Raw genomic sequence first — 72,089 nt, 5'->3', positions numbered from 1 at the left:
TGCATCCTTTTATTAGATATGGTGACGTTAGATTGACTGCATCCGTTTATTAGATTTAATTAGACGAGAGTTTGACTGTATCCTTTTATTAGATGTGGTTAGACGGGAATTTGACTGCATCCTTTTATTAGATTTGGTTAGACGGGAGTTTGACTGCATCCTTTTATTAGTTATGGTGAGACGGTAGTTTGGCTGCATCCTTTTATTAGATATGGTTAGACGGGAGTTTGGCTGCATCCTTTTATTAGATTTGGTTAGACGGGAGTTTGACTACATCCTTTTATTAGTTATGGTTAGACGGGAGTTTGACTGCATCCTTTTATTAGATATGGATGGTAAGGTGTTGTAGTTATCTGTTTGATCGACAGCATCCTGCTAACCTCTTTCATAATATTAGATGTAAACTGACTCCCGATGTCCGATAATACTTCTAACGGAACCCCAACCCTTGTAAAGATTTCTAACATGGCTTCAGCGACACGCTCAGTTTCAATACTAGACAAAGGGACAGCTTCGGGATATCTTGTGGCAAAGTCATTCATGGTAAGTATGTACCTATTGCCTTTACTTGTCACTGGAAAGATAGGTCCTACTATATGTACAGGCACTCTGCGGAATGGTGTTTCAATCAGTGGAACAACTCCAAGTGGGACTTTAGAAATCCTTCCCTTTTGGACAGTTCGCTGACACACATCACACGATGATACATATCGCTGAACATCTCCTTGCATCCCTGGCCAAAAGAATTTAGATCTAATTCTGTCCAAGCTCTTCTTCATTCCTAAGTGACCAGATAGTGCCGAGTCATGTGCTAGTTTAAGCACCTTATCTCGATACATCTTTGGAACAATCAAGTGAGTGAACAAACAACCTTTTCCACTTTAGGAGAACTAAAATGCCTATACAATAGACCAGCTTGTTTCACAAATTCAATAGTGTTTCCACTCCTATCAATGTACCTTCCTTGACCACATTTCTTCCAAATGTATGAGAGAGTAGGGTCCAGATCCTGCTGCTCCGAGATACTTGCCGGAGTAATGCCATCTAGACCTATATCAACAACCTTCAATGGTGAAATGGTCTTCTCCTTCTTAGCCTTTTGAAGAGCGAGTCTCGATTGCTGCTAACTCTACCGGAAAGTTAACTTCAGGTAAAACCCATGACTTTTGGGGATCATCTGGTTGTCAGACTCCAGGAATATTGCCCAACACCAAGTCGTACAATGGAGTTTCCATGACCAAAGCCTCAACTGAACCTACATACTATGGCGTGTCTACTTCAATTCTTGCAGTAGGAACATCACGCACAGTACCATCCAACATAATGCACTTTTTACTGACCTGCATAAATGATGACGGATCAACCAGCGACTTCTTCACGACTACCGTACTGCATCCAGTGTCTCTGACACAATACATCTACCAACTAAACCAGTCTTTACCGGCATATTTCCAGCTACACAAACTGAACTCACAATTGGTAGACTCTCCTTCTCAGCCGTCTCACCTTCCAACACTACCTTCTCTACAGGTGACTTATCCCTTGCTTGGATAAACTTAACATCAGATGCAACTATCAGATGCCCTGATCTACACTTGGTCTGCATATCCACGCAGGTCCCAACTGAACTTGATTCAGTTACTTCCTTGATTGCTCCTACTTTCTGTTCCCCCACAGTGGGTTACTTTTTATACTGTTTTCTGGCAGGACAACCACGAAATAAGTGATCAGATTTGTTACATATGTAGCAACTACGCCTGATAGACGCCCCTGAATACACACTCGAGCTAGAATCCTTCTGAAGAACTTTACCACTAATGACTTTATCTTTAGACTCACTGGATCCCAGACCTCGATGTGCATCTGCGTACTGATCAGCCACATTAGCCATTTCCACAGCATTCTCTAACTTCCTCTCCTTTAGAAAAAAGCACAGTGGTCTGCTACATGTCATAAGGAACTGTTCCCTCAGCAACAAGTCGCATAGACCTTCATATGCTCTAACAGTATCACTCAATTCAACCCACCTGTTCAAGTAGTTTCGTAATCTGGTTACAAACCGTAAACATGATTCATCAACTTCAATCTTTGAATTTCTAAACTTCACCCTAAAACCTTCATCATTAAGACAAATCTTTTCAAAAGTGCCTGCTTCAAGGCCTGATAATCATATGCTGTCTCAAACTCCAATCTAGAATAAACTTCTAAAGCTTTTCCTGTCAACAAAGCACTGAGGATATTAGCCCACTCTTCCTCCAGCCACTGATTACAGGTAGCATATCTTACAAATCTATTCAGATAAGAATCCATATTGTCCCTTTTTCATCAAATGGGGGTAGTTTTGGTTTCGACATATTTTGACTTGGTAAAGGAATGTGGCTATGTCTGTCCTGGTTAGTTTCTAACTCTTTCATTTCTCTCTCATGAGCTCTACACTTAGCTCCCTCCTCTCTTTCCAAATTGGCTCTTTCAAGCAGCAATTTCTCTTTTTCTAATTCTATTGCTAACTCTCGTATATAAATATACACATATAAAATATACACACACTTGCTTTGAAACTCACCCACATATTGCACCATGGATAGCAAACCCAAATGGTTTAAGTTTGTCATATCCATCGATGTGTATGAGATAATTTGGTCCTTTGTTGTAACACAAACGTCTTGTAAAACGGCGATATCTACGACCCATAACCCCATCGAGGTCAATTGTCCTCAGAAGGTTCATGACGTAGTCCATGGAAAAAAAGAAAACAACATGATTATTACTTACCTGTGGAAATTATATATCTAGTAATATAAAAATCTCTCTCTCTATCTAACTCTCTCTCTCATTCTCTGTCTCTAATCCTCTATCTAATTCTCTCTCTCTCACTCTCTCAAACTCTCTCTATCTAACCCTCTCTCTCTAACTCTCACTCTCTCACTCTCTCTAACACTCTCTCTCACTCTCTAACTCTCTATCTAACCCTCTTTCTCTCACTCTCTCTAACTCTCTCGCTCTCTAACTCTCTCTCTCTCACTCTCTATTTAACCCTCTCTCTCACTCTCTCTCTCTCTCATAAAACAATAAAACGCGCATAAGAATTCTCAAACCATGCACATTGCGCAAACGTGCCGTCATGCTCCTGTAGCCAAGGCAACGGAAACTTCCTTGTAGTTCACTCTGAAAGATCATTTGGGCATGAGAACAATGCTGGAACATAAATTCATTTAAACTGTAAATATATAATGCCATTGTATGAAATATTGTTAGTGGACGTTTAACACCGTAAAATCGATAAATACAAATGTAATCTTATTCATAATATTCCAATGTTTTTGTGTATACTTGATTTATTCTTTTAACAGTTAGAGACATTTTAAATAGATTGTGTGGTTATGATGTAATATGATATACCTGAACAGCATGTACTACTCTCTGATGATCAATAACTTCACTGCGTCCACGAAGACCAAGTGATCTGAGTTTTCGCTTCAGCATTCTTACACTTCAAACATATTATATCTTCTATAAATTATTATGAGAGATAATGTTGAAACGGCTGTAAACATTTATACGATTTTCTCTTGATCTGATTTTGGGGGGTGGGGTGGGTTTGTAATTTAGGTTAATCCATCAACACAAATTCACTTCTCAACCGACATTATGAAGATACATCCTTCGCACATACATTCTGTTGCATTCATGTTAACACAAAAGACGATTAACTTGACTGTCATGAGCAAAGGAATTCAAACTGAAAAAGGAGAATGTGCATTAAGCTCTTAGTTCTTATGGAAACGCAGCCTTTTGAATTTGAATATAGATTATCCACGTAGCATATTTGAATATTAGATGAACTAAACATATAAATATCGTGATTGTTACCGAGAAGAGAGCAAATTTCATCGTTGGTGTAGCCAGCTTGAAAATATTCCCTGATAACTTCTTTCCCTGAAAAGTAGGCAAATACTGTCAAATACTTCCGGGAATTGGAATACAATAATTCACGTTTTTATGACAATATTTAATTCTTAGAGTACTTAACTACAACAAACGCCATGTTTATCCAAAGAAATAGCCAATGGCTTTCAGTTTTCTCCTGCTCTTTGGTTCATTATTGCAAATGGCGACAAAGCTTCTTTTTTAAGTAGATCATGCGCAGTCAGCGCAGATAGGACGGAATGATGGGAAATATCGCTTTCTCGCTTTATCCCTTTCTCGCTCTATCGCTTTCTCGCTCTATCGCTTTCTCGCTTTCTCGCTCTATCCCTCTGTCGCTCTCTCTCTCTCTCTCTCTCTCAAAGTCATATGATGAAAGAATCGGATGTATTTTGAATAGTACATACTATAAATCATGAAATTAACGTGAGAACTGATTAAATGCGACAAATACGAGTGGACTTAATTAATTAAACTTTGCATTTATGTCTCAGAAATGACTGTTGATAAGACGGCCTCACTTCACACTTTGAATAGCGGAAATACCAACTTAAACTACTATCTATTTTCACATTACGGTTTTTGACAAAAATATGTCATTCAAACACAGGAAAATACGTCAGGTTATTGCCACGACGATAGGGCTTCAATCAATTACCTTTTTACGCAGAAATCCGTGAATTGTTTTAAAAATCACATACGTCTGTACAGATAAATAACGTTAAAGTAGATAGTGAGAAGTTTGGCCCACCATAGGTATAATTTTAAATGAGATTGGAAAAATCTCAGCTATCATGTATGAAAAACCCACCTCAGTAGAAAGCGATAGAGCGAGAAAGCGATAGAGAAAGAAAGCGAGAAAGCAATAAAGCGAGAAAGCGATGTCCCCTCTCGGCCACCATAAATACCATCAAATGTGCAAACTGCAGCGGTGATCACATGTCCACTTCAAAATCATGTCCCTCTTTTGTAACACAAACCAAAATTCTGAAAATAAACTCCACCAATTATATTTCATTTAGAGACGCAAAGAAACTGGTAACAAGTGAATCAACCACTTCCACCTCTTCACTGACTTATTCTGCTGCAATCGCCTCTTCTCCTACCAAAGCTGATAATGGTTGTCAAACAGCACTTAGCTTGGTGTCAAATGTTCAGAAAATATTGTACCAAATTGATACTGATGATACCAGCACTTCATATTCATCAGCTTCCCAAACTGAACCGCTGCCGGAAACTCTAACCTTGCCCGAACCTGAAACTCAACCAGACACTGTACCTGACTTGTGAACAAATAGACCGCTTTCGAAAAGTGAAAAAAAAAACGTAAAGAAGAAGCAAGGGCCCTTAAACATTTTGCGGAGCCTTTGCCACTGATTGTTCCTCTGGAGGTTAATAACCCTTTTGAACCTCTGGATATGGAGGCTACTCAATCGCTGCCATTTTAGCCGTATTAAACAGTCATTCTTGCTTGCCGTAAAAGGTGACTATGCTTGTCGTAAAAGGCGACTAACGTGATCGGGTGGTCAGGCTCGCTGACTTGGTTGATGCAAGTCATCAATCCCAATTGCATGGATCGATGCTCATGATGTCAATCACTGGATTGTCTGGCCCAGACTCGATTATTTACAGACCGCCGTCATATAGCTGGAATATTGCTGAGTGCGGCGTTAAACAACAAACCAATCAAAACAGTCATTCTGAAACGTGTTGGGTCGGTCGGTATGCGGTTTATAGGTATATCAAGTGATATCACCACTATGCCCGATTGTCATGTAAGTTATATAGTAAGTTGACTTGAATTATTTTTTCGCAAAATTATGTAAACGGCTGATTCAGGTAGATTTGCGACACACTTAAATGATGCCATCGTTGCCATCCTTGAGCCTGTGTATTCAGTTAGGTTAGTGGTTCGGAAACCTGAAACCTTGCGATTTAGCAGCACTTGTGATTAATTTGTTTGTTGATTAACGCCGCACTCAGGACGGCTGTATGACGGCGGTCTGTAAATAATCGAGTCTGGACTAGACAATCTATTGATTGACATCATGAGCATCGATCCACGCAATTGGGATACAATGACATGCATCAACCAAGTCAGCGAGCCTGACCACCCTATCCCGCAAGTCGCCTCTTACGACAAGCATCGTCGCCTGTCACGGCAAGTATGGGCTATTCTACCCCGGATCTTCACGGATCAGTACTGAGTGGGAGAAAGAACGTATGTTGTTTAACTTCACTTCAGCAATATTTCATCTGCATCACGTCGGCCTGTAAATACTCAAGAAAACCAGTGGTTGACACTATCAGCAAAGCCCCACGCCTTCTGTATAATATTTCTTATGTGACTGTACCCGTTAACTAGAGCCAAGTATTTGAATCTGACCGGTCGGTCGATTTAGACGCCTCTTACGGAAAGCACCCGTGAAGATCCGGGTTAGAATCGGGTCTTCAGAAACCCATGCTTGTCGATCAGGTGGTCAGGCTCGCTGATGTGGTAAATGCATTTCATCGTATCCCAATTGCGTAGATCGATAAACTTCCATTAGAAACGCATTAAACTACTGACTGGTTTATTTGTTTGTTGTTTAACGCCGCACTCAGCAATATTCCAGCTATATGACGGCGGTCTGTAAATAATCGAGTCTGGACCAGACAATCCAGTGCTTGCAATCCATCTCTCACTCAGTACTGATCCGTGAAGATCCGGGATAGAATAACAACCCATGCATGTCGTCAGAGGTGACTAACGGGATCGGGGAGTCAGGCTCGCTGACTTGGTTGATGCATGTCATCGTATCCCAATTGCGTGGATCGATGCTCATGTCAATCACTGGATTGTCTGGTCCATACGCGATTATTTACAGACCGCCGTCATATAGCTGGGACACTAGTATTGCAGAGTGCCGCGTTAAACAAAAAAAACAAAAACAAACAAATCATCAATTATGAGAACATAATAGTTTTTGACAGCATCTGATGGCAACTTCAGCATCACCTCTTCTTTACTCAGATGTCCATCTTGCAAACCTGCTCATGAGTGGAGAGTTTTGGATTTGAGAAACTTGGTAGAGGCTGACGTAAGTACTGAACAAGGACCAACATACAAAAAACACCAATTCGATGAGTATTTAAGTTTTGCTATTTATTTATTGGCAGTGTCAATGATTCATTGCAGCACCATTAAGGAATTTTCGACAGCATGGACACCACGCAGCCAGTAGATTCGGAAATATAAAAGGTAGCTCAATTGTAGTGATTCAGGAAGCTGCTCTTCGCCATCTTCATCTTGCATACCTTATCAAACTGGTCATTTTGCGCCACAGTCAGCCAGTGCGTCCAGTCACCTGCTCGACCTACAACAGACATTATTTCATCTACAGCCTACTGCGAAACAAATTTAGGGAGCGGCCATATCATCTGTACTTCCTACAAGGCGAGGTATATGTAAATTAATTTCATTTGGTTGGTTGGTTTGTTGTCTAACGCTGCACTCAGCAATATTCCAGCTATATGACGGCGGTCTGTAAATAATCGAGTCTGGACCAGACAATCCAATGATTGATATCATGAGCATCAATCCACGCATCTGGGATCGATGACATGCATCAACCAAGTCAGCGAGTTATGGTCCTTGCTCCGTGCTTTTCATACTGCGTGAAATGGGGACAAGTTCTCTCAGAAACTACTGAAGTTACGTGAATGAAGGTATGCATGCTTATCTTAGAAATACTTGTCAAGACAGTTCGAAAATTGGTCCCGTCATGTATGTTCTTTACAGAGTTACGGCCCTTGATCCATGTCACTTGGTGCAATCGGGACACGTTTTCTCTGAAAAGTTAGCTCATCTAAGAGATATCTACCAAGACGAGTTATTTTTCCCAGAGAAGCGGCCTTTTGTGTGTATTAGATTCACATTTATTCTTTTCTTCTGAGGGCCAAGTGCCTATCTCTTCTTAAGGCTTTATAGGACTCTTTTTTATAGTGTATATTTACTACTGTATGAACAAACAAAATTCTAATGTGCCCCATGGCGGGGAAAAGTGATAACGCTGTTTTCTTGATCGTTATTGTGCCACGTCGTTTCGTCGCATGCATTGTAGCACCTTCCGCCCTTGTTGAATGCAAGGATCTAATCAAATACGCGGGCTCTGTTATTAGGTTGGGGGTTGTAACTTGAGTTAGTTCTGCAGTTCTCCACACATTACCGATTGAAGAGCCGTACAAGATCTTCAAGTAAGGGCGCTACAGCCCTCATATAATGATGCTTCAGTGACTCGTTATATACCCAAATGACGTTCCTGACTGTTTCCACCCTTTGCAAACTCGTGCCGAAACTCAAGCATCTGACACAACCAACACCATATATTTTTGTTTGTTTTTGTTTAACGCGCATTCAGCAATATTTATGATAAATGCCGGCGATTTGTAAATGATGAAGTTTGTACCAGACAATACAGTGATTGATATCTTGAGCATCGAGCTATGCAGTCAGCGAGCCTGTCCACCCAGTCCTGTTAGTCGCCTCTTACGACAAGCATGGCTTTTAACCCGGATCTTCATGGGGGCTATACTCCATTCATACAAAGACGCCAAGCTTCAAGCTTGATATTATATAATGTCAAATGTCACCTTACATCGATCACAATAGATTATTACAATTTTATAGTTGGTTTACGGTGTTTTTTTCTAAAAACCTTTGATTGGTGGTCGAAGTAAATATAATTTGCTTTCATGTTTTTTAATGGTAGGTAAGACGAGAAAAATGTCAAATTAATGTGGCATTTTTGTGAGTACCAATGATGCTGGTATCCCTCTGTTATTCAGGGAAACGGTTTATGGATTTGTAAGATTGATAGTTTAGCGGTAATGAAATGGCTCCAAACTGGAATTTTTCCACATTCCTGATTTTTTTAATGTCGGCTAAAATGTTAACAAAGCAATACAAAGGCAAAATCATACATTTGTATCGCGAATTCTTTTAAAATTCATTTTGAGGAGCTTATTTAAGAAGATTTTTTTTTTATTGTTCTCAGAGTTTGGGATTAATACAGTATTCCGTCAAAAACATATTTCGGACAGCACAGAATGACACAATACACTCTTTAAAAATTAAAGGGTTGGAAACAAACATTGTCCTATTTCAAACCAAAAAAGTTACCACACACTCTTAGACTCAAACATGACATGTATCAACAGAGAGTTAAGAATCAAATGCTGAGAATAAAGGTTAAGAAGAAATTGTTACCACTTATTATGGAATTGAAGAAATTATTTTTTGGTTTTAGTAATATCTTTCAACAAACAGTGCCGGCGTGTAGAGTCTGTATGAATCATGATAGATAGTAGAAAACGTCAAATTTGAAACAACGTCAAAATGGAAACAAACACGGATGTGTTTCGAATAGAAAGTCAGCTGTTTACTGATACATGATGCATATCTCCCAAATCAAGGTTCTCCCCTTGATTCTGTGAGTTATACGCAATAGAGGAATAATATACAAAATAAAATAGTTTTTTAAGTTGAATGATCATTAAATGTTTGTGAGTATTAACCTTTTCTTATTGTCTTGCCATCACCTGCAAGGACTATTGCTGACAGCGGTCGTTTTGGTGGCTGTGTGCTAAACTTGCATATCTGTGCAATGTTGGTGGCGGTGTCAACGTCACACGCCTTTCCTAAATACTCCGACATCTTTTGAATCGATGAGACGGGATCCTGCAAGTGGACAAGATAGTTTGCAGATATACGTTCCAGTCTCCATACCATGCGTGGAACTCCTCCACCATAACTTTATATATTTAGAATTTAGAGACTTTTTCTCCGAAAATGAAATTGTCATTGAGGTACTGTTAATAAATCATTGTAATTTTCATACTGAACTGCCGTGCAAAAGGGAGCATACACTTGAAAACTGGATTTCACCACATCATTACAAACGTTATCAGAACGTCACCAAAACACTGCAAAATTAAGGCCTAAGACACAACTGTGATGCCCGTATCAAATACATCACCAGCTAAGAAACACTTCACCATTCTTGTTTGTTTCATTATTAGCCACGAAACAGCGTGAAATAGCCTACCCACTATCGCTCCCATCTTCCCGAGGGGCGGTCGGGTAGCCTAGTGGTTCAAGTGTTCGCTCATCACGCCGAAGACCCTGGTTCGTTTCCCGACATGGGTACAATGTGTGAAACCCATTTCTGGTGTCCCCCGACGTGATATTGCTGGAAAATTTGCTAAAAGCGGCACAAAACCATACTCACTCCATCCTCCCGAGGCAAGGGAGTTAACTGACTTGTAAAAGTCCAGTTTCCACCCTTGCCGAACCAGACTGAGATTTCTGGGTTCGATCGTAGAGCCACCAGTGGCTTTTACGAGTTACGTCCCTTCTTTGTCCTGCCTAGTGACCAATCAGATTCCACCTCTCATATCACTTGCATATGCTTTTAACAAAAAGGCGGTGCCAATCAAGAAGATCTGATCGATAATCAAGATCTATGGTGAAATTAACGGGTCTTACTTTGCGAAGTGCAACAAATCACGTGAGGAACTTGATTAAAAACATGAAAATCTTTGGAAAATTTCTGTTGACGGCATGTTGACGGTACACATGCTTTGCAAATCCTGCAATCGATCGAAATCTGCACTACAGTTTACGAACCGAAAGTCAATTTCGTTTCGCGATTTTGATTTGACTATGCATACACTCGTTAGTCCAGCCAACATATAACACCATAATTCCAGACTAATTCGGCAGGGTTGAAGCTTAACTTAGTCAGTTGGGGCGAACCGGGATTCGAACCCACAATCATGGGTTTCTGGCGTGCCCAAGGGACGCAGCTCTGCACAGCGAATCGCGGCGCCTTAAGTGACAAATTATGAACTATTGAATTAGCATACCTTTTTCATGTCTTCATACTGCAGTAGAAATATAGACAAATCGGGATTATCTGCCCTTGCCTGTTCCCAGTCTAGTACATGGTCGAACCAGGAGCCATACTCCACTGTAAAGGAAGCAATCAAGAAGAAGAAGAAGAATGCTATGTTATTATTACCCTGGTCAATGGATCAGTGTGCACTCAAATTAAATGTTCAGCTCACTGAGCAGTACATAATTCAAGCTGCCGTATGAGGTGCTGAAGGGTTAACAAACACATTCTCATCCTACCGGGTACCCATTTAATGTTGTGAGAAAATGCTGGGAAAATGGGTTATCCACAGAATTAATACACAAACAGATCCCAGCCCTACCCACACCCGTCTCATCCCAGAATATTAAATGGCCGCACCCGTGAAGATCCGGATCAGAAAAGGTCTTCAACAACCCATGCTCGCCGCTCAAGGCGACACGTTTGTCGTAAGAGAGATCAGGTTGTCAGGCTCCCTGACTTGGTTGATGCATGTCATCGTATCCCAGTTCCGTAGATCGATGCTCATGGCGTCAATCACTGGATTGTCTGGCCCAGACTCGATTATTTACAGACCTCCGTCATATGGCTGGAATATTGGTGAAGGCGGCAAACAAGAAACAAACATTCATGGCTTTCAACCGTTACCTTCGCCCTCAAGAAAGGACTCCAAATAATCGTCCCAAGTACCGTGGTACAACTTGACAGGAACATGGCCCTCATAGCTGCGGACTGTCTTCATGCCGTAGGTCATCGTGTAGTAGGATACAGCGACTGACTTGGGGTTACGCTGGAGGTAGATGACCTTGGGCTTCTTAGTGAGAACCTCGTTTGGAAGGAACCGGAAACGGAAGTGGCAGCCCAGAATTCTTGGTGACGGGGTTCTGTCCAGTAGTTTCATGGACGTGAAGTCTAACATGTCGACATCGGAGACACTTTCCTTGGACTGCATGTCACCATGTACAATGGATGATACCACTTCCCACAAACTATGGGTACCTTGGAAAGGCACATGTATTGTTCCATTATTTTCATCTATTAATGTTATCAGAATGCATGAAAAACACTGATATATGTTCACTGAGAAACATAAAAAATATAACTTATTTCTACAACATGACTCTAAAATGGCAGTCTCTAACTGATATATGCAGAGATGGTGAGTGAGTATGGTTTTACGCCGTCTTTAGCAATATTCAAGCAATATAACGACGGGGGACACTAGAAATGGGCTTCACAAATTGTACTCATGTCGGGAATCGAACCTGGGTCTTCGGTGTGACGAGCGAACGTTTTAACCACTAGGCTACCCGACCGCCCTTGATACAGAGATAAGAGGATGATTAGAACGTATGTATGGAAAGTTGTCAAAAAATACATTGATTAATCGCCACATTCATTGCGACATAAAAGTAATTCAAAGTTGCTTGTCTTCAAATAACATCATTTATTTGGATATAAAGCAAGTGGCCATTCTTCATATTTATTCTTTATTATAGTTAATGCTGCAAATGGCTTTAATATATATGTTTGATATATCTATGTAACACACATTAGTTTTTGTAGATACAATGTAGTTCAATAAAGCTTAATTGTATAAAGAGTTACTTAAATTTAAAATAAACGAATGATTCTAAACCATGACATTGTCGAATGCTTGATTCTGAATGGTTAAAAAGAGGTTTCCTTTTTTATACATTTATACATTACTATTTTATACATTTTTATACATATTTATACATTTGAAACTTCGCGCTAAACCGTTCGCTTCCAAATTAAAAATAAGAGGTATCTACTCTACAATGGGACTACATCAAATTTCAAAACACAGTAGGTTTATCTCCTATTTGCCTGGACCCGTGGAGATCCAGCTTAGACTTGATCTTCAGCAACCCATGCTTGCCATAAAAAGCTTGTCGTAAGAGGCGACTAAAGGGATCGGGTGGTCAGGTTCGCGGACTTCGTTGATGCATGTCATCTTATCCCAGTTCCGTAGATCGATGCTCATGACGTCCATCACTGGATTGTCTGGTTCAAACTCGATTATTTACAGACCTCCGTCATATAGCTGGACTATTGCTGAGGGTGGCGTTAAACAAAAAACAAACATTCATGTCTTTCAATCGTTACCTTCGGGATCGGGTTGTCAGGCTCGCGGACTTGGTTGATGCATATCATCTTATCCTGATTGTCAATCACTGGTTTGTCTGGTCCAGACTCAATTATTTACAGACCGGCGTCATAAAGCTGGAATAGTGCTGAGTGCGGCGTCAAACATCAAACAAACAAAACGTAATTACCTGACTTGGGGTAGCTACACAATAGCACATCCTCTGAAGTGAGCTTCATCTCCTTCACTCGCCGCATATGCTCATCAAAGGGTATGGGCAGGCTCCCTCGGTAGAAGTAGCAGTCTTCATACCGATTCACAGACATACTGGCACCGCCACCGTCCTTCAGCTCCACCAAACTTGACATCTTGCCTACAGAGACAAGGGCAAAAGGTAAAGTACGACAACACAATCAAGCGGCAGTCGGGACCCTAAAATACATGTTGCTCCAAACACTTGTACACCTAATTTCTTTTAGCCGTATTAAACAGTCATTCTTGCTTGCCGTTAAGGTGGCTATGCTTGTCGTAAAAGGCGACTAACGGGATCGGGTGGTCAGGCTCGCTGACTTGGTTGATACATGTCATCGATCCCAATTGCGTAGATCGATGCTCATGATGTCAATCACTGGATTGTCTGGTCCAGACTCGATTGTTTACAGACAGCTGTCACATAGCTTGAATATTGCTGAGTGCGGCGTTAAACAACAAACAAAGAAAAAAATGTGATTAAGACAAGATTTCAGTTACACGAAGGCCGGTAAGCGTATTTGGTGAGACTGATGTGTGAAGAACCTGAAGACATTTTATATACGTTGATTTGAGGTAAGGTGAAATTTGGTTTAACGTCGCGTCCAAGATTATTGCACTAATATAGCGACGTGCATGCCCGTGTGTGTGTGTGTGTGTGTGTGTGTGTGTGTGTGTGTGTGTGTGATGCCGATTTATGGTGCTAGCACACTGAGATACCATGCCGCAGTTTAACATGAATACCTAACTCAGACAGAGTATACTGACTCCGAGCCGACCAGTCCTTGTTTTAGCCCCTTAATGCCGAGCTCCAGACAGGGTAACAACAAGTACCATCTTTTTACCTAGACAATGGAGGCGGTCTATACATTGATGAAACCAGCCAGGAGGTGTAGTGTGCTCGCACATCAGTGAGACACATTCATGATTAATTGTTGATTCAGTGAATGCTTCATGAGAGAGATGATGAGTGAGTCGGGTTTTACGCCGTAATATTCGAGCATTATCACGGCAGGAGTCACCAGAAATCGGGTTAATATATTTGGGAATCGAACCCGGGATTGGCGAACGCTTTAGCTACTAGACTACCCCACTTGGTCAGTCTATCAAATAACCTTCAAAATATCGTTTCATATGTTCATATCTTCCCGCGGCAAGGAAGTTAACTGACAATAAATCCAAGTTTCCACCCTTGCCGAACTAGGCTGCAATTATGGAGTTAATCTGGGCTGGACTAACGAGTCTATGCATAGTACAATCAAATTGGCGTAACGAGCTAGACATCCGGTTCGTTAACAACAGCAATTTCAACGTGCAGATTTCGGTCGACTGCAGGATTTGCAAAGCATGTGTACAGCCAAATGGGCTTCGACAGACATTTTGTAAATTCTTCCATGCTATTTAATCAAGTTGCTCACGCGATTTGATGCACTTCGCGGGGTAAGACCCGTTTTATAACAATATAGATCTTGATTATCGAGCAGATCGTCTTGGCTGGGCGCCGCCCGTTTGTGATATGAGAGAAGGAATCTGATTGGTCAATAGGAGGAACCTAGAAGGGACATAACTCGTAAAAGCCACTAGAGGCGCTACGTACGATCGAGCCTGGAAATTCCAGCCTAGTTCGGCAAGGGTGGAAACTGGAATTTTAAAGTCAGTTAACTCCCTTGCCTCGGGAAGATGATCGGAAGCTGTTCCAGTATCCGGTGGTATTTAGAAGAGTATATTTATTTAAGAATATTTACATCTTTCATTGAAATTCCTGCATTCTGATTAGCTGAAATGGACACGTGTTATTGCATTCATTTCCCAATGAATGTGAAAAATTAAGCCACGCCCACCGAGGCGGACTACATTTATTACCACGGAATGTCGGGGAATCCCAATATCCACAGTCGAGGGAATTCCCTTTCTGCTTACGTGTATCGTCATACACAGGACATCTAGCGAAACTAATGCATATTCAGTGTCCAAACAACCATTTGAGACCGAGGGGGCACGGGTGGCCCAGTCGTCTAAGGCACCGCGATTCGCTGTGCAGAGTTATGATTGTGGGTTCGAATCCCGGTTCGCCCTGATTATGTTTTTATGTTTGTCAGCACCATACCCGTGCTCGTGGGTTTCACTGAAGTGGTAAACGTCTGAGACCTGCATCACTTCGGGCTTTCCTCCCACATTAAACTGACACGCCGCGATATGACTGGAATACTGTTAAAAGTGGCGTCAAACCCAACTCACTCACTCACTTACTTTGAGACCGAAGGCCGAGAAGGAATGAAACAGCAAACATGCAGGCTACTTTTGTAGATGAAACATGTCGAATTTATTTAAAAGCATTGACTGTTTATTTTATTTTTCGGTTCATTGAGGTATGAATCCAAAAACCGATGTACAAACTGTATGAATCCTTAATAACAATAAAATATAATACAATACTAGTATGTTATGTATTGTGCAACGGTATATCGAAACAGCGAACTAATACATAACTGGTATGATAAGTTAAAAGAAAGCATACAGCGCAAACATATGTTTGAAATTACGCTAGGTTTTAAAAGTTGACAGTGAGTGAGTGTGTTTGGTTTAACGCCGCTTGTAACATTATTTCAGCTATTAATTATGGGAAGAAAGCCCGCGGTGATGCAGGTCTCGGACGCTTACTACTTCGGTGACACCCACGAGCACGGGTATGGTGCTGACAAACCTAGAAACATAATCGGGGCGAGCCGAGATTCGAACCAACAATCATAAGTTTCTGGCGATCCTAAGGGTCGCAGCTCTGCGCAGCGCTGCGCAGCTCACTTGTGTGAGGGGTTTGTCTTTACGCCGAAAGCTCCTTGATACAAAATAAAGAATTTGATAACTTTATACCTACCGTGACGGAGAAGTCCTTCGTTGTCAGACTGTACGAAGCTGTTTCCTGAACCTCATTTCATTCTTACACATTCGGCCATTGGATTGTGAAACTGAGCACATTAAATGCTTCTTCCGGTTGCTAGAGACCATACAAAGGTTACGGCTGGTTCACGACTCGTTGACCTATACAGTGTGTTGTAATGGGGTTTTCCAATTTTTTTTGTGCGGACGTTATCGTTGTGGTCTGTCTGGGGGTGTTGAGTGAGTCGATCTGATTCTACGACTTAAACACGACGTAGGAATGCAATACCAAATACGAGATACACATATATGATAAGTTCTTTTCATTCTCTCTCTCTCTCTCTCTCTCTCTCTCTCTCTCTCTCTCTCTAAAATAATAATAGAAAATAGAAACAATAATTATTGCCGACACATATTGTTTCTACTTGACTTTCGCGGCAATCCATGGATCCGCATGCTAGAGTAACTGCCCTTTAACCCTCGTAGAGTCTGTCTGTCCTGTCAAAACTTTACGAAGAGCTGAGTAAAACGTACTTCGGCCAAAATCCAACAGTTTTAAATTGGAGAAAATGGCCCAACCGGCAGAGGTCTACAGTCTACGCTAGGCTGGTGTCCTCTCTACACTGTTTCGAAATTTATATCTCCAAAGTTGCCAAAACTTGTAAAATGCCTCAGCGTTGTCCCAGTTAGACACTGACTTTCGGTGTCTAAGACTATTGTTTTGATAATGATAACATATAATTCAGTAGTTTCTCCAGATTCCCGATGTTAAATCTGAAACGATTGACAAGGACGACGCCATGTTTGTTTGTAAACACTGAAAGTAGAACCTACCTGACCTTTTGTCGTGTGCATATTTATCTGTATATGACCCCAAAGGATACAGCTTTTTATCCGTTAGCTTTATTCTGCCGAGAAACCTACCCATTTTTTTATGGATATGTGTGTGTATGTTGGTTGGTTGGTTTGTTGTTTAACGCCGCACTCAGCAATATTCCAGCTATATGACGGCCGTCTGTAAATAATCGAATCTGGACCAGACAATCCAGTGATTGATATCATGAGCATCGATCCTCACAATGTTTGATCGAGGACATGCATCAACCAAGTCAGCGAGCCTGACCACCCGATCCCGTTAGTCGCCTTTTACGACAAGCATAGTCGCGTTTTACAGCAAGCATGGGTTGCTGAAGATCTATTCTACCCCGGATCTTCACGGGTCGTGTGCATGTTGGCATGTTGGTGTGGGTGTGGGTGTGTAGTGTTTGTGTGTGTGCGTGCGTGCGTGCGTGCGTGCGTGTGACGGCTTGTACCGAATTAAAGTGCTAGCCCACTGAGATACCATGCCGCGGTTGAACATGAGTATCCCACTCAGACACAGTATACTGACTCCGAGGCGGCAAGTCCGAGTTTTTCCCATTAATGCCGAGCGCCAGGCAGGGTAACAAAAAGTACCATCTTTAAGTGTCTTTCGGCATGACGTCTGTTGCCTAAAATATTGATCGGGGGGTTATCCACCCTGGCTAGTGTCGCCAACACTGTTGCTTGTCCAATAGGTGGAGACTACAATGAGATAATAGATAGTGTGTGAGTGAGTATGCTTTTACGCCGCTTTTAGCAATTTTCCAGCAATATCACGGCGGGGGACACCAGAAATTTAACGAATTTAGACGCCTCTTACGGAAAGCACCAGTGAAGATCCGGGTTAGAATCGGGTCTTCAGAAACCCATGCTTGTCGATCAGGTGGTCAGGCTCGCTGATGTGGTAAATGCATTTCATCGTATCCCAATTGCGTAGATCGATAAACTTCCATTAGAGGATGCATTAAACTACTGACTGGTTTATTTGTTTGTTGTTTAACGCTGCACTCAGCAATATTCCAGCTATATGACGGCGGTCCGTAAATAATCGAATCTGGACCAGACAATCCTGTGCTTGCAATCCATCTCTCACTCAGTACTGATCCGTGAAGATCCGGGATAGAATAGCAACCCATGCATGTCGTCAGAGGTGACTAACGGGATCGGGGAGTCAGGCTCGCTGACTTGGTTGATGCATGTCATCGTATCCCAATTGCGTGGATCGATGCTCATGTCAATCACTGGATTGTCTGGTCCATACGCGATTATTTACAGACCGCCGTCATATAGCGAGGACACTAGTATTGCAGAGTGCCGCGTTAACCAAAAAAAACCAAACAAACAAATCATCCATTATGAGAACATAATAGTTTTGACAGCATCTGATGGCAACTTCAGCATCACCTCTTCTTTACTCAGATGTCCATCTTGCAAACCTGCTCATGAGTGGAGAGATTTGGATTTGAGAAACTTGGTAGAGGCTGATGTAAGTACTGAACAAGGACCAACATAAAAATAAAACCAATTCAATGAGTATTTAAACAAGTTTTGCTATTTATTGGCAGTGTCAATGATTCATTGCAACACCAATAAGGAATTTTCGACAGCATGGACACCACGCAGCTGCAGTAGATTCGGAAATATAAAAGGTAGTTCAATTGTAGTGATTCAGGAAGCTGCTCTTCGCCATCTTCATCTTGTATACCTTATCAAACTGGTCATTTTGCGCCACAGTCAGCCAGTGCGTCCAGTCACCTGCTCGACCTACAACAGACATTATTTCATCTACAGCCTACTGCGAAACAAACTTAGGGAGCAGCCATATCATCTGTACTTCCTGCAAGGCGAGGTATATGTAAATTAATTTCATTTGGTTGGTTGGTTGGTTGGTTGGTTGTCTAACGCCGCACTCAGCAATATTCCAGCTATATGACGGCGGTCTGTAAATAATCGAGTCTGGACCAGACAATCCAATGATTGATATCATGAGCATCAATCCACGCATCTGGGATCGATGACATCCATCAACCAAGTCGGCGAGTTATGGTCCTTGCTCCGTGCTTTTCATACTGCTTGAAATGGGGACAAGTTCTCTCAGAAACTACTGAAGTTACATGAATGAAAGTTTGGATGCTTATCTTAGAAATACTTGTCAAGACAGTTCGAAAATTGGTCCCGTCATGTATGTTCTTTACAGAGTTACGGCCCTTGATCCATGTCACTTGGTGCAAAGTTTCTGCAATCGGGACACGTTTTCTCTGAAAAGTTAGCTCATCTAAGAGATTTCTACCAAGACGAGTTTTTTTTCCCAGAGAAGCGGCCTTTTGTGTGTATCAGATTCACATTTTTTTTTTCTGAGGCCCAAGTGTCTATCTCTTCTTAAGGCTTTATAGGACTCTTTTTATAGTGTATATTCACTACTATATAAACAAACAAAACTCTAATGTGCCCCATGGCGGGGAAAAGTGATAACGCTGTTTTCTTGATCGTTATTGTGCCACGTCGTTTCGTCGCATGCATTGTAGCACCTTCCGCCCTTGTTGAATGCAAGGGTCTAATCAAATACGCAGGCTCTGTTATTAGGTTGGGAGTTGTAACTTGAGTTAGTTCTGCAGTTCTCCACACATTACCGATTGAAGAGCCGTACAAGAACTTCAAGTAAGGGCGCTACAGCCCTCATATAATGATGCTTCAGTGACTCGTTATTTACCCAAATGACGTTCCTGACTGTTTCCACCCTTCGCAAACTCGTGCCGAAACTCAAGCATCTGACACAACCAACACCATATATTTTTGTTTGTTTTTTGTTTAACGCGCATTCAGCAATATTTATGATAAATGCCGGCGATTTGTAAATGATGAAGTTTGTACCAGACAATACAGTGATTGATATCTTGAGCATCGAGCTATGCAGTCAGCGAGCCTGTCCACCCAGTCCTGTTAGTCGCCTCTTACGACAAGCATGGCTTTTAACCCGGATCTTCATGGGGGCTATACTCCATTCATACAAAGACGCCTGTGTCAAGCTCGAGATCATGCCAACTTATGTCACCTTATATCTATCTATTACAATTTTATAGTTGGTTTACGGTGTTTTTTCTCAAAACCTTTGATTGGTGGTCGAAGTAAATATAATTTGCTTTCATGTTTTTTTAATGGTAGGTAAGACGAGAAAAATGTCAAATTAATGTGGCATTTTTGTGAGTACCAATGATGCGTGTATCCCTCTGTCATTCAGGGAAACAGTTTATGGATTTGTTTTGAAAGATTGATAGTCTAGCGGTAATGAAATGGCTCCAAACTGAAATTTTTCCACATTCCTGACTTTCTTAATGTCGGCTAATACGTTAACAAAGCAATACAAAGGCAAAATCATACATTTGTATCGCGAATTCTTTTAAAATTCATTTTGACGAGCTTATTTAAGAAGATTTTTTTTTATTTTTTTTTATTTTTAACAGAGTTTGGGATTAATACAGTATTCCGTCAAAAACATATTTCGGACAGCACAGAATGACACAATACACTCTTTAAAAATTAAAGGGTTGGAAACAAACATTGTCCTATTTCAAACCAAAAAAGTTGCAACACACAATCAGACTCAAACATGGCATGTATCAACAGAGAGTTAAGAATCAAATGCTGAGAATAAAGGTTAAGAAGAAATTGTTACCACTTATTATGGAATTGAAGAAATTATTTTTTGGTTTTAGTAATATCTTTCAACAAATAGTGCCGGCGTGTAGAGTCTGTATGAATCATGATAGATAGTAGAAAACGTCAAATTTGAAAAAAACGTCAAGATGGAAACAAACACGGTACTTACAGGATGCATATCTCCCAAATCAAGGTTCTCCCCTTGATTCTATGAGTTATACGCAATAGAGAAAAAATATACAAAATAAAATAGTTTTTAAGTTGAATGATCATTAAATATTTGTGAGTATTAACCTTTTCTTATTGTCTTGCCATCACCTGCAAGGACTATTGCTGACAGCGGTCGTTTTGGTGGCTGTGTGCTAAACTTGCATATCTGTGCAATGTTGGTGGCGGTGTCAACGTCACACACCTTTCCTAAATACTCCGACATCTTTTGAATCGATGAGACGGGATCCTGCAAGTGGACAAGATAGTTTGCAGACATACGTTCCAGTCTCAATACCTTGCGTGGAACCCACGTGACTCCTCCACCATAACTTTATATATTTAGAATTTAGAGACTTTTCTCGGAAATTGAAATTGTCATTGAGGTACTGTTAATAAAACATTGTAATTTTCATGCTGAACTGCCGTGCAAAAGGGACCATACATTTGAAAATTGGATTTCACCACATCATTACAGACGTTATCAGAACGTCACCAAAACACTGCAAAATTAAGGTCCAAAACAGAACTGTGATGCCCGTATCAAATACATCACCATCTAAGAAATACATCACCATTCTTGCTTGTTTCATTATTAGCTACGAAATAGTATGAAATAGCCTATCCACTATCGATTCCATCTTCCCGAGGGGCGGTCGGATAGCCTAGTCGTTAAAGTAATCGCTCATCACGCCGAAGACCCTGTTTCGATTCCCGATATGGGTACAATGTGTGAAACCCATTTCTGGTGTCCCCCGCCGTGATATTGCTGGATAAATTCTAAAAGCGGCGTAAAACCATACTCACTCCATCCTCCCGAGGCAAGGGAGTTAACTGACTTGTAAAAGTCCAGTTTCCACCCTTGCCGAACCAGACTGAGATTTCTGGGTTCGATCGTAGAGCCACCAGTGGCTTTTACGAGCTACGTCCCTTCTTTGTCCTGCCTAGTGACCAATCAGGTTCCACCTCTCATATCACTTGCATTTGCTTTAAACAAAAAGGCGGTGCCAATCAAGAAGATCTGATCGATAATCAAGATCTATGGTGAAATAAAACGGGTCTTACTTTGCGAAGTGCAACAAATCACGTGAGGACCTTCATTAAAAACATGAAAACCTTTGGAAAATTTCTGTTGACGGCATGTTGACGGTACACATGCTTTGCAAATCCTGCAATCGATCGAAATCTGCACTACAGTTTACGAACCGAAAGTCAATTTCGTTTCGCGATTTTGATTTGACTATGCATACACTCGTTAGTCCAGCCAACATATAACACCATAATTCCAGCCTAATTCGGCAGGGTTGAAGCTTAACTTAGTCAGTTGGGGCGAACCGGGATTCGAACCCACAATCATGGGTTTCTGGCGTGCCCAAGGGACGCAGCTCTGCACAGCGAATCGCGGCGCCTTACGTGACAAATTATGAACTATTGAATTAGCATACCTTTTTCATGTCTTCATACTGCAGTAGAAATATAGACAAATCGGGATTATCTGCTCTTGCCTGTTCCCAGTCTAGTACATGGTCGAACCAGGATCCGTACTCCACTGTAAACGAAGCAATCAAGAAGAAGAAGAAAAGGAAGAATGCTATGTTATTATTACCCTGGTCAATGTATCAGTGTGCACTCAAATTAAATTTTCAGCTCACTGAGCAGTACATAATTCAAGCTGCCGTATGAGGTGCTAAAGGGTTAACAATCACATTCTCATCCTACCGGGTACCCATTTAATGTTGTGAGAAAATGCTGGGAAAATGGGTTATCCACAGAATTAATTCACAAACAGATCCCAGCCCTACCCACACCCGTCTCCATCCAGAATATTAAATGGCCGCCACCGTGAAGATCCGGATCAGAAAAGGTCTTCAACAACCCATGCTCGCCGTTCAAGGCGACACGTTTGTCGTAAGAGAGATCAGGTTGTCAGGCTCCCTGACTTGGTTGATGCATGTCATCGTATCCCAGTTCCGTAGATCGATGCTCATGACGTCAATCACTGGAATGTCTGGCCCAGACTCGATTATTTACAGACCTCCGTCATATAGCTGGAATATTGGTGAAGGCGGCAAACAAGAAACAAACATTCATGGCTTTCAACCGTTACCTTCGCCCTCAAGAAAGGACTCCAAATAATCGTCCCATGTACCGTGGTACAACTTGACAGGAACATGGCCCTCATAGCTGCGGACTGTCTTCATGCCGTAGGTCATCGTGTAGTAGGATACAGCGACTGACTTGGGGTTACGCTGGAGGTAGATGACCTTGGGCTTCTTAGTGAGAACCTCGTTTGGAAGGAACCGGAAACGGAAGTGGCAGCCCAGAATTCTTGGTGACGGGGTTCTGTCCAGTAGTTTCATGGACGTGAAGTCTAACATGTCGACATCGGAGACACTTTCCTTGGACTGCATGTCACCATGAACAATGGATGATACCACTTCCCACAAACTATGGGTACCTTGGAACGACACATGTATTGTTCCATTATTATAATCTATTAATGTTATCAGAATGCATGAAAAACACTGATATATGTTCACAGAGAAACATAAAAAATATAACTTATTTCTACAACATGACTCTAAAATGGCAGTCTCAAACTGATATATGCAAAGATGGTGAGTGAGCATGGTTTTACGCCGCCTTTAGCAATATTCAAGCAATATAACGACGGGGGACACTAGAAATGGGCTTCACACATTGTACTCATGTCGGGAATCGAACCTGGGTCTTCAGCGTGACGAGCGAACGCTTTAACCACTAGGCTACCCGACCGCCCCTGATACAGAGATAAGAGGATGACTAGAACGTATGTATGGAAAGTTGTCAAAATAAACAATGATTAATCGCCACGTCCATTGCGACATAAAAGTAATTCAAAGTTGCTTGTCTTCAAATAACATCATTTATTTGGATATAATGGAAGTGGCCATTCTTCATATTTATTCTTTATTATAGTTAATGCTGCAAATGGCTTTAATATATATGTTTGATATATCTATGTAACACACATTAGTTTTTTTAGATACAATGTAGTTCAATAAAGCTTAATTGTATAAAGAGTTACATAAATTTAAAATAAACGAATGATTCTAAACCATGACATTGTCGAATGCTTGATTCTGATTGGTTAAAAAGAGGTTTCCTTTTTTATACATTTATACATTACTATTTTATACATTTTTATACATATTTCTACATTTGAAACTTCGCGCTAAACCGTTCGCTTCCAAATTAAAAATAAGAGGTATCTACTCTACAATGGGACTACATCAAATTTCAAAACACAGTAGGTTTATCTCCTATTTGCCTGGACCCGTGGAGATCCAGCTTAGACTTGATCTTCAGCAACCCATGCTTGCCATAAAAGCTTGTCGTAAGAGGCGACTTGCGGGATCGGTTGGTCAGGCTGCGGACTTGGTTGATACATGTCCTCGTATCACGATTGTCAATCACTGGGTTGTCTGGTCCAGATTATTTACAGACCGGCGTCATAAAGCTGGAATAGTGCTGAGTGCGGCGTCAAACAACAAACAAACAAACAAAACGTAATTACCTGACTTGGGGTAGCTACACAAAAGCACATCCTCTGAAGTGAGCTTCATCTCCTTCACTCGCCGCATATGCTCCTCAAAGGGTATGGGCAGGCTCCCTCGGTAGAAGTAGCAGTCTTCATACCGATTCACAGACATACTGGCACCGCCACCGTCCTTCAGCTCCACCAAACTTGACATCTTGCCTACAGAGACAAGGGCAATAGGTAAAGTACGACAACACAATCAAGCGGCAGTCGGGACCCTAAAATACATGTTGCTCCAAACACTTGTGGGGGCACGGGTGGCCCAGTCGTCTAAGGCGCCGCGATTCGCTGTGCAGAGTTGTGTCCCTTGGGCACGCCAGATACCTATGATTGTGGGTTCGAATCCCGGTTCGCCCCGATTATGTTTCTAGGTTTGTCAGCACCATACCCGTGCTCGTGGGTTTCACCGAAGTGATAAACGTCTGAGACCTGCATCACTTCGGGCTTTCCTCACACATTAAGCTGACACGCCGCGATATAACTGGAATACTGTTAAAAGTGGCGTTAAACCCAACTCACTCACTCACCCAAACACTTGTACACCTAATTTCTTTTAGTTTCATTCTTGCTTGCCGTAAAAGGTGACTATGCTTGTCGTAAAAGGCGACTAACGGGATCGGGTGGTCAGGCTCGCTGACTTGGTTGATACATGTCATCGATCCCAATTGCGTAGATCGATGCTCATGATGTCAATCACTGGATTGTCTGGTCCAGACTCGATTATTTTACAGACCGCCGTCATATAGCTGGAATATTGCTGAGTGCGGCGTTAAACAACAAACAAAGAAAAAAATGTGATTAAGACAAGATTTCAGTTACACGAAGGCCGGTAAGCGTATTTGGTGAGACTGCTGTGTGAAGAACCTGAAGACATTTTATATAAGTTGATTTGAGGTGAGGTGAAATTTGGTTTAACGTCGCGTCCAAGATTATTGCACTAATATAGCGACGTGAATGCCCGTGAGTGTGTGTGTGTGTGTGTGTGTGTGTGTGTGTGTGTGTGTGTGTGTGTGTGTGTGTGTGATGCCTATTTATGGTGCTAGCACACTGAGATACCATGCCGCAGTTTAACATGAATACCTAACTCAGACAGAGTATACTGACTCCGAGCCGACCAGTCCTTGTTTTAGCCCCTTAATGCCGAGCTCTAGACAGGGTAACAACAAGTACCATCTTTTTACCTAGACCACGGAGGCGGTCTATACGTTGATGAAACCAACCAGGAGGTGTAGTGTGCTCGCACATCAATGACCATATTCATGATTAATTGTTGATTCAGTCAATGCTTCATGAGAGAGATGGTGAGTGAGTCGGGTTTTACGCCGTAATATTCGAGCATTATCACGGCAGGAATCACCAGAAATCGGGTTAATATATTTGGGAATCGAACCCGGGATAGGCGAAGGCTTTAGCTACTAGACTACACCACTGGCGCCGTCTATCAAATAACCTTCAAAATATCGTTTCATATGTTCATATCTTCCGGCGGCTAGGGAGTTAACTGACTATAAATTCCAGTTTCCACCCTTGCCGAACTAGGCTGCAATTATGGACTTAATCTGGGCTGGACTAACGAGTCTATGCATAGTACAATCAAATTGGCGTAACTAGCTAGACATCCGGTTCATTAACAACAGCAATTTCAACGTGCAGATTTCGGTCGACTGCAGGATTTGCAGGCATGAATACTGCCAAATAGGCTTCGACAGACATTTTGTAAATTCTTCCATGCTATATAATCAAGGTGCTCACGCGATTTGGTGTAAGACCCGTTTTATTACAATAAAGATCTTGATTATCGAGCAAACCGTCTTGGCTGGGCGCCGCCCGTTTGTGATATGAGAGATGGAATCTGATTGGTCAATAGGAGGAGCATAGAAGGGACATAACTCGTAATAGCCACAAGTGGCGCCACGATCGAGCCTGGAAATTCAAGCCTAGTTCGGCAAGGGTGGAAACTGGATTTTCATAGTCAGTTAACTCCCTTGCTTCGGGAAGATGATCGGAAGCTGTTCCAGTATCCGGTGGTATTTAGAAGATATTTACATCTTCGTTGTGTTCATTGATATTTCTGCATTCTGATTAGCTGAAATGGGCACCTGTTATTGCATTCATTTCCCAATGAATGTGAAAAATTAAGACACGCCCACCGAATGTCGGGGAATCCCAATATCTACAGTCGAGGGAATTCCCTTTCTGCTCACGTGTATCCTCATACACAGAACATCTAGCGGAACTAATGCATATTCAGTGTCCAAACAACCATTTGAGACCGAGGGGGCACGGGAGGCCCAGTCGTCTAAGGCACCGCGATTCGCTGTGCAGAGTTATGATTGTTCGAATCCCGGTTCGCCCTGATTATGTTTCTAGGTTTGTCAGCACCATACCCGTGCTCTCGGGTTTCACCGAAGTGGTAAACGTCTGAGACCTGCATCACTTCGGGCTTTCCTCCCACATTAAACTGACACGCCGCGATATGACTGGAATACTGTTAAAAGTGGCGTTAAATCCAACTCACTCACTCACTTACTTTGAGACCGAAAGCCGAGAAGGAATGAAACAGCTGAAGTGCAGGCTACTATTGTAGATGAAACATGTTTTCGTAGTCGAATTTAATTAAAAGCATTGACTGTGTATTATATTTTTTCGGTTCATTGAGGTATGAATCCAAAAACCGATGTACAAACTGTATGAATCCTTAATTACAATGAAATAAAATAAAAATATGTATAAGACGCGGATAACAATATTAGTATGTTATGTATTGTGCAATGGTATATCGAAACAGTGAACTAATACATAACTGGTATGATAAGTTAAAAGACAGCATACGGTGCAAACATATGTTTGAAATTACGCTAGGTTTTAAAAGATGACAGTGAGTGAGTGTGTTTGGTTTAACGCCGCTTGTAACATTATTTCAGTTATTAATGATGGGAAGAAAGCCCGCGGTGATGCAGGTCTCGGACGTTTACCACTTTGGTGACACCCACGAGCATGGGTATGGTGCTGACAAACCTAGAAACATAATCGGGGCGGGGCGAGCCGAGATTCGAACCAACAATCATAAGTTTCTGCGCTCCTAAGGGTCGCAGCTCTGCGCAGCGCTGCGCAGCGCTGCGCAGCTCACTTGTGTGGGGGGTTTGTGTTTACGCCGAAAGCTCCTTGATACAAAATAAAGAATTTGATAACTTTATACCTACCGTGACGGAGAAGTCCTTCGTTGTCAGACTGTACGAAGCTGTTTCCTGCACCTCATTTCATTCTTACACATTTGGCCATTGGATTGTGAAACTGAGCACATTAAATGCTTCTTCCGGTTGCTGGAGACCATACAAAGGTTACGGCTGGTTCACGACTCGTTGACCTATACAGTGTGTTGTAATGGGGTTTTCCAAATTGTTTTGTGCGGACGTTATCGTTGTGGTCTGTCTGGGGGTTTTGAGTGAGTCGATCTGATTCTACGATTTAAACACGACGTAGGAATGCAATACCAAATACGAGATACGCATATATGATAAGTTCTTTTCATTCTCTCTCTCTCTCTCTCTCTCTCTCTCTCTCTCTCTCTCTCTCTCTCTCTCTCTCTCTCTCTCTCTCTCGATTGACAAGGACGACGCCATGTTTGTTTGTAAACACTGAAAGTTGAACAGATAGGTTTTTATCCGTTAGCTTTATTCTGCCGAGACACCTACCCATTTTAATATGGATATATGTGTGTATGTTGGTGTGGGTGTGTAGTATTTGTGTGCGTGCGTGCGTGCGTGCGTGCGTGTATGCGTTCTTGCTTGTGCGTGTGTGGCTGCTTGTACCGAATTTATAGTGCTAGCCCACTGAGATACCATGACGCAGTTGAACTTGAGTATCCCACTCAGACACAGTATACTGACTCCGAGGCGGCCAGTCCGAGTGTTTTCCAATTATGCCGAGCGCAAGGCAGGGTAACAAAAAGAACCATCTTTTAGTGTCTTACGGCATGACGGCTGTTACCTAAAATATTGATCGGGGGCTTATCCACCCTGGCTAGTGTCACCAACACTGTTGTTTGTCCAAAAGGCGGAGACTACAATGAGATAAGAGTGAGTGAGTGAGTGAGTGAGTGAGTGAGTGAGTGAGTGAGTGAGTGAGTGAGTATGCTTTTACGCCGCTTTTAGCAATTCTCCAGCAATATCACAGAAATGGGCTTCACACATTGTACCCATGTCGGGAATTGAACCCGGGTCTTCGGCGTGACGAGCGAACGCTTTAATCACTAGGCTACCCGACTACCCCTAGATAAAAGATAAAATGGCCAGGCTAGGTGACATGCTTGATTGCGTGTCTTCGCAAACCGGAACGTTGCTCATAGTGCAGATAAGTCGGCACTCATGCTATCAATCACTTGTTTTCGGACCAAGACTCTAGTAACTGTAAGACTCTTGTTGACCGTGGCGTAAAACAATATTTACCAAGTCACTCATCGAAACTGTGTCTATCAGATGAATATATGTTGCATATAGTGTATATATTTGCCCAATGTGTACATCAGCACAACGCACAGATCACAATTCAGGCGAAGTTTAGCGGAGTATTTTTGGAAAGGCGACTGTGTTCGGCAGCTTGACTCCTGGGAGTTTCTAGTGCTTTCCTGCCCCTGGCTAAAGCACATGTAGCACATGCGGTGTCTCCTTTGGCAAGTGACCATGTTCTAACTGTTCTTTTGTTCACCAGCAGTGAATGGGTACCCGGTGGGATGAGATGGTAATGTGTCAGTTTTTCTTCCATAGCCTCACAGGCAGCATGGGTTGTATACTCCCCAGGGAGTAGAGAATGATTATCGAGTGCACACTTATCCCTTGCACGGATAATAATATAAGTGCTTCGAGCTTGCACTTTGTGAGTGGAGTCTTGCACAATATAAGTACACACAATATTATTATGATTTGTTTATTCCACAGAAAACTTTGATCAAGTTTTACTTGATTTTGTGTCCGGATTTTAAGTTCTGTTTCAAGATATATCAGTTGATATGTGAATATGTTTCTTTCATTGCAAAAAAACATAAGATCAATGATTTAACCACTAGACTACCCGACCGCCTACAAAATCTAATTTTTTGAGAATAACCTACGAGCTACGAGAAATTACGAATTATTTTACCTAGGTGAATTAATTTTGTAAGTTCCATGCATTACCCAGAGATTTTTTTTCCTGAGAAAATGTAGAAAGGTTCGGGTTTCATGGAACCGTATTCATAAACATGCTCATAAACCTGATTTTCATAGAATACTCCAACTCGTTAAAATAATTCTGAGCTAAAAGTTTAACTTAGGAGTGCAGTTATAGTAGCTCTGAGATATAATTCAAGCCAAGAGCTAAGTGAAACTTAGAGAGCATTTTCACCGTATCTATCTGCGCTAATTACAGTCAGTGAATGGGTATGTTTCACGCCACTTTTAATAATATTCCAGCAATATCTAGCGGGGGACACCAGAAATGGGCTTCACACATTGTACCCATGTGGGGAATCGACTGTATCCGGGCGTGACGAGCGAACGCTTTAACCACTAGGAGAGAACATTACATATCAGGTTATGTGTCATGTGATTCCATAACAAGCACCTGTTCTGAAACTGATGTTTCACTAAACAGAACTATGAACATATGATGTGACTAGATGATAAATTAATTATTTACCCAATGTAAGCATGGTCGTCTTATGTTATTTCGTCTCCCTGAACCTAACACAGTGTAGAAAATATGGACCACTAACATAAGATATAGAACACATTTGAGTGAGTGAGTGTCTTTGGTTTAACGCCACTTTTAGCAGTATTCCAGTTATGTCACGGCGTGTCAGCTTAATGTGTGAGGAAAGCCCGAAGTGATGCAGGTATCAGACGTTTTACCACTTCGGTGAAACCCACGTGTACGGGTATGCTGCTGACGAACCGGGATTCGAACCCACAATCATAGGTTTCTGGCGTGCCCAAGGGACGCAACTCTGCACAGCGAATCGCGGCGCCTTAGACAACTGGGCCACCCGTGGCCCCAGAACAAATTTGAAGATAATAAGGTTGTAAAACATACGTTTCTTCCCTTAACGATAAAGAACCAAACATGCTTATGTATTCATTAATAGCCTCCTTATTAGGTAATTTCTAATCATTATTTGTAACTTACTGAAATATCTGAGAAAATATCCTACAAAATTATTTAACAATTTTGTAGCATATATTTTCAAATATAATTACATTATCGTCTCTTGGTGATTCAAAAGAAGCTTATTACATAATCATTGTCAATATGCAATAAATTTTTTATCATACTTAAAGCAACGTCTGTGCAATACTGAACAAGTACCGTCCAAAAGAGATATTTTATTACATATCAAATTATTTTCTTTATTTACCCATCACTGATGATTAATTATCTTAAATAAAATGTCTTTAAAATATAACAAAAATTATGTCATTAACATTTTCTTCTGATGAATCACATTTCATGATATCAGAGAAACGAATCCCACAAACCTTTTCAGGTGTATGTGTATGTACATAAATACTCATCATAACATCACTGTGTTCAGAGAGTGAGTGAGTTGGGTTCAACGACGCTTTTAACAGTATTCCAGTTACACCACGGCGTGTCAGCTTCATGTGGGAGGAAATCCCCAAGTGATGCAGATCTCAGACGTTTACCACTTCGGTGAAACCCACGAGCACGGGTATGGTGCTGACAAACCTAGAAACATAATCGGGGCAAACCGGGATTCGAACCCACGATCATAGGTTTCTGGCATGCCCAAGGGACGCAACTCTGCACAGCGAATCGCGGCGCCTCAGACGACTGGACCACCCGTGCCCCCTCACTGTGTTGATGAAGTAGATCAGGGATGTTGCTGTATCGCCATCAGTGTCTGTTTAATCCCCCTGTATCTGTCTATCGCGCACCAGATTATGTTCCCTCTTTTGTAGAACTCATTATTCCTGTAAAGTCCATTCAAGTTGCACAACTGACAAGAGTCGTACCACCATCCACCAAAGTACAGCAAGGCACAGTTGTTCTTCGCCCTATCATTGTCCCTGTCAATCGTAGTAAATCTGCTACCGTTGTGGGAAATCAGACAGTCAAACGTCAGGGCAAGGTGACCTGGCTTGAAATTTGCCACAATGAGCTGGTATTGCTCGGCCTCTGGTCGCACACGGAAGTCACCGTATTCAATGTTATATGTGATATCGTCAAACGTCGTCAGCTCGATGTGAAGCCTGGTGTAACCTACAATGAAAACATGTTACAGCTTCAGGACATGAATCAATGAAGCTGTAGATGGGTTAGAGTAAACACAGCTGTGGCGATGTGTACTTCGCAAACTCCCAAAAGTCGCGGAACAAAACGCGATAGATGTCATATGAGGACATGAATCATTTAAGCTGCAGAAAGAGTTGAGTAAACACACACGTGACGATGTGTACTTAGCAAACTCCCAAAAGTCGGAAACAAAACGCGATAGCTGTCATATGAGGACATGAATCATTTAAGCTGCAGAAAGAGTTGAGTAAACACACACGTGACGATGTGTACTTAGCAAGCTCCCAAAAGTGTGGGAACAAAACGCGATAGCTGTCATATGAGCAGATGAATTTTTTAAGGTGCAGAAGGAGTTGAGTAAACACAGACGTGACGATGTGTACTTAGCAAACTCCCAAAAGTGTGGGAACAAAACGCGATAGCTGTCATATGAGGACATGAATCATTTAAGCTTCAGAAAGAGTTGAGTAAACACACACGTGACTATGTGTACTTAGCAAACTCCCAAAAGTGTGGGAACAAAACGCGATAGCTGTCAGACCAGGACATGAATCATTTAAGCTGCAGAAGGAGCAGAGTGAATGTGCTCATAATATAACTATGCCTTTATTACGTGCAAAGTTATCTGAATCCTCGTTTATACCATCCTCTATAAGTGGAATGCATTACCTTGTCAGCAAAGGAATATTGAAACCTTCTCTTGATTTAGAACACATAGACCTCCAGTTCCATTATATTTCTCACATGGTCTAAGGACAATTAACAATACATACAAAATTAGGACATGGTGAAAGTGAATTATAAAATGACTTATTTAGAAAAGGTTTAGACGAGGATCCATAATACCGACGTTGCAGCCCATGTGAAAATTCAAATCATTTTTTCATTAAATGTCAATTTTTAAACAGCTAGAAACTAAATGATTGTTAATTGTGAAAGATGCTTGTGATGTAAATATTGACCTGATTCTAGTTGGCAATGAATTTTTACCCAATCATGTGAACGAAAAAACATGTTTAGGAAAGTACAGACATAGAAATCTTTATAAAGAAAACAAAAAGGTTTGAGTGAGCAATGTTAATGCCCATACGTTTCCCTATGTCTTTTCTTTCCTTTCGGTCAGTTATTTTTTTAATTGTAAGTAAGCATACATGTAAATTCATGGGAGAAGGCGTTCTAAGTTGCGATAACTTGGGCCCAATCATTTTATGAGAATAAAATACGTTTACACTAAACTTAGCACATCAATATCCCGTGGGAAATCGGGTAAAAATACCGGTCCCCAGCAACCCATGCTTGTTGACGACTAAATGGATCGGGTGGTCAAGCTCGGTGGCTTGGCCGACAGCAAGACATCATCTCTCAAGTTCGTGGATCGATGCTCATGATGTTAATCACTGGAATGTCTGGTCCAAACTATTATTTACAGACCGCAATGTAGCTGGAATATTGCGGAGTGCGGCGTTGTGAAAACAACACAAACAAACTGATAATATCCGTTGTCTTTCAAGACCTCCATGCATTTTTTCAGTAGAAAGGTCGATCATTGCCACAAACATGTTTAAAGCTAGATCTTTATTCAGGAATTGGAAAGTAATGTGTAGAAAGTGCGCTGGAGAACAGACTTAATGATCATACCTTTTCGTGTTAACTTGTGAATGTTTTCATTTCCAAACCAGAAATCTCCATCTAAATCACCAAAGCCGTTTCTGTATTCTTTCCATGTTCTGGTGAAGTTGACGTCCCCTGTGGTTCTCCTCTGTATGATGATCCGATCTGGCGCTGTACAACGAAACATACGAGGGAGTGAGTGAGTGAAGGGAGTGAAGAAAGGAGTGAGTAAAGGAGTGAGTTAGTGAAGGATTGAGTTAGTGAGTGAAGGAGTGGGTGGGTGAGTGAAGTAGTGGGTGGGTGAGTAAAGAAGTGAGTGAGTGAAGAAGGGAGTGAGTAAAGGAGTGAGTGAGTGAAGGAGTGAGTGAGTGAAGGAGTGGGTGGGTGAGTGAAGGAGTGGGTGGGTGAGTAAAGGAGTGAGTGAGTGAAGGAGGGAGAGTGATTGGGTGAAGGAGTGAGTGAGTGAAGAAGGGAGTGATTGGGTGAAAGGAGGAGTGAGTGAAGGAGGGAGAGTTATTGAAGGTGTGAGTGAGTGAGTGAAGGAGTGAGTGGGTGAGTGAAGGAGGGAGTGAGTAAAGGAGGGAGAGTGATTGAAGGTGTGAGTGAGTGAGAGAAGGAGTGAGTGAGTGAGTGAATGAAGGAGGGAGTGAGTAAAGGAGGGAGAGTGATTGAAGGTGTGAGTGAGTGAGTGAGTGAAGGAGGGAGAGTGATTGAAGGTGTGAGTGAAGGAATGAGTGAGTGAGTGAAGGAGGAAGTGAAGGAGTGAGTGAGTGAGTGAAGGAGAGAGTGATTGAAGGAGGGAGTGAGTATGTGAAGGAGTGAGGGAGTGGGTGAGTGAAGGAGTGGGTGAGTGAATGAAGGAGGGAGTGAGTAAAGGAGGGAGAGTGATTGAAGGTGTGAGTGAGGGAGTGAGTGAAGGAGGGAGAGTTATTGAAGGTGTGAGTGAGTGAGTGAGTGAAGGAGTGAGTGAGTGAAGGTGTGAGTGAGTGAAGGAGGGGGTGAGTGAAGTAGGGAGGGAGTGAAGGAGGGGTGAGTGAAGTAGGGAGGGAGTGAAGGAGGGGTGAGTAAAGGAGGGAGTGAGTGAAGGAGGGAGTGAGTGAAGGAGGGAGGGAGTGAAGGGGGGAGGGAATGAAGGAGGGGGTGAGTGAAGGAGGGGGTGAGTGAAGGAGGGGGTGAGTGAAGGAGGGGTGAGTGAAGGAGGGAGGGAGTGAAGGAGGGGGTGAGTGAGTGAGGGAAGGAGTGAAGGAGGGGTGAGTGTGTGATGGAATGAGTGAAGGAGTGAGTGAGTGAGTGAAGGAGGGAGTGAGTGAAGGAGGCAGAGTGATTGAAGGTGTGAGTGAAAGAAAGAAATATGGCCCCTTAGACAACTGGGCCACCGGTATACCCAAATACGGAATGATGGCATGGGCATATCATGCATGGACATTAACATACGTTAACCGAACATATGCGCGATCACATCCATGCACCACATTTAGATGTTTCTACGGTAATGTGAGGAGATAGGAACGACCATATTCATGTACGATAGGAAGATATATTAAATTCGGTGATCGGATATGCAGAATTATTCACTGCTATGTGTCAGATATGCACGACCGTAGACATTTACCACAGAGAAGGAGTGAGTGATTGAAGGAGGGCCTGAGTGAGTGAAGGAGTGAGTGAGTGAAGGAGTGAGTGATTGAAGGAGGGCCTGAGTGAGTGAAGGAGTGAGTGGGTGAAGGAGTGAGTGATTGAAGGAGGGCCTGAGTGAGTGAAGGAGTGAGTGAGTGAAGGAGTGAGTGGGTGAAGGAGTGAGTGATTGAAGGAGGGCCTGAGTGAGTGAAGGAGTGAGTGAGTGAAGGAGTGAGTGAGTGAAGGAGGGCCTGAGTGAGAGAAGGAGGGAGGGAGTGAAGGAGTGAGTGATTGAAGGAGGGCCTGAGTGAGTGAAGGAGTGAGTGAGTGAAGGAGTGAGTGAGTGAAGGAGTGAGTGATTGAAGGAGGGCCTGAGTGAGTGAAGGAGTGAGTGAGTGAAGGAGTGAGTGATTGAAGGAGGGCCTGAGTGAGTGAAGGAGTGAGTGAGTGAAGGAGTGAGTGATTGAAGGAGGGCCTGAGTGAGAGAAGGAGGGAGGGAGTGAAGGAGTGAGTGATTGAAGGAGGGCCTGAGTGAGTGAAGGAGTGAGTGAGTGAAGGAGTGAGTGAGTGAAGGAGTGAGTGATTGAAGGAGGGCCTGAGTGAGTGAAGGAGTGAGTGAGTGAAGGAGTGAGTGGGTGAAGGAGTGAGTGATTGAAGGAGGACCTGAGTGAGTGAAGGAGTGAGTGAGTGAAGGAGTGAGTGATTGAAGGAGGGCCTGAGTGAGTGAAGGAGTGAGTGAGTGAAGGAGTGAGTGAGTGAAGGAGTGAGTGATTGAAGGAGGGCCTGAGTGAGTGAAGGAGTGAGTGAGTGAAGGAGTGAGTGATTGAAGGAGGGCCTGAGTGAGTGAAGGAGTGAAGGAGTGAGTGATTGAAGGAGGGCCTGAGTGAGAGAAGGAGGGAGGGAGTGAAGGAGTGAGTGATTGAAGGAGGGCCTGAGTGAGTGAAGGAGTGAGTGAGTGAAGGAGTGAGTGAGTGAAGGAGTGAGTGATTGAAGGAGGGCCTGAGTGAGTGAAGGAGGGAGGGAGTGAAGGAGTGAGTGAGTGAAGTACCACTCGTATACAATTACCACAGAGAAAATTATTACATGGAAATATATTGATTAGTGATCGCATATCCTAGACACATAGTCATGCACGACAGGAATATGTATTGACTGTGATATATAGCTATGCACATCCATATGTCAGATATGCACATCTTTAGATATATGCGAATTTCTATGGTTTGTAAGAACTATCGATATTTTTGTGATAGATAGTTGGATGGAAAATACGGGGTCTTTTTTATTTCAAAGTTAATGTGTTTTCTCTAACTAAACAGTAAGTTCGTTGGTCAAAAAAAAAGAATAAAAATTATCTCACAAAAAGGATCTCTTGAAACGTTTCTACATCCGGTGCAAAAGAGAAAAAAGAGATGAAAGGTTTTTATGGCAAGTCAAAGGGCTACTTTCTTCCCACGTTTGCCTGCTTTGAATTTCATTCCCTTACTTGAATTAGTTAACAGGCCGGGTGTGAAATGTCGGGTCGGCGGGCGGTAAACGTTGTAATACAATACGAAACATCTTAATCTCCGATGATCAAACCAACTACATGGGGCTGTTGGTTAAACATTCATATCTTTGGCCACAAATAAGATTGTTTCCATGGGAATTCATCTCTGATTTCGAAGCTAGAAATGTAAATATTATGTTTGTTGTCAGTTGAATGTTTATTACTCACTATTTTTACATGCAAAGGGTTAATGTTATGTATCTGAATAACGCCACTGATCCAAATATATTTAACAAATCCCCGAACATCTGATATAATCACTATTTGATAGTCATTCTTAAACATATGCTCATGAAAAAGTCGGAATCGTAGAGGTTCCTTATGAATATTGAAAGGGTTTAGTCACTTATATGTATCTATTTATTATTATTTACAGATTAAAATTGGCAAAAACGAAGGAAAGAGGGTTTGGGTGATCCTGGCAGAGTCAGGCTGGTTTGGGCTCATCATCAGCTCAGGGCCCTTCTACACGCAGTACAGACAGCGAATGGGACTTCTCCCAGGAAGCGCTGCCAAGTCAAACCCACCCAGAACTTTTCGGAGAATGTGAAGACTCCCCAACACTGCAGCCTTCTGCATTACCCAGATTGCCAGAAGGGCTGTATTCCTGGTAGCAAACCCGGGTACTCTCCCAATGTCAGTCAACAAATTGGGAGGTACCAAACCTAAGGCACCAAGAAAAATGGGGAGTCGGACAACTTGGTACTTGGGATGCAAGCGTGACATTTAGAAAGCGAGGTCCGCATGTTTGCCATGTTTTTCCTGACTTTGTCAATCACATTAGAGTCAAAAGGAACAGAAAACTCAATGATGTAAATGGTTTCATTGGATTTATCAAAAAGGACAAGATAAGGTTTGTTGGCCTTGATAGGTCTTAGGCTGTAAATGGGCCTATTCCAAAGAAGTTTGTATTTACCATTTTCCATGATGCCCTCTACATATTCTGGGTCGTACCATGGATGGACCTCTGTGTCAAAACCACAGGATATATGTTCAAACCCAGTGTCAGTATACAAGGATTTGGTTGGTTGGTTTGTGGTTTAACGCTGCATTCAGCAATATTCCAGCTATATGACGGCGGTCTGTAAATAATCGAGTCTGGATCAGACAATCCAGTGATTGATATCATGAGCATCGATCCACGCAATTGCGATCGATGACATGCATCAACCAAGTCAGCGAGCCTCACCACCCGATCCCGTTAGTCGGCTTTTACGACAAGCATAGTCACCTTTTACGGCAAGCATGGGATGCTGAAGACCTGTTCTACCCCGGAATCTTCACGGGTCCAGTATACGGGGCTTTTCCTTGTCCCAGTATACAAGGAAAGGGATGTAACGAGGCCAACTCACTAAGTTCGTTCGAGAACGAATTCAACAATGTCCACAGTAAATACCCCTTTAAAACTAGACACTCATTTCAGGCCAATATATTTTTTATGTTTTTTATAGCCAATCAGATCGCTGGCTTTTTTCAGTGCGGTTAATGTCAAAGGCCAAGGTCGTCTATGGCGGACATGGCACGGCGAAGGGCTTTTTGAAACGAATATATGTATGTAAACTCATTACATCAGGTTTATGTGTCGCGGAACGAATGACGATGGACAGGCTGACAGGTGCCATCGATTTCAATTGGCATACGATGACATGCATCAACCAAGTCAGCGAGCCTGACCACCCGATCCCTCTTACGACAAGCATAGTCGCCTTTTTTCGGTAAGCATGGGTTGCTGAAGACCCCTTCTACCCCGGATCTACACGGGTCCAGACCAACCAACCTAAACGTAAAAGAGTGAGTGAGTGAGTATGGCTTTACGCCGCTTTTAGCAATATTCCAGCAATATCACGGCGGGGGATACCAGAAATGGGCTTCACACATTGTACCCATGTCGGGAATCCAAACATAAAAGAAAGATCGGATCGATAAGTCATTAACTTCTTTTAATGGTGATAAGATGAGGTTTTACAGCTGTTTCGTCAGGTGTTTCTGATGGAATTATCCCGACTCAACCTGAGTGTCACAGCAGCTGTGATAATTCATTTCCCTGGTAATTTCCGTGGTACTAGATATTCCATATCACTGTAGGCTGTTTGTTAATGCTATAAATTTTAAGCTGAATCTGGTGTGTAACCCTTTTGTGGATTGTCCTTTATCTATAGTTTGTTTTAGCATTTCAACAATCTGAGTTACTTTTCACTTTTACAGCAGGGGGCACGGGTGGCCCAGTCGTCTTAAGGCGCCGCGATTGGCTGTGCAGAGTTGCGTTCCTTGGGCACGCCAGAAACCTATGATTGCGGGTTCGAATCCCGGTCGCCACGATTATGTTTCAAGGTTTGTCAGCACCGGTGCTTGTGGGTTTCACCGAAGAGGTAAACGTCTAAGACCTGCATCACTTCGGGCTTTTCTCCCACATTAAGCTGACACGCCGCGATATAAATGGAATACTGTTAAAAGCGGCGTTAAACCCAACTCACTCACTCACTTTTACAGCATTGGCAACGCCCTGCGGCACGATGCGCGGTGGGTTTGACATGACATGTACGTTGGTTATGGTAAGATGTGAATACTCCTATATACAAGGGGTCGCTGTACGGTACTCGGTAGGAAATAGCAACGCCAAATCGGTGGCTTGCGGTACATAGTTTTTCCTCTATGGAAGTAGATACATATAAGACGCACTATGTGCGGGGGTGCCGTTGTATAAAACAACCTTAGCACTACGACTGACGTAAGTCTATGTTAAGGTATGGGAGTTACGATCACCTTAGCGCTAAGATCGCTTTGTACCACGGCACCCAGGTTAGCACATTGTGGTAGTAGTTGTTGTGTTGGTGCCCCGGAACACCTTGGCTAACACTAGCTAAACTGAAAGTGAGACATGTATCTCCTTACTCAATCTACACCGAGGCTTATATAGCCAAGGTCACCTGACACGGTTTAAGTCATCAATACAAACAACAGTAAATATTTAGAAGTGACCGAGTTGCACTGTGCTGCATTTGGATGATTATCAATCTCATTAAAATCAGATATTAGTTCTCGCTACCGCTAAACAAAGATCTGAGGATATCCCATTAGGGGTCACGTCATAACGACCTTTCATCCGACCAATCAGAGCATCGCTTACCAGATTATGAAAGTGACAGTCGGAATGTGATTTCTAATCATGCAACCTCGAAAACTTTAACTCCGAACGATAGTTACGGGTTTAACGACTGAATCCATACAATCTAGACCATCTATCAGCCATTCCAGAATGTTCTTTTGTTCTGGTTTCAAATTTGTAATCGAGAATTTGAAAATATGTTTTTCGCTCGTCACGCTGAAGACCCGGGTTCGATTCCCGACATGGGTACAATGTGTGAAGCCCATTTCTGATGTCCCCCGCCGTGATATTGCTGGAATATTTCTAAAAGCGGCGTAAAATCTCACTCACTCACTCAAAATATGTTTCGAAGCGAAGTCGCAAATTTGAAATTAGTGCCGTAAAGCACGAGAAAGCTGCCCTCTGATTGGTCATTCCATTGGTCGGTCAAAGTTCGCTCAAGGTCGGTCTGACGTGTCCGGTAATGGAATGTCCTCAGATCTTTGTTTAGAGGTAGCGAGAACTAAGATCAGATTTTAATGAGATTGTGTGATTATAGAAATATGCATGTTATGACTACATGGTAATAAGCCCTTGTAATTAAATGTCATACAGACAAAGGTTGTCGTGACTAGCTCGCCATGACAGTATGACACATTTTAACTTCCCTTTGACCTGTGACATCATCAACACGAACCTCATAAACTAAAAAAACGTATTCTACTCGAATAAATATTGCCGTAAAAAAAACAATACTAGATAGATAGATAGATAGATAGATAGATAGATAGATAGATAGATGAAAATAAAGTGACAAAACACATGCAAAGTCACGTCAATTGTTCACCTGACAAAACACGGGAACAAATGGTACATGTCAAAATAGGGAATTGCATTGGACATCATTTTTGTCACTGATGCGTCAAATTTGGAAATGTCTTCCACATGTCTACCATAAAACTTTTTGAAAGCTTTACTGAGACCCTGAATGTTGTAACCTTAATCAAACAACTTCTGAGCAAGAGTCGCAGGACGCTCTTTGAAATCTTGGTAGAAAGAGCATGCACGATTGTATCTCAAAAGTTGTGAAATGTAAACACCAAAGGCTGCTGGAATATTGCTCGACATGAAGGGGAAGTTAAAGTCATCAAAATCAAAATCTGGACCAGAAACCAGGGCCCACTTGCACAAAGCAATCTTAGCGCTAAGACAATCGTAACTCCCATACTTCAGCATAGGCTTACAATAGTCTTAGGGCTAAGATCGCTTTGTGCAAGTGGGCCCAGGAGTTGTTTACACGAGTAACGATCCACGATTACGATAACCCACGATCGACAATCTGCACCCAACACCCAACGATATGAATTATATTTTGTATCTTTTCCTTGATCGTAATAATGATAACGTATAACACAATTGGGTTCATATATTTAAACACTGTACCTTCATCTTCAGCTCCCCTCTTATCATAAACAGCATTTTTCATCTGAAAATAAGACACAATTTTAATAATTAACTACCGTTCTGAAATATTTATAATAATACTGGATAGTATTTTTGTGTTACCGCTGCTGTCGCACTTCTTCAAGAGGTATTACATGGAAAGCAATAACATTCGTACAATAACGCTGACAGTTATCATTTCATGACTTAATTTGTATAATCATAATGCTCTTTATTTATACCTAATTGAAAAAGCAGCAAAACCCTTTCTATATTCAGAAGAAATCTCTGCCAAAAGCAGAGTCGATTGTAAATTACGACTATATCATGACCATGTGTTTATGAATTACTATCAAACAGTGACGATATCAGGTTTTCGCGAAAAGGTGAGCGTATCCTGCCCTACCGATGGTAGTCGCCACAAACACATGCAAGGCAAGTCAAGTGTTCACCTGAAAATATCACGGGAAGATATGGAACAAATCAAAATTGGGAATAGCATCGGACATCATTTTTTTCACTGATTCGTCAAATTTAGAAATGTCTTCCACATGTCTACCATAAAACCTTGATCACACAACTTTTGTGCAAGAGTCGTATGACGCTCTTTGAAATCTTTTATATAGACTTAACGCAAACAACAGCCACACATTCGAGAAGTACACTCACGGAAAATGAAAGCTTGTGATGGTTTCGGCCCAGTTTACTGACCACGACACATACAACTGCGACACAGACAATGATGAACACTAGTACGAGTGCTGCGATCACTGTTACAAGTTTTAAACCGCGGACTTCATTTCTACTTAGAGACCTCCTTGGTGAATCCCACACCTCGTTGCATTCATGGTATTTGTCCCCGTCCATGCTGACGACCGAGTGTATGTGACGATATGAGTAGCGGCCGTCGATGACCCAACAGAGAAAAGTGACAGGAAATTGTCTGAATTTCAAATTCCTTCCTGGTATAAAATTAGAAACGAAACCACGCTTAACTGCCGTTGACAATCATTACAATGACTAACTGAGCAGGAAGTACAGAAATGTATAAATGATGAATGATATTACCACGAAGGGACTAATTTCTTTCATGTACTTAGGCATGTTGATATAATAGCAAGCGAGGGGATGGGTTACATTCTGCTCTGAACAGTATTTATGTTAATTAAACGTGTGTTCTTCGTTCCAGTACTCCAGTATGATATACATGGCTTAAAAGTGTTTCATCTTACTGCAAGAACAGCGAGAGTTGTTTGCTAATGATACGAACCAGGGCTGGGACGAGTCAAAATGTACTACCCGGGTACCCACCCCCCTATTACCCGACCCTAACCGGGTACCCGCTGTAGGTATCAAGAGATAGGTACAAAATGTCCGATTGGGAAACGTTTGACCGTACTCCCGTCAAAATGTATTTAGATACAGGTATAAAATGATCTGGTCATGCATACACTGAAGTTGACTGACGTTTTATCTTTATACAAACATATAAAGTCAGAAGGAATGTGTGCATAGTCAGGAGGAAATTATGAACATTTGTCACTTATAGTGTAGAGTTATAGATAATTTTTGCCATTAAACAATATAATCACGTGTCCGGGTAGTTCTGTGGGTACCCGGGGCCTACTCAGTACCCACCCGACCCGAGTACCCGTGTTACCCTTCCCAGCCCTAATACCAACCACAATAATGTGTACAAATAGTGTTGCGGTTACTGCAATTCACTACAAGTATGTGTGGCAGAATATTTGTGGAAGTAACACTACCGATATCGACTACGGAGAAGTGAGTGAGTTGGGTTTTATTCTCGTAATTTCACGGCGTGTCTGCATAATGTGATGCAGTTCTCAGACGTTTACCACTGATGAAACCCACGAGCACAGGTATGCTCTTCATACATTTTGCTGCCTTACAAACTTAACCTGTCATAACTAGAGTGAGTGAGTATGGTTTTACGCCGCTTTTAGCAATATTCCAGCAATATCACGGCGGGGGACACCAGAAATGGGCTTCACACGTCATAACTAGAACAGCATGATGTATTTCGGACATTACATTTTATCAGAAAACCAGCGTATATCGGGCGTGAGCAAATTTTCTCGGAACACTTCTACTTCGTCGATGTCCCATGTGAAGTTTGTGTTGTCCGCTTCCCTCTGCTGTCACGTGCTACATCCTGTTCACTGCACGGAATGGAAATGTACAAAAGTCATCCTAACGGTAAATGATTCTGACCTGAATCTGTGGTATCACCCATGCCTGCATTTGACCATCTTCCCGGAGCAAGGGAAGTAACTGACTATATAAGTCCAGTTTCCACCCTTGCCGAATTAGGCCGGAATTTCTGGGTTCGATCGTAGCGCCACCAGTGGCTATTACGAGTTATGTCCCTTCTATTCCCATCCTACTGACCAATCAGATTCAACCTCTCGTAATCACTTGCATTTGGTTCAAACAAAACGGTGGCGCCCTGTCAAGACGATCTGATCGATAATCAATATCTATATTGTGATAAAACGGATCTTACATCCCGAAGTGAATCAAATCACGCGAGCACCTTGATTGAAAACATAAAAAGATTTTGAAAATATCAGTTGACAACGAGTTGGTGGTGCACATGCTTTGCAAATCATGCAATCGACCGCAATCTGCACGACGGTTTACGAACCGGATTTCGATTTCGTTGCTCAATTTTGTTTGGACTATGCAAAGACTCGTTAGTCCAGCCAAAATATAACTCCATAATACCAGCCTAGTTCGGCAAGGGTGGAAAGTGGACTTATAGTCAGTTAACTCTCTTGCCTCGGGAAGATGGTCGTTGCAATGCGGTAACTCTCAAACAACAGCTCAATACAAGGAACCCAAACGTATTGTGAATTTTGAAAGAACTATGCAATAATGTCAAGTCCGGCACTTTTAGATGATTTTTAAATCTGTAATGGCTGGTAATGTTTCATCTCTTGTATTAGGAGAGTCAATTTTTCGACTTCTTGTTTGGTCTAAAATGTCATCCACATTCTGGCAATCAGCATCAAGGTCAACAAGTTTTCTGCCTGAATCTTGAAATACCTCTTTAAAATGTTTGAGCCAACTTCCAACTTTCCATAGATATTATCGGATTAGATCTCTCAGTTGAAGAAACTTTGGCCAGTAAACGCAAAAATTGTTTTGAATTATTCAGATTACAGTAAACTACGTTTATTACGAACTCTTTTATAACGAACTGGTGGATATAACGAACTGTTTGGGGGTCCCGTCCATTTGCTGTATATGTGCGTATATATGCTTATAACGAACTACGTTTGTAACGAATTAATATTAGTGATCCCTTTGAGTTCGTTATACCCGTAGTTTATTGTACTTACTAAATTATCTTTAACAAATTCATAGCAGATCCTCTTCTCAACCGTATAGTATTATTATATTCATTTCCGGCATTTAAATAAACCTGTAGAGATAAACGGACATTTGTCATCTGTAACACTTCTCACACCTTGGAAGGGGCGGTCGGGTAGCCCAGAGGTTAAAGCGTTCGCACGTCAAGCCAAAAACCCGGGTTCGATTCCCGACATGGGTACAATGTGTGAAACCCATTTCTGGTGTCCCCCGCCATGATATTTCTGGAATATTGCTAAATGCGGCGTAAAACCATACTCACTCACTCACACCTTGGAAAGACGTATTCCTTATCATACCATGGCTGAGAAATGTGGTCATAGGATAAACATTTATGTTTCATACATTTTGCTGCCTTACATGTTCATCTGTCCTAAATAGAACAGCAGGATGTATTTCGGACATTACATTTTATCAGAAAACCAGCGTATATCGGGCGTGAGCAAATTTTCTCGGAACACTTCTACTTCGTCGATGTCCCATGTGAAGTTTGTATTGTCCGCTTCCCTCTGCTGTCACGTGCTACATCCTGTTCACTGCTCGGAATGGAAATGTACATCCTAACGGTAAATTATTCTGACCTGAATCTGTGGTATCGAAGTTCTGACATAATGTTAAAGGAATACTTGATGTAACCGACTGTATGCCTTAACATATAGTCGGTTACAGTTGTAACAAATGTAAAGTCACCCATGCCTGCATTTGACCATCTTCCCTGAGCAAGGGAAGTAACTGACTATAAAAGTCCAATTTCCACCCTTGCCGAATTAGGCCGGAATTTCTGGGCTCGATCGTAGCGCCACCAGTGTCTATAACGAGTTATGTCCCTTGTATGTCCCTCCTATTGACCAATCAGATTCTACCTCCCACATCAATTGCATTTGGTTCAAACAAAATGGCGGCGCCCAGTCCAGACGGTCCGATCGATGATAATGAGTGTGAGTGAGTTGGGTTAAACGCCGCTTTTAACACTATTCTAGTTATACCGCGCCGTGTCAGCTTAATGTGGGAGGAAAGCCCGAAGTGTTGCAGATCTGAGACAACTTCGGTGAAACCCAGGAGCACGGGTATGGTTCTGACAAGCCTAGAAACATAATCGGGGCGAACCGGGATTCGAACCCACACTCATAGGTTTCTGGCGTGCCCAAGGAACCGATGATAATAAAGATTTATATTAATAAAACGGGCCTTACTCCGCAAAGTGCATAAACCCACGTGTGCACCTTAATTAAAAACATGGAAAAAAATGGGATTTTGATTGGACTATGCCTAGACTCGTTAGTCCAGTCAAAACCTAACTCAATAACTGCAGCCCAGTTTGACAAGGGTGGAAACTGGATTTTTATAGTCGGTTAACTCCCTTGCCTCGGGAAGATTGCATTTGACCCACATCTAAGTTCATAATTTTTAATTTTAAGGAACCAGAAAATGACCATGTTGATAATATATTGTCCCGAGTGCCATTGGTATATTGACAATGATCAAGATCAACATATTGTGATGTATCATCCTCAATATTATCAGGGTCAGTCACCGCCACGTAGTATAGTGACGTCACTATGTTCCTGAGGAATGTCAAGTGACATATCCTGTAAGTGAAGTATACCACACTAAGATGACTATTTTTATACCAGGATGAAATCTCTGGGTGAATATAGACGCAGGCCATTAAACATCCTCAATTTGAAACGGTGATTCGTCTAGTAATATTACCAGAGCTTTCTCTTTCAGTTTGATAGACATCTTTACATACTACTGAATGGTTTTCTATTGAACAATCACATCCCCTGACAGTCTGCCCTTGCTGTAGATTTATACCTGCCGATACACTAAACACACACATATTGAAGAAAATGGTCCTCCACTAAATAAACTGACGGCCAAAATAAACGTTTCCAGCGATATTTGTAGGATAAAATATGACCAACACAATTTGAAGCAGCAATAACAATTGCATTGTAGAAATTCATCATTCAGAACAGTAAAATGCGAATTTACTAATTCAACAACAGAGTCCTTGACCTCCAACAGGGACATTCATTGACTAGGGGTCATTCGTCCAGTATTCGATCAACAACATTGGTTACAACTTTAGGGTGACGACGGCCCAGACCGTTCAATACGGGATATGACCTCCGTGAGCGGCAATGCATCTTCGAATGCGGCGTCGAGCTGAGTAGACAAGCGTCCTCATCGACTGCGGGTATCCGATTCCATTCCTCAACGCTTGTCTCGTGAAGGGAGGATGTTGACGTTTCCGAAGACGACGCCCCAGCTGGTCCCTGAGATGTTCTATGGGTGACAGATCTGGTGATCGAGCTGGCCACGGCAGGACAGTCACGTTGTTGGCGTTGAGGAAGTCTCTAGTAATACGGGCTTTATGGGGTGTGGCGTTATCTTGTTGGAACACCGCCGGTTGTTGACGCTGGATGAAAGGAAGAACCACTGGCCGTAAGATATTGTCAATGTAGCGTTGTGCTGTCAGATTGCCTTCGATGATGACAAGTTCCGTCTTCTCGTTCCCGCAAATGCCGCCCCAGATCACACTTCCGCCCTCGTAAGGTTCACAAGGACACAACAAGGAGCCGTACGTTTACCACGTCGTCGAAAAACTCGCGTCCGCCCATCAGGTTTGAAGAGTTGGAACCTGCTCTCGTCACTAAACAGCACTCGCCGCCATTCCCTTTGCTGCCATCGCTGAGTTTGCCTGCACCAAGTCAATCTGGCACGTCGATGTTGACGGGTCATGGTCATGCCCTTGAAAGGGCGATAAGCCCGGAGACCATAATGTCGTAGTCGTCTGGTCAGTGTTTGTCTGCTGACCGGATGTCCGAAGCTGTTGGCAAGTGATGACGTCACAGAAAGAAATCTGTTTCTCAGATGAAGTACCCGTAAAAAGTGGTCATCCTGCGGGGCCGTGACGTTTGGTCTGCCACCCCGTGGTCTGTCTGTCGGTCTGTCGGAGACGTGCGACCAGTCTGGTAATGGTCATCTTGGAGCAGTAAATTTAATGGCACCCGCTCTCTGTGTCGCTCCCATCTGCAGCATACCTATGGCTCTCTCCCTCTGGACAGCGGTCAGTCTTGGCATGTTCGTTGGTGTTAATAATCGCAACCAATGATAGGGAACAGATCCGTGCGTAATTTATACCCGGAAATTGCACGATAATTTGGGAAAGAATGTTTTAAAAAATTGCTGACAAACACAAATATCTCCCCAAATCCGTAAAGCACGTGCAAAGAACGACAGAGAACATGAAGGCTGTATTCGTGAGATGTGTTCTTTACTGTTTTTGAACAGGTTGGCATCTTTGTTTCAAAGTGGCAAATCAGTTAATGTTGGTAATGTTTCTTTTGGCCCTTAGTTTAGGTACCATGCCATGTCTCTGTCTAGGGTAGCCTAGTGGTTAAAGCTTTAGCTCGTCACGCCGAAAACCCGTGTTCGATTCCCGACATGGGTACAATGTGTGAAACCATACTCACTCTGTTAGACCTATAACATGTTGACAATTGGTCGAATAACAAAAAAGGAAAAATGTTGGCAATTGGTAAAATTACACAATTCAGAAATCAAACCGTTAAAGCGTTCCCAAAGATTTGATAGTAATATGTGATATGTCATCTAATGCAGTGAACAGGGTTGAAACAGGGTATGACCGACAGACCAGAAACAAAGTAGTACAAACAATGTGATTAATGGTCTGTACATCATTTCCAGACTGTCGCTCCTTCTTCTTGTTGAGGGGGACAGTGGGGTAGCCCAGTGGTTAAAGCGTTCGCTCGTCACGCCGAAGACCCGGGTTCGATTCTCCGCGTGTGTACAATGTCCTTAATGCCTCGGTCACATTTGCTTTACGCCTAGGATACGGCGGCCGTAGCTCCCCCCCCCCCCCCCCCCCCCCCCCCCCCCCGAAATCGAGAGATACCTTCTGAGGCCGCAGAGGATCTGAGGTGGTCTCAGGGTAGCCCTAGGGTGTATCCCTATCTTTTACAGACCGTAGGGGTCGCCGTGGGATTGTAGCGTGGAGTTATGACTTTTTTTATTTCTAGGTTCGCCGTAACAATCAGACAATTAGACACACCGTAGCCATGCCGTAGTGCGGTTCCACGGCGATCATACGTCGGGCGTACGGTGGCCTTGCGTTTGCCGTGCGGCTGTCGTGTAGCGGTAGCGACAGTCTGGCCGTACGGTCGCCGTATGGTCCCCCTACGGCCGCCTTGTGTCTACCTTGCGTCTGTCTCGGTATTTGTCAAAAACCTACGGCCGCCGCAGGGACGCCGTGCTTCTACCCTAATAGATGTGACTGCTACCGTATATGACCGTGGGAATGCTGCGGCGGCCCTATAATTGCTATTGGCCTTAGATATTTTAGACCCAACGGCCGCCGCGGCAAATGTGACTGAGGCATAAAGGACACGAAGTCTCGGGGACTGTGTTTCACCGTACACCGTGTCTTACGTTATCCCTTGGATATATATGACGTCGTTCCAATGATAGACAAAAGCGACAAACCCATTTCCATAATCATGATCATAATCTCTATCTTTGAATCACTATCAAAACAGTCATGATACCAGGTGTTCGCGAAAAAGTGAGCGCGTCATGTCTCATGCTTAACAAACACATGCAAAGGCAAGACATGTGTTCACCTAAACAAATCACGGGGACATATGGTCCAAGTCAAAATGGGTAATGGGATCGGACATCAGTTTTGGCACAGATACGGCACTAATTAAGCTCATTCTCAAATTATGTTCGAGAAAACTGGCATCAGAGAAATACACACCATCCGGTTCCCGGTTATCTCCCTTGGAGAGAGAGAACACATGATACTCGAGCTCGGATTTTACTTCGATCTACGAATATAGATATCTGTGCATTTGGACGAAACTTTACTCAGAAGAGGTATAAAGATTATATTGTCATCCAGGAAGAAAGGGCTTCTCACTTGATCTCTGGAGAGTTCGGACCTGAACATTTCACACGACCCGTCGATCACGCTTCAGCAATGGTTTGTTTGTTTGTTGTTTTACGCCACACGCAGCAATATTCCAGAAATATGACGGCAGTCTGTGAGTTATCGAGTCTCAATCTCATTAAAATCAGATCTTAGTTCTCGCTATCGCTAAGATCTGAGGGCATCCCATTACGGGTCACGTGAGAACGACCTTTCATCCCACCTATCAAAGCGTTGCTTACCAGATCATGAAAGTGACAGTCGGAATGTGTTTTCTAAACATGCAACCTCGAAAACGTTAAAACGGGGTATCCCGAACGACAGTTACGGCCCGTACGACTGATTCCGTCAAAATTATCGTCTGTCTCTCACTTCCGAAGGATAAACATATGAACGGAGGAGGCGTTGCACAGTACGTGGGAAGCACTGCCATACTATCGCAACCATATATTAGACATGCCGAATTGTTCTTTTGTTCAGTTTACAAAATTTTAATCGAGAACTGTGTCATCATATTTTTCAAGCGTCGTCTGAAATGGAAATCGCCAGGTTGAAACGATTGCCGTAAAGCTCGAGAAAGCTGCTTTCTCATTGGCTGATATGGACTTCTTGTTATTCGTTTCAGTGTTCGGTCAACGTTCGCGAAAGATCGTTCTGACGTGACCCGTATTGGGATGTGCTCGGATGTTTGTTTAGCGGCAGCGAGAACTTAGAAAAATAATCTGTTTTAGTTTGACTAATATTTTAGGACGTAAAGTGCTTAAAATGTTTACATCCTCGATATCAATTTCGATATTTGTTAAAACACACCAAACACCTCCCGTGTGGTAGGTTAGTATTTCAACTATTCGTTTTGTTCCACTTGTGTCGACTATCACAGAGCAATTGATAAAAGTGTCACATCATTTTACTTTAATAGTGTAAATTCTTGCAGCTTCCTGAGTGAGTGAGTTGGGTTAACGGCGCTTTGAACGGTATTCCGGTTATGATACGGCGTGTCAGCTTAGAGGGGAAATAATCCCTGGCTTCTTCCCGACTGTCTAACATTGCCCGCTCCAAATGAGCGTGACAAAAAACTGGGCTACCGTCTATAAGGACAGCGTAAATACACTATGAGGCAAATATCTATACGAATTCCTGAACACTGATTGGTTACCTGTGATCTATGAAGATTTTGATATTACAAAGAGCGTGTGTTAATTAATTTCTTCAACCTAATTAAACAGACAAAAAGAACGATAGAAGCTCATCGGATGCCGTTATTTTGAAATGCCCCTTAAAAAACGCATCCCTGCAGTGAAAGGTGAGGTGAGGTGAAATGGGGTCTAACGTCGCGTCCAGGATTATTGCACTTATATAGCGACGTGCATGCACGTGTATGTGTGTGTGGCTGCTTGTACTAGTCCGGACTGATGCCGATTTATAGTGCTAGCACACTGAGAATCCATGCCGTAGTTTAACATGAATACCCCACTCAGACACAGTACACTGACTCCGATCCGACCGGTCCTTTTTTAAGCCCTTTAATGCCGAGCGCCAGACAGGGTAACACCAATTACCATCTTTTAACGACTTTTGGTATGACGCGGATGGGGATCGAACCCCGGACCTCTCGCTCTCTGGGCGGACGTTCTACCATTAGACCACGGAGGCGGTCCCTGCAGTGAAAGAATTTTCGGATTTCGAACTACGTGGATCACTACTCCCTTGTCATCCATGTTTCCTGGTATAACCCAACACTTGTGTATTTGTCGCCATTCCCTTGATGCTCAGTTAATGAATTTATTACAGGTATAATTAGTGGTAACACCACTCAGAAAACCTGACAAAGGTTCCCATTTAGCATTTCTTGTGTAATTATACAGTTTAAATCCAGGTTTGAAGTGGGGTGATTCTAGATTGTAAAGGCGCTATATAATTTCTAGTCATGGTGATATGAGTAGTATTATAGTAAAAAATCACTTAAAATTAGGAATATTCACCCACTGCACTCAGATTCTGCTCACAAGTTTTAAATGTGATTTACTAAAGGCAGCCAAAAGGAAATCCTAAAATCCCATTCCTCTGTAAACCTTTGAAACCCTAAAAAACATTTGGGAATCTGAGCAACTACTCAAAGCACACATAAAGAATGACATCCTGTGGTTATAATGTGTTGCATTATTAGTCTCCATCTCTCTTTACATCTTTACATCTTCCTGTGTAGATCGATGTCTCTCATGATGTCACTCACGGGATTGTCTGCACCATTAGTGTACTGCCCATGGTGTCAACCACTGGTTTGTCTGGTCCAGACTCGATTATTTACAGACCGCCGTCATATAGCTGGAATATTGCTGAGTGCGGCGTTAACAACAAACAAACAATCCACAAATTCTCGCAGGCAAGAGAAAAATTCTGTCGACAATTGATTAGTGGTATGCAACTAGTGCGTGTTCGGAGAGTTGTCCCCCTTCGACCAGACGACAGCGGTGAACATTCCAAACAAACAGCAGTACAGAAGTTACAGTCTGCACGTTTGGAGAGATTAACAATGCAAAAGGCTAAGATTCTCGTCCTTGGACCATGTGAGGTACAAACTTGGTAGCTGGGGCCAAATGTAGGATGTTGTCAGTATGGCTTCAATAAATTTTCCAACTCAGCTTTGTTAATTTACGGAATTGAAGCTGTATGGTCGAGTATATCTACCGGCAGACATTATTTGTTGTATCAAGTCATTGAAAGGAATTTAGAAGCGATACACATAAGGAAGAGAATTTATAGATGTCACCTTCTTTATTATGAGGAATACAACGTTTTGGAGTACATCTTACTACTTTCACCTGATGAAGGAGTAAGTATACACTCCGACACGTTGTGTTCTCATCATAAAGAAGTTGACATCCATAAATTCCCTCATTATTATTTGTTGTGTCTTTAATATTTTAGACATATAGATAAAAATTTAATAGATTCTACGGGTTTTTGGTCTATTTGGCCGAAATACCAGACAGAAAATGATTTTTTTTTATTTTGCGTATGGCTAGTGACTACTTTTTAGACAGATTCATTCGTCTGACAGTTTCATATTTAATCTTGTCCAATGAAACCACATGTAGCTTAGTATATTCCAGCTATATGACGGCGGTCTGTAAATAATCGAGTCTGGACCAGACAATCCAGTGATTAATATCAAGGACATCAATCCATGCAATTGGGATTGATGACGTGCGTCAACCAAGTCAGCGAGTCTGACCACCCAAACCCGTTAGTCGCCTTTTACAACAAGCATAGTCGCCTTTTACGGCAAGCATGGGTTGCTGAAGAGCTATTCTACCCCGGAATCTTCACAGGCCCCCAGTTTCAGACTGGTTATTGACATTGTTATTTGGTTTGATGTATGAAACTAAGCATTTTTGTGTAGTACGCTAAGCTATATTATCACGGTGGTTAATTTATAATGGATCGTAATGGCAAACATTTACTAACCTATTAAATAATCATACGCAAAATGTTTCTTGTTCTTTGTTCTACTTTTATGACACATCAATTAGGATTGATCGATGCTGATTTTCTTTATCAAGTTTGGTACACAAAGTGGGCAGCTCTGTATTATCGCTGGCAATTTGCCTGAGCAGAGTAAATTTGCTGCCGTCATGGTCATAAGTGTACATGGGGCTAAGACATCGCAGTACACAGGTATGCTGTCTCAGGGATCACATGTACACATACACAGGTTTACTAATTTCATATTTTTCAGAGTGGGAAGACTGTGTTGTCGAACTTTTTGGCTGATGCTACAGAAACATCCGGTGGCGAGTATCACCCAACTCAAGGAGTCAGGTAGGCAGAACACTAGCATCTGACTGTTTCCCATCTCTTGCTTATAACCAGACAGGTCTTCCACAGATCAACTGTTGGCTAAATGTCTTATGTGGAAAATAATGATCTGGTAATCTGAAGCACTAGTTGATTGTTTATACTGAATTCTTCATATCAGATGGAAACAATTGATTCCAACATGTGTGAAACTTTGCATTAAAAATGTATATTGTTACCACTGTATATTTTTCCAGGATTCTAGAATTTGAAGGCAATGCCATTGGAGGTGGAAGTCGCCCCAAACCAGTAGAAGTGGAGTTGTGGGATTGCAGTGGAGATAGAAAGTACGTTTCTCTGATGACACATCAGGCATTATTTAAACATGTATCAGAACAAGGGAAATCAAGGTTAACAAACTTCGACTCAAATTATGAGTTTGGATGAGAACACTCCATTCACCCGATTCCCCTACACTCACACAATACTTTCACCTAATGTTGATCGAAGACAACTAGAAGCCATTCTCAAATGTCATATTTTGGAATCAGACTTTGCAACTCGACACGTTATTTAATGATGATCTAATCAATGAATACCAAAGGGAGACTATTCTATTTCAGTAATGAAGGCTAATGTGCATCTCCATTGCAAAAGCAGTTTCGACCTTAGCATGCTTAGTGCAATGGGACGATGACTCAAGGCCTTTAGATTAAACCAGTGTATATATTTTTAAACAATACCCATAACATCCTTGTAGAAGATTTTCTTTTCTACTTAGTCAATCTTAAGAAAAGACTAGGAGCCTTGATTTTTCTCATCAGAAATTATACAGAAAGTGGGGTTCTGGACTGGCCTATAGCCTTTTTTAAATGCTGACTGATAAAAATATGTCTCAAACAAAAATCCTAGCAACCCCCCCTAGAATAAACAATGGTTTGGCTGTTTTGTGTTATATGTGTGTTTATATTTCTACCATGAAAATGATGTCTAAAATAAATTAAATAAAACTATTCCTCGATTGCCTAGGTCTGAATTCATAGCCATGATATGCAATAAAATTGTTACAATGGATGTTTTAGTATTTCTGAAATCTTGTGTAATATCTGTAAAGTGAAATACAACATTGCAGGTTCGAGTCCTGCTGGCCATCCATGGCGCGAGATGCAATTGGGGTCATGTTTGTCTTTAACCCCGATGAGGCCAACCACGACAAGGAACTAGACACATGGTAAGCACCAGGCAGTGTAATGTGATAATGGAGACACCGTCATATGCAGCCACCTTGTAGCAGTTGTAGCATAGTATTTTAAGTATAGGTTAAGGTATGGGAGTTACAAGTGTAGCTATGACAAGTGTAAGTCAGTTAAGGTATTGGAGTTACAAGTGTAGCTATGGCAAATGTAAGTCAGTTAAGGTATGGAAGTTACAAGTGTAGCTGTGATAAATATAAGTCAGTTAAGGTATGGAAGTTACAAGTGTAGCTATGACAAATGTAAGTCAGTTAAGGTATGGAGTTGTAAATGTAGCTATGACAAATGTAAGTCAGTTAAGGTATGGAGTTGTAAATGTAGCTATGACAAATGTAAGTCAGTTAAGGAATGGAAGTTACAAGTGTAGCTATGATAAATGTAAGTCAGTTAAGGTATGGGAGTTACAAGTGTAGCTATGACAAATGTAAGTCAGTTAAGGTATGGAAGTTACAAGTGTAGCTATGGCAAATGTAAGTCAGTTAAGGTATGGAAGTTACAAGTGTAGCTATGAGCTACAAACTTTGTGGAAGTAGGCCTAGTAAATATGTTGTGAGGTGTTAGATGTAGACATGTCAGGCTCATCTGTAAAAGCAAACACAAATGGGATTAGCATAGAGAAGGATTCTTCCATCTTCCCGAGGCAAGTGAGTTAACTGATTGTAAACCTCCAGTTTCCACCCTTGCCAAACTTGGCCGGAATTTCTAGGTTCAATCGGAGCGCCACCAGTGGCAGTTATGAGTTATGTCCCTTCTATGTCCCTCCTGTTGACCCATCAGATTCCACCTGCATTTGCTTCAACCGAAATAGTGGCGCCCAGTGAAGATGGTCTGATCGATAATCAAGATCTATATTGTAATACGATTGGTCTTAATTGCATCAAATCAAGTGAGCACCTTGATAAAACCCATGAAAAGAATATGTCTGTTGACGCTAAGTTGGTTGTACACATCTTTGCAAATCCTTTAATTGACCGAAATCAAAACGACAGTTTACGATCTGGATGTTGATATCGTAATGTGATTTTGATTGGACTATGCACCGATTCCTTAGTCCATCCTAAAATATCAATCAGAAATTCAGCTTAGTTTGGCAAGAGTGGAAACTGGACTTTTATTGTCAGTTAGCTCACTTGCCTCGGGAAGAAGGATTCTTCAGGATGATATAAGTTTGTCTAATGTCGTCAGCATGTTGAGTGATATAACCAGTTGCTGGAGTTCTACTTGTGAGATTTTAATGTATCATTATCGTGCATGGTAAGTATTCACAAGTATATTTGTCTCTGATCCCATTTCATAATATGATGTTAGACTCTCGAAGCTCCCATACTTTAGTGTAGACTTGTGATAGACTGTGGCACTAAGATCTTACAGTGCAGTGGTGTTAGATTTGAGATGTTTTTGTTCAAGTTGGGTTTTTAGTGGCATGCATTACAAGCAGTTCACATGAAGTCATGGCTGTCATTCTTAAGTCTTCTCATTTTTTGCATGGAAGATTGTAGCCACCCTGACAATAGTAATTTGACATGATCCTGTTCACTGCATCGGTCTATGTTGCAATGTGGTACACTCACCTGGAAAGTAATAAAACCTGCTTATGTATTTCATATATAAAAGTAAGAATTGCTATTTTTGCACCAACCTACCTCCCATTTTAGGATGAACTACTTTTTGTCTGTGGCGGGTATCAAAGCCAGTAATAGTGTGTGCTTCGCCCACCACAAACCCTCCGCCCCAGACCGTATCAAATGTAAAGGGCGTAAGTATGGAAAGGGAAATAACTCTATCACTGTTTGTCTGCACTGTTTCCTAGCATGCAACCTAAACATGAGCTTTTTTATTTTTTGTTTTTATGTTGTCATTAATTTGTAATTTTGTTGTCGGGGTTTTATGACTGTTTATGTCAATGTCATGATCGTTTTCTCACTAACTAAACACAGGAAATGCAATGAGAGAATGCATAAAATTAATTTTAGATGTCCATGAAAACACAGGTTTTATCAACAAATATCTGATTTAGAGGTTTATGATTATGTTAATCTGAACATTCTGAAATACAGGTGGACAAACATTACTTGAAATAGTTGAGTGTTTTCAAATCCAGTAATAACAAGATCTCCAGTTCTTGTGTAGCGTCTGTGTTGTAGCCGTGTCTCGTTGTCACGTCTGTATCATGTGTCTGTTACCAACATGCGATATGGGTACTTGTTTGTCATGTTACATTAACCTTGATTGATGTTTTTCTTCTGCCTTGATTGCAGCTGTTTCAACTTCAAGATGCTTTTCTTGTATCAGTGGAGATATGCACAATGTCTCACAGTATCCCTTGATAAGCACCTACTAACCTGCTCCCTTAATCATACACCCTGGTAACACCCTGGTCAGTGTCACTGAGAAACATGCACCGACCCAACCCACTCCATCATATACACCCTGGTCAGTGTCACCGAGAAACATGCACCTACCCAACCCACTCCATCATATACACCCTGGTCAGTGTCACCGAGAAACATGGACCTTCCCTACCCACTCCATCATATACACCCTGGTCAGTGTCACCGAGAAACATGCACCTACCCTACCCACTCCATCATATACACCCTGGTCAGTGTCACCGAGAAACATGGACCTTCCCTACCCACTCCATCATATACACCCTGGTCAGTGTCACCGGGAAACATGCACCTACCCAACCCACTCCATCATATACACCCTGGTCAGTGTCACTGAGAAACATGCACCTTCCCTACCCACTCCATCATATACACCCTGGTCAGTGTCACCGGGAAACATGCACCTACCCAACCCACTCCATCATTTACACCCTGGTCAGTGTCACCGAGAAACATGCACCTTCCCTACCCACTCCATCATATACACCCTGGTCAGTGTCACCGAGAAACATGCACCTACCCTACCCACTCCATCATATACACCCCGATCAATGTCACCGGGAAACATGGACCTACCCAACCCACTCCATCATATACACCCTGGTCAGTGTCACCGAGAAACATGCACCTACCCTACCCACTCCATCATATACACCCCGATCAATGTCACCGGGAAACATGGACCTACCCTACCCACTCCATCATATACACCCTGGTCAGTGTCACTGAGAAACATGCACCTACCCAACCCACTCCATCATATACACCCCGATCAGTGTCACTGAGAAACATGCACCTACCCACCCCACTCAATCATATACACCCCGATCAGTGTCACTGAGAAACATGCACCTACCAAACCCCCTCCATCATATACACCCCGATCAGTGTCACTGAGAAACATCCACCTACCAAAACCACTCCATCATATACACCCCGATCAGTGTCACCTGAGAAACATGGACCTACCAACCCACACCTTCATATACATCCTGGTCAGTGTCACCGAGAAACATGGACCTACCCTACCCACTCCATCATATACACCCCGATCATTGTCACCGGGAAACATGCACCTACCAACCCACTCCATCATATACACCCTGGTCAGCGTCACCGAGAAACATGCACCTACCCAACCCACTCCATCATATACACCCTGGTCAGTGTCACCGAGAAACATGCACCTACCCACCCCACTCCATCATATACACCCTGGTCAGTGTCACCGAGAAACATGCACCTACCCAACCCGCTCCATCATATACACCCTGGTCAGTGTCACCGAGAAACATGGACCTACCCAACCCACTCCATCATATACACCCCGATCATTGTCACCGGGAAACATGCACCTACCAACCCACTCCATCATATACACCCTGGTCAGTGTCACCGAGAAACATGGACCTACCCAACCCACTCCATCATATACACCCTGGTCAGTGTCACCGAGAAACATGCACCTACCCAACCCACTCCATCATATACACCCTGGTCAGTGTCACCGAGAAACATGGACCTACCCAACCCACTCCATCATATACACCCTGGTCAGCGTCACAGAGAAACATGCACCTACCCAACCCACTCCATCATATACACCCTGGTCAGCGTCACCGAGAAACATGCACCGACCCAACCCACTCCATCATATACACCCTGGTCAGTGTCACCGAGAAACATGGACCTACCCAACCCACTCCATCATATACACCCTGGTAACACCCTGGTCAGTGTCACCGAGAAACATGCACCTACCCAACCCGCTCCATCATATACACCCCGATCAGTGTCACCGAGAAACATGCACCAACCCAACCCACTCCATCATATACACCCTTGTCAGTGTCACCGAGAAACATGCACCTACCCAACCCACTCCATCATATACACCCTGGTCAGTGTCACCGAGAAACATGCACCTACCCAACCCACTCCATCATATACACCCTGGTCAGTGTCATCGAGAAACATGCACCTACCCAACCCACTCCATCATATACACCCTGGTCAGTGTCACCGAGAAACATGCACCGACCCAACCCACTCCATCATATACACCCTTGTCAGTGTCACCGAGAAACATGCACCTACCCAACCCACTCCATCATATACACCCTTGTCAGTGTCACCGAGAAACATGCACCTACCCAACCCACACCATCATATACACCCTGGTCAGTGTCGCCGAGAAACATGCACCTACCCAACCCACACCATCATATACACCCTGGTCAGTGTCACCGAGAAACATGCACCTACCCAACCCACTCCATCATATACACCCTGGTCAGTGTCACCGAGAAACATGCACCGACCCAACCCACTCCATGGTATACACCCTGCCGTTGTCTACCCAGAACCTGCCGAGGACATATATCTTGAAAATGTGTACACCAAATATACATTATTGCCAATATTAACTCCATTTGCCCTGAAAAAAATCAGCTTATTTATTCATCCACCCCAATATGATATCTTCTTGCCACCCCAGTTACACACTGGCAAAATCCACCCCAAGACAACATTTCCATGTCTCTCCATCATTACTGACCGCCTCCGTGGTCTACTGGATAGAGTGTCCGCCCGAAGCGGGGAAGGTCATGGGTTCAATCCCCGGCCGCTTAATACCAAGAGACGTTCAATTATCGTACTGGCGCTCAGCATTAAGGGGCTAAAACAAGGCCTTGAATCAGTATACTGTGTCTGAGTTGGGTATTCATGTTAAACTGTGGTATGGTATCTCAGTGGGCTAGCACTATGAAATCGGCATTAGTCCGGAGTAGTACAAGCAGCCACGTACACACATACACACACGTGCATGCATGTTGCTATATTAGTGCAATAATCTTGAATGCAACGTTAAACTCCACATCAGGTCACCTCAACATCCACCCCATGACAACATCTCTTTGGCACCAAGTCACTCACTGACAACATCCACCCCATGACAACATCTCTTTGCCACCAAGTCACCTACAACATCCACCCCAAGACAACATCTCTTTGCCACCAAGTCACCTACAACATCAACCCCATGACAACATCTCTTTGCCACCAAGTCACCTACAACACCCACCCCAAGACAACATCTCTTTGCCACCAAGTCACTCACTGACAAAATCCACCCCAAGACAACATCTCTGTGCCACCAAGTCACTCACTGACAACATCCACCCCAAGACAACATCTCTTTGCCACCAAGTTACTAACTGACAACATCCACCCCAAGACAACATCTCTTTGCCACCAAGTCACTCACTGACAACATCCACCCCAAGACAACATCTCTTTGCCACCAAGTCACTAACTGACAACATCCACCCCAAGACAACATCTCTTTGCCACCAAGTCACCTACAACATCCACCCCAAGACAACATCTCTTTGCCACCAAGTCACTAACTGACAACATCCAAACCAAGACAACATCTCTTTGCCACCAAGTCACCTACAACATCCACCCCAAGACAACATCTCTTTGCCACCAAGTCACCTACAACATCCACCCCATGACAACATCTCTTTGCCACCAAGTCACCTACAACATCCACCCCATGACAACATCTCTTTGCCACCAAGTCACCTACAACACCCACCCCAAGACAACATCTCTTTGCCACCAAGTCACTCACTGACAACATCCACCCCAAGACAACATCTCTTTGCCACCAAGTCACCTACAACTTCCACCTAATGACAACATCTCTTTGCCACCAAGTCACCTACAACATCCACCCCAAGACAACATTTCTTTGCCACCAAGTCACTCGATGACAACATCCACCCCAAGACAACATCTCTTTGCCACCAAGTCACTAACTGACAACATCCACCCCAAGACAACATCTCTTTGCCACCAAGTCACCTACAACATCCACCCCAAGACAACATCTCTTTGCCACCAAGTCACTCACTGACAACATCCACCCCAAGACAACATCTCTTTGCCACCAAGTCACTCACTGACAACATCCACCCCAAGACAACATTTCTTTGCCACCAAGTCACTAACTGACAACATCCACCCCAAGACAATATCTCTTTGCCACCAGGTCACCTACAACATCCACCCCAAGACAACATCTCTTTGCCACCAAGTCACTCACTGACAACATCCACCCCAAGACAACATCTCTTTGCCACCAAGTCACCTACAACATCCACCCCAAGACAACATCTCTTTGCCACCAAGTCACCTACAACATCCACCCCATGACAACATCTCTTTGCCACCAAGTCACCTACAACATCCACCCCAAGACAACATCTCTTTGCCACCAAGTCACCTACAATATCCACCCCAAGACAACATCTCTTTGCCACCAAGTCACCTACAACATCCACCCAATGACAACATCTCTTTGCCACCAAGTCACCTACAACATCCACCCAATGACAACATCTCTTTGCCACCAAGTCACCTACAACATCCACCCAATGACAACATCTCTTTGCCACCAAGTCACCTACAACATCCACCCCAAGACAACATTTCTTTGCCACCAAGTCACAAACTGACAACATCCACCCCAAGACAACATCTCTTTGCCACCAAGTCACTAACTGACAACATCCACCCCATGACAACATCTCTTTGCCACCAAGTCACCTACAACATCCACCTCAAGACAACATCTCTTTGCCACCAAGTCACCTACAACATCCACCCAATGACAACATCTCTTTGCCACCAAGTCACTCACTGACAACATCCACCCCAAGACAACATCTCTTTGCCACCAAGTCACCTACAACAACCACCCCATGACAACATCTCTTTGCCACCAAGTCACCTACAACATCCACCCCAAGACAACATCTCTTTGCCATCAAGCCGCTCACTGACAACATCCACCCCAAGACAACATCTCTTTGCCATCAAGCCGCTCACTGACAACAGGGTTAACATATCCTTGCCACCCAGGTCACTCACTGACAACACCCACCCCAGTATTCTATTTGTCAATAATTCCCCAAGACCTGCCAAAGCTTAAGGTTCCAGCATCTCATCTTGCAGTGATTTTCCTGTTAACCCCTGATGTATGTGTGACATGCACCTACTCTGTACATCCAGGTATAGCTATTTCATGGAGCAGCAAGGGTTAAGGGAGTACCAGAGCATCGTGTTCGCACACCACAAACCCCAAACTTCCGACCAGGAACGCGCGCAGTTGTGTGAGTAATACACACCTCCATCACTTACCTCCCTTTGTTAGCAGTAGTTTTTCTCACCAGAGACCATAAAATATATTTGTATGGTCTCTGGTCTCACTAATATATCATAAACATTGAGAACATCTTTTAAGTAGATTACATTAGCACCACAGCCTATTTTAGATTTATGAAAGATGCTTTTAAGGAATAAGATGATATGTTGCTACAATTTCATGCCAGTTTATTGGTACTTAATAGAATACTGAAATCTTTTCAATTCTATTCATAATTTATCGTTCATATTTATACATTTTGTATTTGATATCACTACAAGCAGAGTCATGTCTCATGGTGTACTTGTTGAAGACTGTGGGGCAATTTAATATACTTCAATAAGAGATTGTTTTATTTCTATAATTCTATGTAGTGTTGTATGTGGGTCTGTCTAGTCATGAGTAAATGTGCTTTGGTAATGAAACATTTATGTCACACTGTTGTTTGTGTAAGTTGTAAGACTCCTGTCATCTTAGCATTCCAACAATAGCAAGCCTCAACTAAAGTACTCACGGAAATGAAAAAAATCTGTTTTTCTCAATTTAAAAATCGACACAAAGTGTTACGTAGCTGTAAATAAGAAATAACAAAACAACTCGAAAAGTACTAGTCTGGATTTGCTAGTAAATAAAACTAAGTCCAAATTGACATAGCAGAAACAGACTATAGGCATTATGCACCTGTTCTCACCTGTCGTCAAGGTGTCATAGGTCACCTTGATCAACTTACACCTGGTTATGCCCTGTTTCACAATAGTCTTGTTTTATTCACATTTTTACACACTTTTACGTTTAAAAAGGCATAAAAACATTTGATACGCTGTATTTGTGCCACGGCCCAATTAGTACTAATTTAGTTGTTTGAATATTTACATATTTTGTATAGTAACTGCATTTATTTAAGATATGAGGTCGAAAAAACAGGGTTTTTTCATTTCCGTGAGTACTTTAGTGAGCTTACTTAGTACTCCAACTTCTAAATGCCTGTCAAAGAAACTCAAGTAGGGAAGTCTATTTTAGGCTAAGGGTGTGCGGTATCATCGGTATATCAGTAATTGAGGTTTATTCTTTCCATGATACTTTTGTTTCAAAATAGGTTGCCAAATGATATCCTATTTTAACACCAGTATCCTGGATCCATGCATGACTTACATCATGACATGACGTCTTAATGTGAGGTATAAGTATGCAGTGGTATAGTTCCTAGACATGTACTTAGGCCACAGAAGAGGGTGATTACAAACCAAGAACCCTGGTTAAGGTGCAGGTTAGGGCTGATCTTCAGCAACACATGCTTATCGGAAAAGGCGATGGCTCACTGACTGGGTTGATGCATGTCCTTGTATCACTATTGTGTAGATGTTGTCTCATGATGTCAATCACCAGATTGTCTGGTCCAGACTCGATTATTTATAGACTGCAAAATATAGCTGGAATATTGCTGATTGCTGGGTTAAACAACAAACAAACAAAATACCTCAGATTCAGTTGCGCTAGGTAAAAGTGTAAATATCTAAGCATGCTAAGATTGTTTATTTATGGAAAATGACACTGTCTTGAAAAATGTCTCGTTTATGTAATTTCTGTTTTCTTCCTGTAAATATGCTGTAAGAGAATACCAACTGAACTGTCAAATGCATTAATCATGTTAATCAAGACTTTTTTTCTACCTTTAATCAAAAATAAAGAGAATTTGTACATGTCAACTTCTTCATTACCAGTATTTCCTCATAATACAGAAGTTGACATCTATAAATTCTCTACCTTATGTGTATTACTTCTAGATGCGTTTCAAAGACTTGATACCTTTAAACATATAAAAATGGGTAAGAAAATATTCTACATAACATTAATGAAAATAAATTTTAAAAATTAGTTTTGGGGAATGTAGCTTTTGACTATTATTGTTTGTTCATGTTATAATCACTGAGGTATTATTTGATCAAACATGATAATTATGTGAACCAGATATTTGTTGTCATGGCAATTCTCCTATATCCAGGCATAAAACACTCCATGAGCCACTTTTTGAAAAAGAATTAAAATTGACTGATGATGGTTCTGCTGTTACCAGTATCTCATTGGACTGCACATGTTGTATGTAGTTACTATGGTTACTGTTGCTAGGCAGATGATGCCATGTGTAAGTGTCTACTCCTGCTTCCAGGCAGCTAGGCAAGGCATGAAGTACCCACAATTGTCAACAAATAAAGATTTACTGGCACGGCACCACAGTCATTAACACCCGTGGAGATACCGGCTTAGAATTGGTCCCTAGCAACCTTATGCTGGTCGTAAGATGGGACTAAATGGATCAGGGTTCAGGCTTGTTGACTTGGTTGATTGCATGTCAACATACCCCGACGGCATGGATCATTGTTCACACAATATCAATCACTGGATTGTCAAGTCCGGATTATTTACAGGCCATCGTCATATAGCTGTAATATTGCTGAGTGCTGCTTTAAACAGCAAACACACCACTGTGATAAACAGTTAAACATCATCGACTAAGCTGTCAAAAGAATCCAAAACAGGAAGTGCCTAATCATTGGGGTTGTTCGTCATTAGTCTTCTAATCAAGGGATGTTATGAAATTATAACATCACAAACAATAACTAGAACTATCTACAGGCCACAGGGCCCGTTAAGATCCAGGATGGAATAGGTCTTCAACAACCCATGCTTGCTGTAAACAGCTACTAACGGGATCGGGTGGTCAGGCTCGCTGACTTGGTTGATGCATGTTATCGATCCCAATTGCACGAATCGATGCTCATGTTGTCAATCACTGGATTGTCTGGTCCAGACATGATTATATGCAGACCGCCGTCATATAGCTGGAATATTGTTGAGTGCGTCGTTAAACAAACAAAGAAAACAGGGCACAGATCTGGTTGGAATTTGCTGTCACTCATAAAGTTGCTATCACTTCAAATCATAAAGTATTTTTAAGATCCACGTATCAATCTCTTACTTAATCATGTACCAAATACTTAAACCTTTTTTCAACAAAATAAACATTGATTAAGAATTCAAGACTTGGAAAACAAGTTGGCTGCTGTAGGAAAACCCCACCTATTCATTTTTCCTAAGCTGTGAAGAACACGATTAGTGTGGATGAGATGCAACTATCGGAGGAGTACAGGACTTGTAGTGGCAACAAACTGAAGTTACAGTAACCATGTTGTGTTGTGCATCGATCAGTGTATCATGATTGAAATAAAGTCTTAAAGTGTGCTCCTTTATTCTAGGATCTATTTCTTTTGGTTCAATGATATATCAATAGAGAAACTGATGTGCAAACAGTATGAATCTGCAAAAGAAATTGACCCATTCAACCATTATAATTTTTTTCATAACCTGAATAATAATTAATAGCTTATGGTTCTCTTATTATGCAATTTAATGAAACTGAAATTTGTTGAGGTTGTTTGCAAAATTAATTTAATGAAACTGAAATTTGCAACCAGTTACGCTCATTGTAATCATTGGTAATATGATGTACTTACAGAAATATTAAAAAAAGATTCCTGTACGATGACTAACATGATCAAGTCTTATCATCTGCTTGTCAGTGATTAGAAAAAGAAGTAAAAGGTTGAGAATAGTGAAATATGACTCTACATCTTGTGTACTGTGTAGTACTTTCTGAAATGCTATCTCATTAAAATGACATCTTAGTGCTTGCTTCTGCTTCACCAACCCTTGTTTAGCAGTAGCAAGAACTAAGACATGGGCCCACTTGCATAAAGCAATCTTAGCGCTATGACTATTGTAAGCCTGTGTTAAAGCATGGGAGTTACGATCATCAAGATCACTTTGTGCAAGTGGGCCCTGATTTAGATAAGACTGAGTGAAATGGCAAAAGGGAGACAACTAAGCAATATGTGGGGCATTGGTAGAATGTAGTAATTTCAGTTATTCCATATTTTCACAACCGGTTCAAAGGTAAGTATCAACAAAAACGTTATAATTCATATTTCATGGGATATGCAGATTTTGTTTGATCATTTGAATTATTGAGAATTGTCAGGTATATATTGATCATTTCAATTATTGAGAATTGTCAGGTATATATCGATTATTTCAAATATTGAGAATTGTCAGGTATATATCGATCATTTCAATTATTGAGAATTGTCAGGTATATATTGTATCATGTACAAGTGGTCAAAGACATAAACAGGTGGTGCCTGGAAACCTATGATTGAGGGTTCGAATCCCGGTTCGCCCCGATTATGTTTCTAGGTTTGTCAGCACCATACCCGTGCTTGTGGGTTTTAACAAAGTGGTAAACGTCTGAGACCTGCATCACCTCGGGCTTTCCTCCCACATTAAGCCGACACGCCTTGAAATAACTGGAATACTGTTTAAAGCGGCGTTACCCAACCACTCACTCACTCATAGACGTGAAAAGTTGACGAAATGATCTATTTGGCAAACACTCCCTTAACGAATGTCAGTGTTTGGAGTCATGTGTCAGGAAGCTTGTCCACGAAAAAAGTTTGTTATTTGAACTTCATATTAAAATCTTTGATGGGCATTTAGAAGTTGGAAGAACAAGAAGACATGAGAACTCTGTATGATTAGATCATCCTATTGGTTTGTGAGGTAGTGCAGGGCTGCTTCTTGCACCTTGTCAGGTCTCCGTGTCCTCATGTTTGTACCCCTAAAATGAGTGAACCAGTGAAGATCCCGGTCAGAATACGTCTTCACCAACCCTTACTTGCCATAAGAGGCGATTATGCTGGTCGTAAGAGGCGACTAACAGGATCGTGTGGTCACGCTCTCTGACTTAGTTGATGCTTTTCATCGTATCCTGAATGCTTGGATCGATATTCATGATATCAATCACTGGATTATCTGGTCTAGACATGATTGTTTACAGGCAGCTGTCACATAGCTTGAATATTGCTGAGTGCAGCCTTAAACAACAAAACGAGTGAGTGAGTGAGTTTGGTTTTACGCCGCTTTTAGCAATATTACAGCAATGTCACAGCAGGGGTCACCAGCAATGGGCTTCACACATTGTAACCATGTCGGGAATCGAACCAGGGTCTTTGGCGTGGCGAGTGAACGCTTTAACCACTAGGCTATCCGACTGGCCCACACACACATGCCCACACACAAACACACTTATGTTTTATGCATCTAATCATTAGTTATTTAAAACACTATACTGTACCAGATACTTACCAGGTATTTAGTGAGTGAATGTCAGCATGTTAAGCATGATTGTTATTTCCTTGACAGCGGCTAGTTTTAGCAAGATAAAGACGGTTCACACCAACATCGAGGAGGACGCTGAAGGTGTTCGACAAGAATTCTACAAGTTCCTTGGGACGCTGGTCACAGCCATGACAGACAAACAGGAAGAAGAGGAGCTCAACATCATGAACAGCCGGTAGTAACATCATGAACAGCTGACAGCAACGTCATGAACAGCTGACAGCAACGTCATGAACAGCTGACAGCAACGTCATGAACAGCTGACAGCAACATCATGAACAGCTGATATAGTAACATGTACAATTTGAATGTAATCCATGCATGGATTATTGAACATCATGAACAAATGACAATATCATGAACAACTGACAGCAACATCAAGAACAACTGACAGCAACATCATGAACAGCTGACAGCAACATCATGAACAGCTGACAGCAACATCATGAACAGCCGGTAGTAACATCATGAACAGCTGACAGCAACATCATGAACAGCTGACAGCAACGTCATGAACAGCTGATATAGTAACATGAACAATTTGAATGTAATCCATGCATGGATTATTGAACATCATGAACAACTAATGACAACATCATGACAAATGACTGCAACATCAAGAACAGCAACATCACGAACAGCTGATATAGTAACATGAACAATTTGAATGTAATTGAACATCATGAACAACTGACTGTAACATCATGAATTGATCCATGCATTGGTTATCATGAACTGAGTTACAACTGAGTTTGAACTGAGATCTATAGTTACATTTTAGAACTGTTGAACATACCATTTCAAATATATTACATTTGTACAGTTGAAATAAACACTAGCACAATTACAGTTGTAACGGCAGTCATGGCCAAAAACGTGACAGATGCTTGAATTACGACATGGAATTATTGGTGGGAAATTGTCTTTTATCTCTCCCAGGGAGTCAGTATTCTGTGACTGCACCATTGAGTTTGTGTTTTACATGAGTTTATGGCCCCTTTGTGTAATGGTTATTATGTACAGGTTGGTTACACAACGTTCCCTTAACAAGGCCTGACATTGTTTATGTGACACATGGAAACAAAATATGGCACAGTATTGCTTGAGATCTGAAGAACCAGACCTGTCTGTAGTGGATTAACCTCATAACCTACACATGTTCCTTTAGGATGCTGAGAGCTACAACCGATCTGCATGTTGCCAGCCAGGAGATTCAATAGTGTATTGCTTTATGAAAATGGCCTCTACTGCAGTCACTTGTTTGTATAATAATATGGAGCCAATAACAAGTCTTGCTGTTGAAGAGCTAGCCTTACATCAGGCTCCTTTTATACGTTTTTACATCAAACAAATGCCACTGATGCATTAGGCCTAATATTCTTTGATTGGTTTACAGATTTTTGAGATGACAAGGTAAGGTACACAGACATGGCTAATGTTACTGCCAACACTGCCTTGTCACATAAAGCATTGCTGAAGCCATTCTGAAAAGTAGGGAATTTTGATGGCACAGTCGTTAGTTGGGGGCCTTGCAAGATTGGAGAAATACATTTTGTTTCTGTAGTTTTTCCATCATTTTCTCAGTATTTGGGTCGGAGGATCTATAAACCCAATTTAAAAAAAGGACTTACCAAGTATGAAATGTATGAAGATTTATACATGTGACAAAGCTCTTTCAAAGACCACATGCACGTTGGAATGTTCCTGTAAGGGATGTCTGCCCACTTACTGGATTCTTAATTTGCCTCCCATGGGTAGTTTGCAAAAGAGTCAAATTAAAACATCAACTTAAATACTAGAGGCTTTTATGGGAACTAATTAGGCAACTTGCCAACTCCCTCTGTTAAACAGACAAAATCATTACTAAATTTCAACATTCTGGTTTCTTCATTGGTTACCTCCGCCTTTCAAGGAATGATTGTGTTGATTTTGGATTGCAAATATTTACATGTTTGACCGAGGGGTCTGTCAGATGTTGAGGCTATTTCTTCACAACAGCCAGGAATAGCTGGAATATTGCTGATGCGGCTTTAAGCTACATGTACTCACTCACTCACTCACTCACTAATTCTTCAGGTGAAATGACAATGATCTCTGATATTTAGCAGTTAGGGTAGCAGTTTGTTCGGAGAAGAACACCAAATCGGAATTCTACATTTACGAGTGTTTGATAGGGCCATTAAGTATCCAGAGTGTGTTGGTTGTTTATGTCGTTCCCAACAGCATGTTTATCTGGGTTCCGTTCCACAGACGATCTTAGCGCTAAGACGATTTTACCCCCATACTTTTATATAAACTTTAGACAATCGTAGCGCTAAGATCGGTGTCCAGAGTGCCGTTGTAAAAAGCGATCTTACGTGACTCCCATACCTTAACATAGACTTACGACAGTCGTAGTGCTAAGGTTATTTTGTACAACGGCGCCCAGGGCCCCGTCCCACAAAGCGATCGTAGCGCTAAGATGATCGTAACACCAATACTTGAACATAGACTTACGATAGACAGCACCAAGATCGCTTTGTTCAACGGCGCCCAGCTAATTATGAACCTTACATCACCAGCTAGCATCTCGTTAAACCCCATTTCACCTCATCACCACATCAGAGTACTGTTTTATGAGATACAGTTTCAGACAGCATGGGTTCCACGATACCGTAGTGCAAACGGCTTCGTTTCCAGCCTCTGTTCATTTCTCTATTTCTGCTTTGAATAAACCCTATTGACCTTTGTTGATGTGATAAAGATGGGATGTTGATAGCGATTATGTTACAAAATGTGGTGTGCTGGGGATTTCTTCAGTCATAAATGGACATATCGGACTGCTCACATTAAAACTATTGCAGAACAATCGTTTGTTTTAATCATCGGAAACGGTATAAATCCTGTATGTATAATTAAATCCCTGGTGTTTCATTTCCTGTGGACACAATTATGTTGCAAATGCCTATCAACAACTCCTAAACAACGATGCTTCACACAGCAGTGAGCGCTCGGGATTCGGAGTTAAATGATACTTGCCGTTTCACGCAACAATTATTGTAGCGATCAAGCTTTTGGCAATTTCTATTACATTTAATCGTGTCCATAAAACGTGTATGACGAATTTGATATTGAAACCTGGGGTGATATTCACCGTAGTTTATCATTATCTGGGTGATAATATGTTTATTTGACACATTGTTTCTTGTCGATTGTCAGTATTGACGTCATCGCCAGACGAGGCACCACCAATCAAATATTGTTTGCGTGAAAAGATAACCATGTTACCACATCCACCTCAGTGGGTGGTACCATTTTCATATTCCATTACAATAAGGGAGGACGTAATAGCACTGGCTGTTGTATTGTGTATTTCATGTTATATAGCTCTAAATGTTCACCTTCACATTCCGTCCGGACATATTTGGGAATAAATGTTTTCCGCTGTTAATGATACCTTCTCATCTTCGTTTCGTTTTTGTTTATTGTTTAACGCCCCCTCGGCCATATTGCAACTACCGTATTTCCCCCCAATAAACACAAAATTCTCCCTATTATTATCCCTGCGATAAAACGCCGGGGGTAAAGAGTGTCTGAAAGTAATATACGCCAGTACGTGTAATCGACAAAATACGGTGTAAGACAGCGACCTGTATATAGTCGAATCTGGACCAGACAATCCAGTGACGGATTCACTAAATTTACAGAGCAACATTTCACGTCATCAACCAATTCTTTGGGCCTAATCGCCCAATCTACTGTCGCCTCATACGACCACCATAGAATGCTGAGGACCACTCTTTCCAACCCGGAACCCCTAATGGGTTTGGACCCGTGAAGATTCCGGGGTAGAATAGGTCTTCAGCAACCCATACTTTTGCCGTAAAAGATGACTATGCTTGTCGTAAAAGGCGACTAGCGGGATCGGGTGGTCTGGCTCGCTGGCTTGGTTGATGCATGTCATCCATCCCAATTGCGTGGATCGATGCTCATGATATCAATCACTGGATTGTCTAGTCCAGACTCGATTATTTACAGACCGCCGTCATATAGCTGGACAACAACCAACCAACCTAATGGGTTTGACGTGTGGAATTTTGATAAAATGTCCAAGCCAACCAGGCCACTCTCTGGAGGTGTAAAGTTTTGTGACTTGCAAACGTTGACATCAAATATTTGATCCAGAATAAAATGCCTGCTGCCGATGTTGTAGTCAAATGGTTAAAGATTTCGTTTGCGGATCCTGCATTTTTTAAAGGGAGGGGTTCAAAATATCAAAATCCTCACTCAGTGGGGAGAGGGAAAATGTCTACAACATACCACATTTGCTTTTCAAGGATCCTCTTGTCACTCTGATATTATGTTGGACATGGTACGACACAAATCGGCTGATGGTTGTCAAATAAACTATATATAACTTCTAATATGTTTTCAAATTGTGTTGCATTTAAGTTTCATTATATACAGAGCGGAAATACTGTTAAAAGTGGCGTTAATCACTCACTCTCTGAACACTCCCCACTTTCCCTTCGAGTGGTAGGGCTCGTAGACTTGATTGATGCTCATCGTGTATCTCAATTGCGTACAGGACCGCCTCCGTGGTCTAGTGGTAGAGCTCCGCCAGGAGAGCAGAAGGTCCGGGATTCGATCCTCGGCCGCGTCATACCAAAAGACGTTTAAATATGGTACTTGTTGTTACCCTGGCGCTCGGCATTAAGGGGCTGAAACAAGGACTGGTCGGCTCGGAGTCAGAAAACTGTCTGAGTGGGGTGTTTATAAGATCCGGGTTAGAATAGCAGGCATTGCTTGACACAATAGGCGACTATGCTCGGGATCGGGTGGTCTGGCTCGCCGACTTGGTTGATGTATGTCATGGCATCCCAATTGCGTGGATCGAT

General features: G+C 42.1%; 4 protein-coding genes across 4 annotated transcripts; 1 reads left to right on the top strand and 3 right to left on the bottom strand.

Annotated features, from left to right (window-relative positions):
* Nucleotides 1-7,170: 7,170 nt before the first annotated feature.
* On the bottom strand, nt 7,171-13,316 carry LOC139472489 (sulfotransferase 1B1-like). The gene is made up of 5 exons (XM_071254966.1): nt 13,139-13,316; nt 11,487-11,837; nt 10,831-10,934; nt 9,481-9,643; nt 7,171-7,280 (listed from the first exon to the last, which is right to left on the bottom strand). Exons 1-5 carry the CDS (start codon nt 13,314-13,316, stop codon nt 7,171-7,173), a joined length of 906 nt encoding a protein of 301 aa, XP_071111067.1.
* Nucleotides 13,317-18,589: 5,273 nt separating this feature from the next.
* On the bottom strand, nt 18,590-24,533 carry LOC139472501 (sulfotransferase 1B1-like). Its single transcript, XM_071254979.1, has 5 exons — nt 24,356-24,533; nt 22,907-23,257; nt 22,245-22,348; nt 20,887-21,049; nt 18,590-18,699 (listed from the first exon to the last, which is right to left on the bottom strand). The coding sequence occupies exons 1-5, from the start codon at nt 24,531-24,533 to the stop codon at nt 18,590-18,592; spliced, it is 906 nt and encodes a 301-aa protein (XP_071111080.1).
* A 6,597-nt stretch (nt 24,534-31,130) lies between these two features.
* Nucleotides 31,131-41,863, bottom strand: LOC139472420 (ficolin-2-like). Its single transcript, XM_071254896.1, has 4 exons — nt 41,644-41,863; nt 40,975-41,017; nt 33,308-33,451; nt 31,131-31,636 (listed from the first exon to the last, which is right to left on the bottom strand). The coding sequence occupies exons 1-4, from the start codon at nt 41,839-41,841 to the stop codon at nt 31,248-31,250; spliced, it is 774 nt and encodes a 257-aa protein (XP_071110997.1). The 5' UTR covers nt 41,842-41,863; the 3' UTR covers nt 31,131-31,247.
* Nucleotides 41,864-51,792: 9,929 nt separating this feature from the next.
* On the top strand, nt 51,793-67,551 carry LOC139472272 (intraflagellar transport protein 22 homolog). Its single transcript, XM_071254682.1, has 6 exons — nt 51,793-51,899; nt 53,067-53,149; nt 53,383-53,472; nt 54,258-54,356; nt 61,848-61,948; nt 67,237-67,551. Exons 1-6 carry the CDS (start codon nt 51,861-51,863, stop codon nt 67,389-67,391), a joined length of 567 nt encoding a protein of 188 aa, XP_071110783.1. The 5' UTR covers nt 51,793-51,860; the 3' UTR covers nt 67,392-67,551.
* Nucleotides 67,552-72,089: the final 4,538 nt, after the last annotated feature.

The sequence above is a fragment of the Haliotis cracherodii genome, unplaced genomic scaffold (genome assembly GCF_022045235.1).
Source record: "Haliotis cracherodii isolate W230 unplaced genomic scaffold, xgHalCrac1.p SCAF_24, whole genome shotgun sequence".
NCBI classification, from domain to species: domain Eukaryota; kingdom Metazoa; phylum Mollusca; class Gastropoda; order Lepetellida; family Haliotidae; genus Haliotis; species Haliotis cracherodii.
This window is presented reverse-complemented; position numbering and strand designations above follow the sequence as displayed.

Excerpts from the sequence above, each read along its gene's own strand:
- LOC139472489 (XM_071254966.1), bottom strand. The coding sequence starts at position 13,316 with ATGTCAAGTTTGGTGGAGCTGAAGGACGGTGGCGGTGCCAGTATGTCT. Across the intron at positions 10,935-11,486 it reads GTCCTTTCTTGAGGGCGAAG|TGGAGTATGGCTCCTGGTTC; the intron begins GTAACGGTTGAA and ends CTTCCTTTACAG. Across the intron at positions 7,281-9,480 it reads TGGCAAGACAATAAGAAAAG|GTCGAGCAGGTGACTGGACG; the intron begins GTTAATACTCAC and ends TGTCTGTTGTAG.
- LOC139472501 (XM_071254979.1), bottom strand. The coding sequence starts at position 24,533 with ATGTCAAGTTTGGTGGAGCTGAAGGACGGTGGCGGTGCCAGTATGTCT. Across the intron at positions 22,349-22,906 it reads GTCCTTTCTTGAGGGCGAAG|TGGAGTACGGATCCTGGTTC; the intron begins GTAACGGTTGAA and ends CTTCGTTTACAG. Across the intron at positions 18,700-20,886 it reads TGGCAAGACAATAAGAAAAG|GTCGAGCAGGTGACTGGACG; the intron begins GTTAATACTCAC and ends TGTCTGTTGTAG.
- LOC139472420 (XM_071254896.1), bottom strand. The coding sequence starts at position 41,841 with ATGGACGGGGACAAATACCATGAATGCAACGAGGTGTGGGATTCACCA. Across the intron at positions 41,018-41,643 it reads ATCACAAGCTTTCATTTTCC|ATGAAAAATGCTGTTTATGA; the intron begins GTGAGTGTACTT and ends TCTTATTTTCAG. Across the intron at positions 31,637-33,307 it reads TCACAAGTTAACACGAAAAG|GTTACACCAGGCTTCACATC; the intron begins GTATGATCATTA and ends TTTTCATTGTAG.
- LOC139472272 (XM_071254682.1), top strand. The coding sequence starts at position 51,861 with ATGCAAAAGGCTAAGATTCTCGTCCTTGGACCATGTGAG. Across the intron at positions 53,473-54,257 it reads GATTGCAGTGGAGATAGAAA|GTTCGAGTCCTGCTGGCCAT; the intron begins GTACGTTTCTCT and ends ACAACATTGCAG. Across the intron at positions 61,949-67,236 it reads CCAGGAACGCGCGCAGTTGT|CGGCTAGTTTTAGCAAGATA; the intron begins GTGAGTAATACA and ends TTTCCTTGACAG.